Here is a 66,151-nt window from a genome sequence, read left to right as displayed (position 1 = left end):
ATACTTTGTGATCACTTTAAATCATATCTAATTATTATGCTACTGCAAGATTGAACAAGATGAGTACTTTAAAAATGATAGTAAAATTACAACAGAGAAAAGGTGAGTTAGTTTTTTTCTTTATTAGCTCACAAGATGAGGATATGGTAAGTAATCTAATGTTCTTTGTTAAATTAAAGCATCTTATCTTCTACATAACAATTTCTTCTATTTATTCTTGGTTTCTTTTATAGTTGTTAAGCCAAGAGTTTCAGCTCAGAAAACTCACACTTCTCACCGTAATTGATTCCATGTTATTTTTTTTATACTATTATATTTTATATCTTTTCATTTTCCCAAATTAGTTGTGCATGCTATCATAGATTTTGCATATGTTTTTTTTTTTTTTATCTTATTTTGCAGTTGACTCCATGCGGTTAAATCAGTCTCCTACAACAAGTTTATTTACCATTATATCAGGTTCTATTATAAGAAAATATGTAGTCTCAAATTTTGGTAAGATTTGATATATGAATTTATTCTTTTTGTCTCAAATATGCTAATTGATTGTTCTTGTTTGTTCGATTTGGTTAAATGCTATACTTCTTTGGAGTTATAGATCAATCATCAGAGATTTATGATGCTTCTATAAGTATTGCACCTATGCTTGTTGATGTTCATGATCATCCATTATTTGCACAAAGTGAAATGCAATGTTAGTTTCTTGTGAGGTATTGACTAAATAATAATAATAAATTTAAAGAAGAAAAACCGAGTATAATCATATGGGGTAACATAATGGCGTCTTCAATCAAACATACTTGAACAAGCACAATAGTGAAACATAAAACAAAGAAAAAAATATATAGTTGAGACAAAGAGTTAAACTTGCCTACTAGCTATCCACAATCCACCATCAACAACAGTACAACACCTTGCACCTACACCTAGACCAGCATCACTTTTCACCAATGCGCCCAGACTCTAATATTGAATCTAAGTAGCAGAGTAGAGGAAGATTTCAACAGCATAGGCAAAGAAAGAAAGACATTGAGAGTGAGCAAAATAACAAATAATAACCAAGAAAACAGAACACAAAAACTCGCCACAAATGTAGCAGAGCAATGATCTAAAGAAGAAACAGAGCCACCTGGAGACAGTGAGAGGGAAGCACAAGCACAACCTTCGAAAGAATAGAGCTATAAGACGCGACTTCAACCCACAGTAGAGGAGAATCACCAGCAGATCCTGCAGTGGAGCAGATAGAAGAAAGTGTGGCAAAAGTGTCCAATGAGAGAGTGATAAGGCGACCGGCGACGGCGTTTGAAGATGAGTCAATGGTGGTTTAACTTAGCTTAGGATTTTGGGTGAAACTGAATGAGAAATTTGAAAAGATTTCAAATAGCTTCCCTGTTATTTTGGGCCTGACTCATTTGTACCGTTCTAGTAATCAAACTTCTGTAATTAATATTTATGTAAATGTTACTTAATTATAATATTGCAATTTAAACTATTAATTAACCTACATACATTTTATTCAATTTCTATTATTAGGAATTGAGTAGTGAATTTTTTGTATTAATTATTTTATCTTTTTAATAAATTAATTTTAAATGATAAATTTTCTTCTATTTAAAAAATAAATTTAAAACTACTTTTTATTTGATAATAATGCAGTATAATTCTATTGGAATATATACTATTATTTCATTTGAATTTCAAATCAAATTTGAACAGTTATAATTTTTAAATATTTGGAAGGCTATATAAATACTTCTATAGACATTTGCATATTTAAATAATTGAATGAATATTAATATATATATTTTTAAATTAATATTATAAACCCTAAATATGAATTTTTGAAACGAGGTTATGTGTGGTTGATTTTTTTTCATTCCTCTCTGATCCTTGTTCAAGCAAGACGTTATGGGGCATACAAAGTCAACAGATATAAGTTTAGAACTATGGCAAAGGATGAAGGGATGAGAACCTAAAATAGTGGAGTATATATCTCGTCTAATACACGAAATTATGCAAGCATGCGTGACAAAAAAAGTGATTGTTGGAATGTTCCATATTATGGCAAAATAGTTGATATAATTGAATTGAATTACAGCTATCGGTTCTCAGTCGTGTTGTTCAAATGTGTTTGGGCAGATACGACTACTAGTAGAGGCATCAAACAAGATCATTCGGGTCTTACTAGTGTTAACTTCTCTCGTTCGATACACATCGGTGATCGAGAAGACCATGAACTGTACATATTGGCATCAGAGGCTCATCTTGTATACTATGTAGATGATGAGTAGATAAAGAATGGAGTGTAGTGATTCATATGAAGCCATGAGACTTTTATGACATGGGAGAAGAGAATGAAGAAGCTGAAGTTAGTTTTTCTCCACAGCCAGGGTTGAACAAGTCATCAGCAGGTAACATTGGAGACTTACAATTGACAATAGATGATGATATAGAACTCCCCGCAGACAATACTTCTGAAAATATCGACGAGGTTGCATAATAGAAATAGGATTAAAGTCAATGTACTTTAAAAAGGGTCTTTGTGTAGTTAATGTGTTTAATAATTTTAATGGTGTATATAGTTTGATTGTTATATCACGATTGGTATTTTCAGAATTCAATTAAGTCTTTACTGAATGATTGGTTTTAATAAATAAAAGCCGTTTTCCATTTCTATATATGATTTATTTAAAAAAAGTTAGCTTACAATGAAGTATTAATTTTGTTATTATTGTTGTTATTTTTAATGTCGTTGTTATGATAATCATGCTATCTATTAGTTATAATCAATGCTAATATTGTTATGACTAATAAATATTAGTAAACCTAAAATGATAGCGTAACAGGACAAATGAAAAGGGACGACTTTTCATCATGTTGTGCAATTACAACATTCGCTAAAGAAATGGCCATGACATCTCCATTCTTTTTATTGGAATATGCAATTCCTGTTGTTAGAGACATGGTTTCGTAGAGTGAATGTTAGGTGTTGGTTGGAGGCTATACCAGGACGCTCTTGTTTCAACCAATATTTGGAAATGATTAACGAATCTACCATACAGGTTTGTTCATTAGTTATACCCTTTCAAACTTATCTTAAACTATATTTGATTAATACATATTTTAAGTTAACATATGCTAACAAATTTGTTGCAATAATATTTACTACGTCAACATTCATATTTGTAGAAACTTTATGAATCAGGATTAATGTACGAGAAAAAATTTGGATATGTTTTTGTGACATGTGCATCTGGGAACTGAAGACATATACTTGCTGAATTGAAGGTACAAAAACTATATAATATAGAAAGTTCATCATAAAGAAATAGTGTTTTACGAAAATATGATGAACCATATGTTTTATTATATAAATGCGCTTTACAAACAAGTATGCGGTTGAGTTGGATATTGCATCACAGGAGGAAATGAAATTTATAGAATTGCACATTACAAAGTTTCTTTCCAAGAAATCTACCCAAACTATCAACAAGGGAGATGGTAATTGTTGTTTATTTTTGTTTAATTTTGAACCCTGTTTTAGCATATTAACGTACCTTTTTCTTTTTCTAAATTAATATCTAATAACTTTGGGAGTTGTTGGTTTCTTCTGATTATACTAAGATTTTTGTATGCGGGTTGATATTTTCACTGTTATCTGAATATTCATGCAAAATAGTTAATGACAGTCTAGATAGGGCATAGATTGATTCAGAAGATAATTTAGATGATATCTCCTCCGTTGGAATTGACATCTCCATGCAGTTTGATCTGAATAAGGTTCCGGAAGAAGACAATGAAACTTTAGATGACCAACAAAGAGAAGATGACGTAAAAAGGGCTTCAATCTGAACAAAAAGCCATGATTTGGAGATGACATATCAGATCTTTTATCACATGAAGCCAGTAGATTCTTGACAAAATATTTTTTTGCCAGGTCAATACCATGTTGAAGAGAAATTTGACCTTTTATTTTAAGACTTATATTGTTTTCCTTAATTTAATGGTTTGGGTTGCGATATTACATATTTCACTACTTTAAGAATTTATTAATTTAGGTTTAGTAAGTTATAACTTCGAAGAAGCCTAAAATTTATGTATGTTCAATTGAAATTAGCATTAATTTATACATATTTTACATATTTCTTTTATATTTATGCTTGAATGTAAACTTAAAAGATCTTATAGTAAACAAGAAAATCTAATTTGTAAATTTTTTCACATGATTAAAAAAATATTTTTTTAAATTGATTAATTTTTTTACGTAAAACAAATCTAAAATAGTGTTTAGGTAACAGTGACTCAAACATATTTCTCAAAATAAACTTATTAGAATATATCGAAAATTAAAATACGGGCAAACTCAATTTAATTAATAATAAAAAATTCTAATTTTACGACAGACGATATTTTTCTATTACAACATTGAAGAAACTAGTGAGAACTTAAGTAGTTTATTCTTTTTTGTTTTTTAAAAGAGACTACATCCAAATATAAAAGTGAGGAATTTAACAAATTTGGCGGCGGTTGGGATGAATCCGCCGCTAAAAGTAAATTTTGTCTCAGCGACTACTTCCCGCAATTAGGTCAATTTAGCGGTGGTTACACTATAACTGCCGCTAAATGCCAAACGAATAGCAACACCAAACCTAGCCGCCATATCAACCGCCGTTATTTTTCAGACGGCGGCAGTTTTTTACAACTACTGTTACTATCTACCGGATTTATTATCTCTGCAATCATAGTGCGGGTGGGTTTGGTGGTTGTAATGGTTTTTATAATAGATTTATAATTTTGGTGTTTATGGTCATATTCAGGTTTTAGTAATTGGCAAAATAATTGATATTGGAGTAGTGATAGTAAAAACATTTTTGGCAAAAACATTATAAATTAAAAAAAGTAAAGTATATTTTTTGTTGTTAAAATTTGTTTAAAATTTTATAAGTATTCTTAGGTATTATTTTGTTTCAATTTTGTAACAATTTTTTTATTTTCATCAAACGTACCTTTATTAGCTAAGTTTTTAAGAAATTTAGGATCAATCTAGTAACAATGTATGATAACTAAAAATTAATGATAGAAATCTGTATCTGATTTGCTTGTATTGAAGATTATCTTTGTATTACTGAATTAGTCCTAAACTTCTTGAAAATTTAGCTGTGAAGAATACATTTAATACAACTCAAAAATTTATAGACAAATTTAAAATAAAATAAAATTTATGAGTATTTTTAAATTTTGAGTAATTATCCAAAATTTCTGAGGTTTTTAATATTGGATAATTTAGTCCGTAGGTTTCAAAATCCACAAAATAGTCCTTAAAACTGCATTTGTTTGTAAGTACGAGACACTAAGACATGAACATAGGCTACATTTCGTTACAGACATAAGACACTGACAGAGACACAGAAACATAAAATCATGTTTGATAGATGAGACATGGACAAAAATATTGTGTCTAAAGACACTGAATTAATGTACTTTGTGTCCATCCTGATAGGGATGACATAGAGACACTAACAAAAGACACAACTTATTTTTTATTTTTTCTTTCATTATTCTTATTATTATTTCATAATTATATTTTTTTATTATTATATTTTTCTTTTCAAATTATTTGAATAAAAAAATGATAATAAATTGAACTTTCATCATTTGTTCTAGTTTATTACTAAACAAAATACTAGAATATTATTTTTTTTTGTCTTATTTTTAGTGTCTTATCGTATTTTGTCCCGTTCTTAAAACCAAATGTATCTATAGAGACACAAAATCATATTTCAGAGACAAGACATAGACAGAGATTGTGTATAGAGATACTGAATTAGTTTATTATGTGTCTTTCCTAACAAGAAGAACATAACGATACTAACAAAAGATAAAACCTATTTTTTATTTTTTTATTATTTCTATCAAATTTTTATAATTATATTTTTTATCGTTATATTTTTTTCTTAAATCTTTTTGTATGATAAAATATAGTAAATTAGAATTTCATAATTTATTCTAATTTATCACCAAATAAAATATAACACTAATTTTTGTATCTTTATCATTTGTGTCGTGTTTTTAATATCTTGTCTTGTCATATTCTCATAACTAATGCAACCTAATATTTACCTCCGATAGACAATATAACCCTCTCTAGTTTGATTTGTTTAATTAAAATGACTATTTTAAAATTTTTAAATTTTTTTAGAAATTATTTTAAAATTTTTTAAACTATTTTATACTTTATTTTTCGGATTAAATTAGAAGAGACTATATTATCACTTTTGGTAAATTTGAGAGAAAACAAATATAATTTTCCGAAGTGAAAATATTTTTTTCTTAGAAAATATTTTTTTATTAATAGGGTGTGGACTTGTGGGCCGGACTAGTTAGATACCCTACATTCTCCTCCCCGTCCGCGCCTATAAATATACCATGATAGGGCATCGTTTTTTCCATTTTGCTCTCATTGTCATTTATGCAACGCGAGAAAAGAAAACTCTTTCCTCTCGCCTCTGCCAGGGCTTTTGATATTGTCCGATCCTGAAGACCAAAATTGAAAGATAGAACAGAAAAGAAGACAAGAACTATTGATCAAACTTAAAAAGAACATTGACACATAAATTCGAAGCAAAAATCAATTCTATATTATAAAGAATAAACAAATAATAACTGCATTTTCTTTTCCGTCACCGTTCTGGTTGCCATGGATATTAGGTTTCCTTATTCGCCGGCGGAAACTGCAAATGTCCGTACGGTTCAGTTCGGAATTCTCAGCCTCGACGAAATCGTAATGTTTTCCAACTTAAAATATTTCAAAACCCTCGAACTTGAAGAAACCACAATGATTGTGATTGTGATTGTGATTGTGATTGTGTGTGTGTGCGTGTGCAGAGGAGAAACTCTGTGGTGGAAATCGAGCACGGGGAGAGCTCGGAAAAGGGGAAGCCAAAGGTCGGAGGGTTGAGCGACCCTCGCCTTGGAACCGTTGATAGGAAGATCCGGTGTGCCACGTGTACGGCTGATATGGCTGAGTGCCCGGGGCATTTCGGTCACTTGGAGCTCGCTAAGCCAATGTTTCACGTTGGTTTCTTGAAGACGGTGCTCACCGTCATGCGTTGTGTTTGCTTCAACTGCTCCAAGCTTTTGGCGCGTGAGGTCTGATTTCAAATGTTTTGAGAACCATGCATTGAGTTAATAGGAGGAAGGAGCTTAGTTGCTTTTGTTCAATTTGAATTTTATCTGAATTCTTGTTTAGTAGTCTCTTTTTAAGTTGACTATGGTTTTGGAGCAGGATAAGAAGTTTGAACAAGCTTTGAAGATTGGGAACCCCAAAAACAGGCTGAAGAGGATCTTGGATGCTTGCAAAAACATAAGCAAGTGTCAAGGTGGTGAAGATTCTGAGGAGCTGGTTCGAATTGGCTGCGGTGCCTTGCAGCCCAAGATTACTATTGACGGTATGAACATGATTGCTGAGTATAAGGCTCTGAGGAACAAAAACAATGACCATGAACAGCTTCCTGAACCTGAAGAAAGGAAACAGATTCTTTCTGCAGAAAGAGTAATAATTGATATTTGATCCGAGTTCGGAATTTATATTATTATGTTGACTTCTATGTTTGTTGCTAAATAGTAAATAATAAATAGACATGTTGAATCAATTGAAGGTTCTTGGTGTTCTAAAAAGGATAAGCGACGAGGACTGCGAATTGTTGGGCTTGAATCCGCAGTTTGCCCGTCCTGATTGGATGATCTTGCAAGTTCTTCCAATTCCTCCTCCACCAGTGAGACCTTCTGTTATGATGCACTCATCCTGTAGGTGTGAGGAAAGTGTTCTCTTCTCTTGCACTGTCTTTACTTGCTGTACAAGTTTTCTAAGCTCTTTAAATTTAATTAATCCTTTACCAATGATAGTGATGAATGATAACATTTTCATCTTTATCTTACCTAGATTATGTTATTGTTGGTGCATGTAGGATGACTTGACTCATCAGTTAGCCACAATCATCAAGCACAATGAAAATTTGAAGAGACATGAGAAAAATGGATCACCTCAGCATATTGTTTCAGAGTTTTCTAAGTTGTTGCAGTTCCATATAACCACATATTTTGATAACGAGTTGCCGGGACTGCCAAGAGTATGATTGTGTTCATATGCCACCGTTTACTACTGATATAATCTGCATTTCCTTTATAACCATTGAATTTGGAATTTTGATAAAATTTTCATAGGCTACTCAAAGAACAGGAAGGCCTATCAAATCAATTTGTAGCAGGCTTAAAGCCAAAGAAGGTCGGATTAGAGGAAATTTGATGGGGAAAAGAGTTGATTTTTCTGCTCGAACGGTTATTACACCAGACCCGAACATTAACATTGATGAACTCGGAGTGCCATGGAGTATTGCTTTGAACCTTACATACCCTGAGACTGTAACTCCATATAATATTGAAAGGTTGTCCTTTGGATATGGTTTTCTACTTGCTTGGCTTTTAAAACATTTTGTATAATTATTAACCAAACAAAGAATTTTAATTTACAAAAAAATGTGAAAAACAGGTTGAAGGAGCTTGTAGAGTATGGACCCAATCCCCCACCTGGGAAAACTGGTGCCAAGTACATCATTCGCGATGATGGGCAAAGGCTTGATCTCAGATATTTGAAGAAAAATTGCCATCCCCATTTGGAGATAGGATACAAGGCATTGTGTTTTAGATGATAACAATTTCTCTTCTTATTTTAAAAAGGTTTCCTCTTGATGTCTGCTAATAGTTTCAATTGTTGTGATTTTAGGTGGAGCGCCATTTGATGGACGGAGACTTAGTTCTCTTCAATCGTCAGCCTAGTCTTCATAAAATGTCCATTATGGGGCACAGAATCAAAATCATGCCTTATTCTACGTTTCGGCTTAATTTGTCGGTAACTAAGCCTTATAATGCTGATTTTGATGGGGATGAAATGAACATGCATGTTCCTCAGTCATTTGAAACCAGAGCAGAGGTGTTGGAGCTCATGATGGTGCCTAAATGCATTGTGTCTCCTCAATCAAACAGACCAGTAATGGATATTGTTCAAGACACACTATTAGGATGCAGAAAAATCACCAAGAGAGATACCTTCATCACAAAGGTATTATTCGCCGAATTTTTATATATTGCTGCAGTTACTTGATATATGAAAAAGTTCTTGTACAAGCTCTTCAGATTAATGAATTTTTTGTTTTCCTTTTTCTTTTTTAAAGGATGTATTTATGAACATTCTAATGTGGTGGGAAGATTTCGACGGGAATGTTCCTACACCAGCAATATTGAAGCCAGAACCATTGTGGACTGGGAAACAAGTTTTCAATCTTATTATTCCCAAGCAAATAAATTTAACTAGGTATTCTAGCTGGCATGATGATAACGAAGGAGGATCATCAATAACTCCAGGGGATACTATGGTCAGAATTGAAAAAGGGGAACTACTTACCGGAACTCTTTGCAAAAAGACACTTGGAGCATCTACTGGAAGTCTCATTCATGTCATTTGGTATGCAACATCACTATATAAAATGTTAATGTTCCATTCATCTTTACAACTTCTTTGCAAAGGGTTGAATTGATCTTGGTAAACTTGGTGGCTTTGGAAACTGTTAAATTCAGTTACTTTCTTCTTTGCACACCCTCACTAATGTTGGCTTGAATACAGGGAAGACGCTGGCCCCGATGCAGCTCGTAAATTTCTTGGTCACACTCAGTGGCTTGTAAACTACTGGCTTCTGCAGAATTCTTTTAGCATTGGAATTGGTGATTCGATTGCGGACGCTTCCACTATGGAGGTTATTAACCAGACTATTTCAGAGGCAAAGGAGAAAGTGAAAAAACTATTCAGGGATGCTCAAGAAAAGAAGTTGGAGTCTGAACCCGGTCAGACAATGATGGACACATTTGAGAGGAAAGTGAATGAGGTGATTCAATTATATTGCAGGTCACTTTGATCTATTACTGAATTCTGCATTTGTTTGAATATGATATTTCATGTTATTGGCAATCTTAGGTGCTGAACGAAGCTCGTAATGATGCCGGGAAAAAAGCGCAGACAAGTTTATCTGAGAGCAATAATCTGAAAGCAATGGTGACAGCTGGTTCCAAAGGAAGTTTTATCAACATATCTCAGATGACTGCTTGTCTTGGTCAACAGAATGTTGAAGGCAAGCGAATTCCATTTGGGTTCATAGATAGGACACTGCCACACTTTACAAAAGATGATTATGGGCCTGAAAGCCGAGGCTTTGTGGAGAACTCGTATCTTCGAGGGCTGACCCCACAAGAGTTCTTTTTCCATGCCATGGGAGGTAGGGAAGGTATTATTGATACTGCAGTGAAGACCTCTGAAACTGGATACATCCAAAGGCGGCTTGTGAAGGCTATGGAGGATATTATGGTCAAATACGATGGAACTGTTAGGAACTCCGTAGGAGATGTCATACAATTTCTCTATGGAGAAGATGGTATGGATGCTGTTTGGATTGAAACACAGAATCTTGATTCCCTGAAAATGAAAAAGTCAGACTTTGATAGGACCTTTAAGTATGAGTTTGATAAGGAGAACTGGAATCCTAGTTACATGCTTGAAGGGTCTATTAAAGACTTGAAATCCAGCATAGAGCTTCGTAATGTACTTGAGGCTGAAGTTGAAATGCTTGAACATGATAGACATCTGCTTGCAACTGAGATTGCCACTACTGGTGCTAGTTCTCTTCCACTGCCTGTTAACCTTAAGAGGCTTATCAGGAATGCTCAGAAGACATTTAAAATCGACTTTCGAATGCCTTCTGATATGGACCCGATTGAAATTGTAGAAGCTGTTGATAAGCTACAGGAGAGACTTAAAGTTGTTCCTGGTGATGATCTCCTTAGTCAAGAAGCTCAGAAGAATGCTACTCTCCTGTTCAATATCCTTCTTCGCAGCACTCTTTCCAGTAAAAGGGTCTTGCAGGAATATAAGCTTTCCCGCGAAGCGTTTGAATGGTTAGTGGGAGAGATAGAATCAAGATTCCAGCAGTCACTAGTAACTGCAGGGGAAATGATTGGTTGTGTGGCGGCACAATCTATTGGGGAGCCGGCTACTCAAATGACTCTCAACACATTCCACTATGCTGGTGTAAGTGCTAAGAATGTTACACTTGGTGTTCCCAGGTTAACAGAAATTATAAATGTGGCCAAGAGAATCAAAACACCTTCCTTGTCTGTGTATTTGAAACCTGAGGTTAGTAGGACTTCAGAGGAGGCCAAACGTGTGCAGTGTGATTTAGAGCTTACTACACTTAGGAGAGTGACACAAGCTACAGAGGTGTGGTATGATCCAGACCCATTGTATACTGTAATTGAAGAAGATGTTGATTTTGTGAAGTTGTACAATGAAATGCCTGATGAAGAAGTTGCTCTTGAAAGAATGTCACCTTGGTTGCTTCGCATAGAATTGAACCGAGAGATGATGGTGGATAAGAAGTTGAGCATGGCTGACATCGCTGAGGAGATAAAACATGTGTTTGATGATGATTTGAAATGTATTTTCAATGATGACAATGCTGAAAAGCTCATACTTCGAATCCGAATCATGAATGATGAAGCCCACCGGGGAGAGATTCAGGATGATTCTGCTGATGATGTTTTCTTAAAGAGAATAGAAAGCAACATGCTTACTGAGATGACATTACGTGGCATCTCTGGCATCAGCAAAGTTTTTATAAAAAGTATTGACGTTCCAAAATTTGATGACAATGAAGGTTTTCAGACTCATAAGGAATGGATGCTTGAAACTGAAGGTGTCAACCTTTTAGCTGCAATGTGCCATGAGCAAGTTGATGCAACAAGGACCATAAGCAACCACCTTATTGAAATTATTGAAGTCTTTGGAATTGAGGCAGTTCGGCGGGCTCTTCTGAATGAATTGCGTGCTGTCATCTCTTTTGATGGATCTTATGTCAATTACAGGCATCTCGCTATTCTTTGTGATACTATGACTTATCGTGGCCATTTGATGTCAATTACGCGCCATGGTATCAACCGAAATGATACCGGTCCAATGATGAGATGCTCATTTGAACAGACTGTTGATATTCTCCTTGATGCTGCAGCATATGCTGAGGCTGATCACTTAAGGGGTGTCAGCGAAAACATCATGTTAGGCCAGCTTGCGCCCCTTGGCACTGGACAATGCTCTCTGTATCTTAATGATGAGATGATTAAGAATGCATTTGATCTCCAGCTACCTGGTTATATGGATGGTCTTGACTTTGGCATGACACCTGCTCATTTCTCCATGTCAACTCCCTATCTTGATGGCTTGATGTCACCAACTCATTTGTCCAGTCCAAATCTGCGCCCATCACCAATTAATAATGCAGTTTTTTCACCTTATGGAATGGCCTGTGGTTACTGCGCATATCGAAGTAACTACAGTATATCTTCACCTGCTTATGATCCAGTTTCACCTAAGTACACTCCCACTGATCCTGGATATAGCCCTGTGTCACCAAGTTATAGTCCTCTTTCCCCAACTTACAGGTGAGTCATTCTTTGAATTCTTTTAATATTGGTTTCTGGAAATCTATATGATAAATGGAACTTGCAACCAAACTGTATTGATATCCTGAAAACTTTATTTTCATAAAAAACTCTTTGGATTTGACTCGGAAACTATTATCTTTTGCAGCCCGGTGTCTCCGACATATAGTCCTATATCACCTGCATATAGCCCCTTCTCTCCTGGGTGCAGCCTTACATCACCAAGCTGTAGTCCTATATCACCTGCATATAGCCCCTCTTCTCCTGGGTACAGCCCTACATCACCAAGCTATAGTCCTACTTCCCCTTATTACAGTCGGTTATCTGCAGAGTATAGTCCCACATCACCATACTATAGGTGAGTCATTCTTTGGATTCTTTTGATTGTTGAACTTTGCTAATGGATGCAGAAATGGAACTTGCTAACACTTTTAAAATGAGGATGAGCCTTAACCTTGGTTCTCAATATTAGCTTTTTGGGTAGTTGAAAATAGTCTAGTGACTTTGGTTCTCAACTGCACACTTGTTTTGTTATAGTTCTTCACTCCAACTAACTATATGCCATATTATTTTGTAGCCCCTCATCACCATCTTATTCTCCATCCAGCCCAACATTTAGTCCAAGCAGGTAAGTTAAGAACAACAGTACAAATGTTCTCTTTCTTTCTTTCTTTTTTCTTTCTTTCTTTCTTTCTTACTTATGTGTTGCTAAAATTGCAAGAGGTTGCATTTCTTCTTTTGTTTGACTAATTCACTTTTTTGCATTTTACAAGTCTGGATTTCAGCCTAACTTCTCCACAGTTCAGGTATGCATCTATAGATATCATTATTTTAGTTGCCAAATATCTGGGCATGTCTATTAATTTTGCCATTCTATTTCATCATTTGTAGTGCTTCAACGGAATACTCGCCAAGTCGACCTGGTTACTCACAGGCATCAACCAGCCAATACACTCCATAGACAAGTGCCAAGGATGAGGATGATAATACAACTCTTTGAGGTAAACTCACACCTGAAGAAAATTAATCTTTGTCATGATTTCTATCTTTATTGGATGGAGTATTTGACAGTAAACATAATTATGAAAATCTTCACTAGGTATATAAGGTGATTCAATATTCACTTGATTCTGTTTTGCTCCTATGATTCAACAAATGTGCATTTCAAAATCAAAAGATTTTTAAATAGTCTTATTTTTTTTCAAAGAAAAAAATAATACAAGAGGTGTTATTATTTTAAATGTAAAATTACTTTATGCTAAAATAATATTTAAAGATATTTTTTAAACAAATTTTATGAATAAAAAAATTACTATAATATCAAATTTATAGCTACTTAACATAAAACGTTTACTCTCATTAGTGAACCTATTTTTCTAAAATATTTTTCAAACACAATAATGGCCAGATTTTTGGAAAATTGGAGGATATTTATTGTTGCTAGTATAAGAATTCAAGGGAAAAAGAAAGAGGTTTTGATGTTGGTATTCTTGCACTTTAACTTCCCTTGGGATTCATGGTTGTAACAATAATGAGTGATATATGCATTTGCTCAGGTGTGACTACTGAATTCAATTCTGAATCTAATCTATCACTGAAAAGTATCTAAGACTGGTGTGCATAGCTCAGCACAACTTGAGGCTTAAGGACAAGATCGATTTGGATTTGGCTATGATGGAGAAAGTATAAAGTGGTTCTTAAAGGACTTTTTAAAATGATTCTAAATGTGTTGTAATTCAATCGTACAAGTTAGTTTGTAAATTTATGTTTTCACCCAAAATTTATAATAATTATAAAAAGGCCTGAATCATTAATGAAAGAATTTTTATTTGAATGCGATTAGGGAGGGGTTAGGTTTCTGGACTTTTTATAATTTGGATTTTTGATAGACATCCGTATAAAGTACTAACAATTTTAGCTCTATATATAAAATTAATATTGGACACAAGTAACCGAAAAAAAAAAAAAGTTCTATATCCATGTAATTTTTTCATTCAAACTATCTAAGTAACTTCAATCAGACGCGCCTCCTCAACCCCCTTACGCGTTTGTTATACATGCGTCTCATATAACGTAAACCTTGTTCTCTTCTCGCGTTTTCGTTCTTCTTCTTCTTCTTCAACCTAATAAAATTTGTCATTCTCCTCTGTTCGCGTTTTTTTTTCTCTGCTCGCATTCTTCATTATTGATCTGCATTGAATTTAACGTAATAAGCTCCGTCGTTCTTCTTCTTCGATCTACACTTTTGATTGGAAACAATGAATGATTCAACTTGAAATCAGTTGAATGAGGTTATTACGTTGAGACAGCTAGGAAATGATTGCTGCATGCTATCACAATAATCTTAAACACTGAATAAAGTAAAAGGAGGCCGAACAACATTCATATGGTGAATCAAAATCACAAAGGCCACCGAACTGAAGAATGTTCATGTGGTGAATAAATGGTGATCAACTTTCAATAAAAAAGAATAGTATTTCTCCTCTTCTTCCTCCTCCTCTTTCTTCTTTCAAATTCGCGCACGTAGGTTCTTCTTCTTCTTCTTCTCCTTCTCCTTCTCCTTCTTCTTTCGTTATAATCATCACCAACGACACCAACATTTTGCTCGGTAAAGTGGAGTTGCTCATTTTGATTCACTTTATTGTTAATGTATTCAGTTGAGTCCTTGTGCTGCAGAAATGTTTTTCTTACTAATTGAATGTTTATCACGTTTTATCCAGCACATGATTGATGTTCGCTTCAGTGGTATTGGTCATTTCAGTTCACCTTGTTATGTGTTCAGTTGACTTATTTTGCATGGAAAAATGCTATTCTTGATGATTGAATGTTTATGACGTTTTATTCAGCACATGAATGTTGCTCAGTTCAGTGGAGTTGCTCATTTTGATTTACTTGATTGTTAGTGTGTTCAATTGAGTCTTTATGCATGTAAAAATATTTTTCTTTGATGATTAAATGTTTGTGACGTTTTATTTAGCATATGAATGATGTTCGGTTAAGTGGAGTTGGCCATTTCGGTTCATTTCTGCTCTGCACAATTTAAAACTCTTCCTCCTCACCTTCTACTACTTCTTCACCAGGGAAAGAAAGAGGAAAAAACAAAAAAAAAAAAATACAGCAGCAATAACAATAAAAAAATGAAGATAAGGAGAAAACACGTGAAGAAGAAGGAACGCGAATAAGAAGGAGGAAAATGAGGAGGAGGAGGAAGGCGAATCTCTGTTGCTGTTTTCGTTCGTTTCTGGTTGTTCCTTGCCAAATCTTCTCGCAATTCTTCTCCAGTAGTGGTTTTCACAGAGAACGTGACTGAAGTTTGAGTGATTTTGAGAGAGATTCGAAGAGAATGAGCGGTTTTGTGTTGAGGAAGAAGTAACGTTTTTTCATAATGAGCACGAAGTTACGAAGGGTTTTCGAGCGTGTGTTTTCACTCGTCATTAATGTGCGTGAATCTATTTAAATTTGGGCCAACTTAATTACATGAATTACATGGATGTGTAGCGCACCCGAAAAAAAAAATATTAGTTAATAGTTTATGAATTAAAACTCACAAAACATAGTGTAAATAAGAAAAAAAATTCCCAAACAAAGTGTCTATAATAATAATAATAATAATAATAATAATAATAATAAGTATATATATATATATATATATATATATATATATATATATATATATATATATACAAAATACTGAAATTTATTATTTAAAAATAATATAAAATGCTACTAAAATTTTTTGTACGAGAACATTTTGTCCTATATTTTTCATAAACTATGTTGTATAACCTTTAAAAAAATTAATAATTTATATACTTGTTATGTAACAAAGAATCTTTTTTATTTGATAAACCGAATTTTTTTTGTTACAAAAATAAATGAATGTAACCTGTTTAAATTAAATTATTTTTTTGAAATAGTTAAAAAAAGTTTAATAATAATAATAATAATAATAATAATAATGGTAATCCTAGTAATTTTAATTTTAGTGAAATTTTTATAGTTAAATAATTTTATTTTATAAAAATATTATTCATGGTCAGTTTGTTTTTAAAATTTTTTGGTTAAAAAAAAATTTTAAATCAATCCCTACAATTTCTTTATTTAATAGAACCTCCCAGGTCCTTAAAGGAGGACCATATTATGCTCTCCCCATCGTAGAACTAGCCATGATTTTGATGTCCCAACTGGATCATCTTAGTTTTATTTTATTTTTTATTTTTTGGGGGTAAAAAAACATGATCATAATAACAAAATCATTCAATAGTAAAATGAAAAGTTGATCTCAGTTAACATGAAAATTTGGAGCAAAACAAAAGATAAATAAATAAATTGCGCCAGCAAAAAAGAAAGAATAATGACGGAGATTTAATTTGTAGTTTTAATTTAATTTTTGTATTTCATAATGATCGATGTTTATAAATATTCCGAGGACTAAATAAATAAATAAATATTTTACAACTGAAAAAGGAATCTTTTTGTTCCCCTGAAAAGAAAGATTAAGAAAGAAAGGGTTACCTGAAAATCTAGTTTGGATGTAAATCTAGAAGCAGCGTTTTAGAATTCAGAGGCATTGAGAAAAAGCGCGAACGAAGAAGAAGAAGATAAGAGGCATTTCAATTTTCAACAGTTACTGTTACAGTTACAGTTACAGAAGCCAATCAATAATCATAATCGATGAGGAAGGAGAAAGAACCCATGCCTTCGAGCCCCGCCAGCGGCGAAGAAAGCGACGAAAAGCAAAGCTTCTCCTCCAAAAACAAATTCTCTTCCCGCAATGCTTCTTCCAAGTACGATTTCGTTAAGGTCCGTTTCGAAACCTCAATTTCAATATAGATATCGAAACTTTTCTTCATTGCATGAATGCACATAATCAATCATTTTGGAATCTATTTTCTGTTCAGTTTCAATTGGTTTATTTGCTTCAATAGTGCGAATATCGATTCCCTTGTGTTTTTTGCCTATAGGTGAAGGTGTGGTTGGGTGATAATGCGGATCACTACTATGTTCTGTCCAGATTTTTGCTCAGTAGGATGCTAACTGTAACCAAGGTATGAAAATCCACTCTTCAATTGTTCATTCTGCTTATGAGTTACTTTAGATGGATAGGACTGAGATTGGATTGTGTTGAAAAGTGTTGTGCTTGCCCTTATAGACTGGATTTAATGCTGCAATGTGGATTCAATTTGGTTAGTATCATTTGTGATTTGCTTGTTGGTTGCAGATTCCGAATCATGTAGCTATTAAAATTGCTCTTGAATTGAAGAAGCTGCTCATTGACAATAGCCTTCTTGATGTGTATGTTATTCGGCTTCTCTTCCATTTCTAGTTTCCTGCTGAGTTCTAGTATAGCTGGTTAAAATTTTCTTTCCATTCTGCAGCTCTCAGTCCGATTTGGAGGTCAACTTATTCAAGGTATGCCAAATCTATGGTTTCATTTCTCCATCCTGTACATCCCGTATTTCTTGACTTGTAATGTATTTCCTTTTACTGTTTGAACTCATGGCCAAAATTAAAATTTTATGGGAAAGTATTACTCCAGGAGCAAAATCTTATACATATATTCACAGAGTCACAGTCATATGTCATGCATGCCTGTTGGATATTTTTATTTCAAGTTGTATTACGTACCGTAAATTAGTGCATAAAGATAATATGGTTGATTGATTCTTTGGATAGGTCTTTTTGGATTTAAGTACATTATTGTAATGTCAATATTAATTATTATTATTATTACTAGATGGTTTTAAATTAATAATATAATTACATGGGACCTAAGTTTATTTACTACATGTCTCTTAATAGTAGGAAGTCAAATTCCATTATATTTAGGATAAAGTTATCATAGCTGGATGTCCTTGGCTTTTCCAAATGATGGTAGTAATTTAATCAATAGAAATTTTCTAACAGAGATCTGGTTGTGCAGCTAATGGAGAGGCGGGGATATGGAGAAGAGTACATTAATCGTTATAAGATGATGACAAGGTTAGTATGCAATCTTTCTGTTGGAGATAACTTTTGTTTCTACATGTATCTGTGTTAATATCATAGCTTCTTTTGATTGTTTGTTGATTCCTACTATGTGCTGAATGTACATCATATCTGTTTCATCGTATGTGTGTGTGTGTGTGGAAGAAAATTTACTTGATAATGCTTTTAAAAGATATGTAAAAAAAAAAAAAAAAAAGAAGACTCTTGAGGGTGATATTTTATAGTTCTAGTAATAATGAAGCATATTTCTGCTTTTATCTTCCTTTAAGGTTTCATCATCAAAGAGTTCCACTGGTAATCCTTGTTTGTGGAACTGCTTGTGTTGGGAAGTCTACTATTGCCACCCAGCTTGCGCAGAGGTTAAATCTACCAAATGTGTTGCAGGTAGCAATCGTGTCTATAACCCTGAATCTTCCTGTCATATAAAATAAGGACAGTTTTAGGCTTTCAATTGATGGTAGCTGACTGGAATTATATACAACTGATTTTGACATTCCTTTTGTTGTTGACTCTAATAGACAGATATGGTTTACGAATTGTTGCGCACATCAACAGAGTATGTCCTGAATTTCTTTGTTTCATTCTTAAGCTGACTAGTATTTAGCTTTGATTTTAAGTTCCTATTAGTCAAACCTAGTATTTGTTCATAATGGTATCATAAGAGACCTGGCTAAGAGTAATCAAGTTAACATCAAAGAGGACCTAAACCCTATAAATTTGTATATCTTATCTGAATGATTATTTTCTTATGTTTGACAGTGCACCATTGGCGTCAACTCCTGTATGGACGCGAGACTTTAATTCATCGGAGGAGTTAATAACTGAATTTTGCAGAGAATGCAGAGTTGTTCGCAAAGGTTTTCTCAGTTCTTTGTAGCTTGAGATCTCATACATTTTTTAAATTCTCATCTTTCAAACTTATTTTAGGTTTGGCTGGTGATTTGAAAAAGGCAATGAAGGATGGAAAGCCAATTATAATTGAGGTATGTATGGATATGTATTTTGGGGATGTTTCCCTGTATATGCTGTATTAGACAATTGAAGCTTTTATACTGGTCAATGTATATTTTATTGATATACAGCTTTTCAAGTTTACTGTGAAGTAATAAATGTTTCTCCTATGGACTTGTTGTGAGCTCATTTTCTTTGTTTTTATTTTGATGATGAAAGGGAATTCATTTGGACCCTAGCATTTATTTAGTAGACGATGAGAAATCACCTGCTGCTATACAAGCTGAAAATAAAGGGATGAATTCAACATCTGCGGCACCAGACGATAGTGCTACAGTTCAAACGGAAAATACTAATGAAGGTAGTCATGATGAGAATCATGGTGGTTCCAGGACTCTGAGTTCAACTGAAGGAATATCTATGGACCAAGTTGATGCAGTATCAAATAATGTCGCATCCATTAATCTAGCTGGAAGCACATCTGGGCATGAAGGTTGGTCTTTATTATTTGCAATACTTTGAAGCTGTTTAGTTCCTCTTGGAGTCACATGCACTGAGGAAGTTATAATATTTGCATGAGTAGGTATTGTGTTTCACTTGAATACTAAAGTGGCAAATTATATGTCTACCAAGTTTCTCATGCAGGTGCTGCTTCTCTCAAAGAAATAGAGGCAGACAAAAAAATTGTTACTAAAAAGTCAGGTCCTAAGCCAATAATTGTGCCTATTGTTCTGAAGATGGCTGAATTTGATCATAAGGTTTGTCTCATTGTCCATAACTTTTATGAAAGTAACAATTATCCTCATAATTGGTTATTTTCTTAGTTTGTAGTATGTATAACTTTGAGATTTTTTAGTCAAAGAGTTGACCTGCATGTATTTCTATGTTCCAGTCACGCATGGTGGGAAGGTATTTTCATCATATTCCATTGTTTCGTCGTATAAATCGCATGAAATAATGTAGTGAGACTTCTTACCATATTTTCAGGCATTACTTGAGGAGTGGATCTGCTCTCGCACGTTTACCGAGAAATGCCCTGACAAGGTACTCTAACTTTTGAAAGAACTCAGATATATACACTTGGCACTCTTGAGGCGAAGGTGGTTAACCAACCACATTTTTCCTTGGAAAAAAAACCATAAGAGCAACCTACATCTGTTCAATTGCATTTTTATCTATCAGAGCTGGTTTCTGAATTTTGTTGTTCAATTTACAGGATAAAGATAAGCTTATAGCAAATTTGAAAACCATACAAGATTACCTGTGCTCTTTCACCTCACAAGTATGTCTAATACTTTACATTTTTTGCGATGTTATTTATTTTATTGATTTCCATGGCCATTGCAGTTTCTATGATCTATATATAGCAAATTGCTCCAATTCATTAACTAGTGAATATGAAGTTGATAGGAAAGCAGATTCACTGGTTGCAGTATATAAAACTTTTAACCGTCTAAGTTTATTTATTATATGCTATGAATGCTTGTAAGATGTTTTCTGTTTCAGGGGTTGACTGTGGTGAATGTATCAGCAACAACATTTCCTCAAACATTGGATTGGCTCCATAATCACCTTCTTCAGGTATATAATTTGATCGTAAATATTTGCTTGCATATTTTTGTGTTTATCAATTCTGATCAATGCTTGATGAAAGAAGGTTTACAAGTGATGCAGAGAGAGGAATATATGACATCTTTGTTAATCCAAATGTTAAAGAAAGAGCAGAATGAAACAATGAAAACAATCAGACATTTTTTTTTTTCTGGAAAAAATGTATCATAGTTATTTTTTGAAAATGATAGCAAGGAAAGATCGAAAACTGGCCTGAATTTCACTGCTCTTATTCTACTGAAAATATGCTGCATTTTATCTTTGCTTAGTAAATTTTGTCTCTCTTCGACATTGCACAAGTTAGTCGCTGATATTTCAAAAGTTTCTGAAAGCATTTCCTTGACATCATAAATTACTCGTTTTCCTTTTCATCAGTAAGGTCTTATAATTTGATGTCTTCCAGTGCATTGAGCAAGGTACTTCATTAGGATCAAATGAACATGTTGCGCAAGCTGGTGCAGAATAGTTGTAATTATCCAATTCTGACAGGTATGATATTAAATATTAACTTCCTTTAAGCATTATATATATTTTTTTATCTAAAAATTTACAAATGTACTTTGAAAGTCAATGGCCAACAAGTTAATGGTTCATGTTTTTAGTTAGCCATGTGCTTTCAACACACTCTGTTGACTTCTTCATCACAAGGTTATTGAAGGGTATTCTCCTATGATTCCCCCCCCCCCCTCCCCCCCCAAAAAAAAAAGAAAAAAAATTAAACATGTTGGAAAAAGTATATTTCCGTTTATCAATTATTATCTTTGTGCAGCGATGGTTTGCATGTTTAACTTGAGGTTGTAAGTGGATCCCTGAATCTGTCCAAATGCTATCTTCTCAAATGATTGGTGGCTGCGTTTTCGCAACGTATGAAAAGGATATCCCAATCATGATATCATCATGGCTTGGAAAGAGAAGGCAATACAATAGGCCTTCATAGAAGCAGTAATTGTTACATCCATGTTTATTGTTTTCTCAACATTTGATGCTGAGAGCAATTGCACAGTTATTGTATCATGATATATCATGTTGAAGCAATCTCTTATTATTGAAAGAATACAATAAAGTTCAGTATAACCGTTCCACTGATTGAAAAATCTCGTCTTTTTCTTACTGCTCTAGGATTTGTATCTTCATTGCCCCTGAGGAGATCCTTGAACAATAACATACCTCTAAATATTATGTATTAGTTCACCAGAGGCTAACTAGAAATGTTTGGTTCAATCAATTGGAATAAAACTTCCCTTTCAAGAAAGTGTGCATGATCTTAAAAGAGAATTTTCGTTGTAAAAATCTTGTACTCAGTGGTTTTGGATTATTCTTTTCCACCAAGTTGGCGATTGCACATCATAATACATGATCTGGTAGTTAACATTAATCTTTGAGAAATTTTGACTGTAATTATCGGAAGATAACGACGATGTTATGTAGATACAAAAAACAGTTACTTTATTTAGATATGTATTTAGTGTAAATAAAAAAAATGATTATACTATTGTATAGATTTGATTATTTTGATAGTTGATTATTTTATTAAAAAATATGTATATATAAATATACACAGACACGCGAGATTAATTTTTTGTATTTATAGAATATTTTTGGAAAACTAAAAAGAGAAATGTTAATTGTTCTTTGTAGTTGGGTTTCTAAGGTTGTTTTTAGTATTGGTTATTTTTTCGTGGGTTTTGCAGCGTGAATTTGGTTGTAATAGTAATACTTAAGTGATTGCTTGTTAGTTCTAAATTATTCCTTCTGTCTTTTATTGCTTCAGTTTATCTTTAAAAAGAAAATGATTGAAAATGTTTCTGTTTCAAGTTTCAGTTTGAGTATTATTCAATAATCGGACTTGCAGAAACTCTGAAGGATATTGATAGTTGTTGAGGAAGAAAAAGAAATACAACTATTGAACAATAACACAAGTTAAATATACACAGAATAAATGTACTTGTAAAAATAAAACTAATTGTTGTACAAGGGAAAAAAAAAAAAAAAAAAAAAAAACACTTTCAAATTTCATCATCCCAAAGGTCTCCAATTGTTTTGTAGGGACTTGTGGTTTCATTAACAAGAAATTCCCCTCTCATAATCTTGATTTGCTCCAATTTCTGAATCTCCAATATGTCTTCCTCACTCAATTTCAGATCAAATGATGCCATGTTTTCCTTCATTCTTTCTTCATTGAAGCTCTTCACAATCACACTTGACCCCCTTGACAGTCCCCATTGCAATGCAACCTTGATCATAATGAAGACATATACATTCAATTATTTCAGGTAATAATAATAATTGAACATCATGAATATAAAAATATATTTTTTAAAACAAAGTTTGGATTTTTATTATTTTATTTCACCTGTGCAGGAGTTGCCTTGTGTTTGAAGGCAATTGATTGGATGATGGGATTATGAACAACAGCAGTGGACCCCCATGCATTCCCTGGCCCACCCAGTGGTGAATAGGCACTTACATGGATCTTGTGGTCCCCACATGTCTCTCTCAGCTTCTCTTGCCTCCACATCGGATGCATTTCCACCTAAATTCCAACACAACTTTAATTAATTTATAAAAATATTTATTATACTTATTGTATTTAATTTTGATACATTGTCTTGACAATGTAAAGTAGTTTTACACGTGTATTCAACTACGTTATATTAGCAAAAATAACTACTTTTTATATTGACGCAATCATTCAAAAAAATAAATATATTTGCACCATTGTGTAAATGTTTTACACTGTCAGTGCACTAAAATTAAACTCATACTTAATAAAATTATTACCTCATAAAAAATCTATAAATAATTTAAGATATTTGATGCGAATATTTATTTGAAAAATAATTTTTTTTGTATACCTTTTATTTTTAGTATTAAAAATGATTGATAAGAAGTACAAGAAGATAAAAATATTTGTCTTTTATACGGTAAAATAAAAATATACAAAGAAAATGTGTAGAAAAGTAATGCAAATATTGGTTTATTTATTTACATATAGATGTACCTGATTAACAGCTGGAGGTGTGGAAGCAAAATCTAAGAGCCAATGAATCTTCTTGGAAGAGAAATTGCTAACCCCAATGGATCTGCAGAGCCCCATTTGAAGGCATTTCTCCATCCCTGCCCATGTGACTTCAAAGTCCAAGTTTTCAAAGTCATCTTCATTAGGCACTGGATAGTTTACCCATGGCTTCAACTTTATAGGCCAATGCACCAGGTACATGTCCAGATATTCCATTCCCAAGTTCCTATACAATTAATTCCAACACCATTCTTCACAATTACTTAACTAATTAAGATGATTCTGTCACATATTTTCTTTCATATGGGGATTGACATGTACTAATTCCAATATTGTTTTTTGCTTTGGTAATGATAACACCACATGCACTTTAACATTATTTGCTATTATTGATTTTCCATTGCTTTAGAAAAGAAAAGAGAAAAAAAAAGGGGTAAGATATTTTCTTTTAATTTTTTTCACTTTCAATATTTTTTCTTTTTAAGGGATGTTCATGATTATTGTGCTTACTGTAGAGTTCTTTTCAATGCAGAAACAGGATCATGGTGATCACTCCCCCATAGTTTTGATGTCAAGAAAATATCCTCTCTTTCTACAACTCCATCAAACATTGCATCATTCAATGCCTTTCCCACTGCTGGCTCAGAACCATATATCTTTTCTGTATCAAAATGCCTATAACCAATCTGCACAAAACATAAACATTAAGACACTGTATTTGCTCAGCTACATAAATTAAACGACATTCATCCACTATCAAAATAATAAGAATTTAATTTTGATGTATTATTAGTGTAAAGTAATTTTATACGTACATCTAATTACATAATACTATAGAAATAATTTATTGACCACGTAAATAGTCATCTAAAAGAACAGATATGATTGCATGACCGTGTAAAGCGTATAATAATAATAAGCATGAATGTTGGTACCTGAAGAGCATTGTGGATGGCAAGTTCAGTTATGTTCCTATCATTTGGGAAAGAATAAGTGCCAAGTCCAATAAGAGGCATTGTAATGCCACAGTTCAAACGCACATGATTCTTCCTCATTTTGTCTCTCTTTATTTTCTTTTCCTTCCTTTTTTTTTTGTCTCTGTGTTTGTGGGTCTATTGCTAGCTTTTTTCGCACACTGCTAAATGTGTGTCTAATATTGGGTATATATAGATATTCTACAAGTCAAGTCAAAACATATATTAACTTTAAGGTTGTTTAGAGGTTAGACTTAAATTAAATTATTATTAGTTTTTTTTTTCTATATGTCAGCTCATATATATAGATTAATAATGATGATCATGCCTGAATAATTATAATATATAGTAGACGTGGAAGAGTGTTAAAATCAATTATTGAAGGAATGCAAATCAAAGGATCGGATCTTCCCTGTCTCTTGGGATTTTATTTATTTGCCCCAATCCATCATCCAAAAGCAAATAGTTTTCGGCCATCAATTCCTTAGAACAAGTCAATGCCACACTATATTTCTTATTTTCTTTTGTTATAAAATTATCGGTATCTAGATCTTATTACATATGCTAATACGTTTCGAAAAATAAATGAGTACAACCTTTTTTGAAAATTAATTTACTATTAAAGATAAAAATAAAAAAATAAAAAATAAATATTTTAAATTTTAAATTTTAAATTCTAAATTTGAACTATTAATATAAAATATAATAAATAAAAATAAAAATTATTTAATTAACAGAAAATATAACATTATTTTTTTAATAATATAAAATATTTAAGGTTGAGTCAGATCTTATTACTAAGAATTTAACTAATAATAATTTAGTCGATTATAATTATTTAAAATTTGAAACGACAAAAGTGTTTTATTGAATTTTTTTTATCTTCAATACTTTAATTAAGAGATTTAGTTATATTATATATATATATATATATATATATATGGACCAAATCAATACTATTTTTTACGACAACATTTTTGTTTAATTAAAAAAAAAATATATAAAAATATTAAACTAAGAATAAAGTTCTACATCCAAGTCATAATTCTAACTAAGTTAAAAAATTTTTTTCTTCTTCTTCTTTAATGCTGCGTTTTCTTCTTCTTTTTCTTTTTCGTTATCTTTCTCTTTCGTTATCGTCATCACCAACAACACCAACTTTTACTAACATCTTTATTGGTTCTGATTTTCTCTAGTTCTATCATTAAATAATTTTGGTTTATTTCTTAGTTTATTTGAGGTTCATTTAGATCCAAAATGAATTTGATGTGTTTTTGTTAATAATTGAGTCTTTTTGACTGTTTGTTCAAATCTGAACTAATTTCGGTTCATTTATATGTTAATTGAGCTTCACTTGATGCTGCTGATAAGTATTGACCAAATTTTTTATTCCTTAAGTAATTTCGATTTATTTCTTAATTTGATTGAGGTTCATTTGGATCCAAAAATGAATCGATGTGTTTTTATTGATAATTGAGTCTTTTTAACTGCTTGTTTAAGTCTGAACTAATTTCGGTTAATTTGTGAATTAATTGAGGTTCACTTGATACTGCTGATAAGTATTGACCAAATTTTTTATTCCTTAAGTAATTTTGGTTAATTTCTTAGTTTAATTGAAGTTCATTTGGATCCAGAAATGAATTCGATGTGTTTTTGTTGATAATTGAGTTTTTTTTCCTACTTGTTCAAATCTGAACTAATTTCGGTTCATTTATGTGTTAATTGAGGTTCACTTGATGCTGCAGATAAATATTGACCAAATTTTTTATTGTTTAAGTAATTTCGGTTCATTTCTTAGTTTAATTGAGGTTTATTTGGATCCAGAAATGAATTTGATGTATTTTTGTTGATGATTGAGTCTTTTTTACTGCTTGTTCAAATTTGAACTAATTTCGGTTCATTTGTGTGTTAATTGATATTCACTTTATGCTACTGATAAGTATTGACCAAATTTTTTAGCAAAGAAGAATGAAATTATTCATTATCACTTTATTCAATTGTATTAGATTCCATTCATTTTGTTTTGAAAGTCATCCCAACTTTTAGGACAAATTGTTCATCGACAATACACCTGGACTGCAAATGAATCAAAATATTATTATAACAACACTATTGTGTAATAACAAATAAACCGAAATTTGTGCATTCTATAAACTCAGAAACTCTTGTAATTTCGGTGCATTTCTGAGTTAATTGTATCGCAATCACTATGTAATTTTTTGGTACATTTGGTCTCGTTCTGCACAATTCAAAACTCTTCTTCCTCCTCCTCCTCCTCCTCCTCTTCTGCTTCGTCTTCTTTTTCTTTTTAATTTTTTTTCTTCTTTTTTTTTATTTGATATTTTTTATCTTTTTTTTTATTTTATTCCTCTCAAAAAATTAACATAAAAAAAAGGAAGAGAAAAAAAATAAAAACAAAACGCAGTAACATCACCAATAGAAAAAAGAAAAGAAAGCGTACGAAAAATAAACATAAAGTAAAGCAGAATTTTATTTGTGTTAATGAAACACATATATATACACTACGTACAATAAAAATAATTTTTGTTAAATTTAAACTAACTTAATTAAACTTAATCGCAAAAAATACTTGAATATATATCGGCTCTCAATAAACTATACTAACGTGTGCATTTTCAATGTTAAAGTCGGTCAGTGAGCTGGCACTTTCAAACATTTATCATTTCGAATGGCCAAAGTCTTCGATATATATCTTTTGGTGAAATTAAACCATTTATAATTCCATTTTCAAGCTTGTGGCCTGTGGATGCATGAAACTGAACTTTAATTTCTTCAATAGTTTTTTGTGGCCAACTAATCAATAAGTTTAAAGGAATTAAAACTAGTTTTTGACATGCAAATTTGTCAAAACTTGGAATTTTTATATTCACCTAATTAATAAAGTAATAATCAGCATTAATTAATAGAGAATACAAAACATGCAAGAATACGTAATATATATATTTCTCTAGAGTTTTGTAGTTAAATATTTTATTTCATATATTTATATATCCCTTGCAAGTTGACTTTATATAATGATTTATATATGTTTCTCTGTTGCTGAGCACTATTTTCTCAAATTCTTCATTCTCAACACATGCATGCTTAAATGAAAGACATGCAATGCAATGACACTTAGTCAAATTATGAAGTAGTCAAGTAAAGATTATAGATGAATCCAACAATGCAATGCACTTGTCCACAGTTCATGAACTGTACTTGACTCATTACTTTGCTTTCTATGAATTAATAAGATATATTTTTAGTTTTATCCTTTTAAATAATTTTTTTAAACCAATATTCAAAAATTTATAGTTAATAATCATAGATGGAATATAATTTCCTATACTAATTAAAAAAACATATATGGAATTTCTAAGTTTGTTTCATTTTATTTAGATTGCACTGAAATGCATTTTCATTATCATGTTTAGTATTATGAATTTAGACTTTATTCATTTTATTGCTTTAACTCATATCACTTACAAAATTGATTTAGCATTAAAAATATAGTAAAAGAGTATATTTTCATTTCGGGTGGGTCAAATATTATGGACTTGGTTTTTCGATCAACGGCTTGTGAGATTTCAATTAGTATATATTCTTTGAAATAGAGATAATCTTACACCAATAATAATGAAGAAAATACAGTTGAAAGATAGGCAATCAAAATGAAACAATATTGTTAGATTATTGGATATAAACCCTTGACATAGAGGTGGTAAAACGGATCAAATTTGTCAGATTAGTCCAATAAATTTGTAAAAAACACGAATTAAGTTAGAATTTAGAATCGTCAAACTCGTACTGCCAAATATTATCACTTATATAATTTTTAAACATATTTTTTTCATTTTTTATTCTTTTTTATTAATTTTATTTATTTTATTTTACACTTTCATATATATATATATATATATATATATATATATATATATATATATATTCAGGTTATGTAAATTATTTTTTAAAATGAAAAAAATATATATTTATATTAATGAATATTATTTTAAATAATTTTATTGAAGTTAAAAATTAAAAAAATAATAATAAAAATTGTAAAATAATTTGATTAATTTTAATTAATTTTATTAACTTAAAAAACACGTTAACCGAGTTAGTCTACTGGTTTACTAATCCACCATAAAAACAGAACAAACTAACATTTTAAATCTGTTTTACTTGATAGAACGAGCCTTGATGGAATCGAGTGGAAAGGACAATTCACTTTGTCACCCTGGCTTCACATATATCAACAAAAAAAAAATTTAAGCTTTATTTTTATTCTTGATATGATATTATTAGAGGTTGTAAGTGGTGTATTGATGTCCTTAGGGGTAACACTTTACCTGTAAATATCTAATCAGATCCAATTCGGTCGGATAGGATTGCTAACCTAATTTTCTGCAGATAGAATTGAGTGTAGAGCAAATTTGAATGCGGATTGGGTAGGAGGGTATGAATTGTGGCTCAATCCTATGCAACCAATTCGTACCCTATATGTTATAAAAATATGTTATAGATGGTGTTAAATCAAGGACCTCTCACTTAGTGCAAAATGTCTTTGCCACTGAGTTAAGATCATCAATTTATGATGATGATGCTGCATCTAAAGTCATAGACTAGTGATGTTGTTGTTGTAGCAAATAAGTATTGAACTAGGGATCTTTCACTAGTGCAAAAGGTCTTTATTTATTTTTGTGTTATTAATTTAAACAAATACTTTTATGCCGAATTAAACATTTGATAGTTATGTTGTTTATGGGAAGATTGTATTGTTTGTGTTGAATTTTTAATTTGCCTACTCATTAGATTATATAATAATATTGCATATTTGTAAAACTTGCGGATAGAATCATATATTTGCAGGTTGATCGCGGGTAGAGTTAGGGTTGGGATGTTTTCAACTCGCCGGTAAAATTAGAGTTGGGTCCAAATCCTACCCTATTCATTGCCATCTCTAATCACTACTAGAATTTAGACATTTACTAACACTTTTTATCTAACATTTTTTAAAATGTTAGCTATACTAATAAAATTATACTTTTAGTAACATTTGTAAAATAAATGTTAGAAAATATAATTTTTATTTTAAAAAAAATAAAAAATAAGATACAAACGTTACTAAAAAGATGTTCTCTTCATTTTCCCCCAATTTCACGCGTCTGAATATCGTTCTCACTCCCACTCTCGAAGCTGTGTGCCTGTGTTAAACCACCTCTCTCTCCTCCTCTTCGATCTCTCGCTCCGCCTCTTCGATCTCTCGTTCCGCCTCTTCGATTTCACGGTTTGTGAATCGAAACTACAATCCGGTGTTCTCACTTTCACTCCAGCTTGCGTTGTCTCGCCTCTGGTTCATCCTCTCGTGCCGCCGTCTTCTCGCCTGCACCGCCGTCTTCTCGCCGGTTCCATCGTCTGCTCGTCCCACGGCCTGGTAAGTTCCAGTTCTTTTGTTTAGTTAGTTTTTTGCTCCTTCAATCTTCTTTAATCTTTACCTAATAATTAATTTGATGTATAATTATTAGTTGATTTAAGGTTTTAATTGGTTATTTAGTAGTTAGGTTTTGAACGTTTTCATTTACCGATCTCAAAGCATGTTTATTTGCTTATTAAGTTGTTAAAAATCATACATTATTAGATTTTCATATCCTCTATTTTCTAGTTGCTTTTTCTTATTAAGTTTGGATTCTATGATTCTAATTTCTAATTTTTGTTTTGTTTGATATTGCCAGTTGGAAAAACTCATATATTGATTCCAAATGAAATTATTGTATAGAGTAGTAATTAATTTGATAAAAAATAAGAAGATTTAAAAAAGATTTTATGATAACAATTCTAATTCAAATGAAATTAGACATGTTTGATTCTTTTCTCAATAGAACTTTACCTCTTTCTGTTGCAAATTTGACTGAAGTTCATGAACTTGACGTGTCAAGAAATGACATAACAAGAATCTTAGACTCTCTTTTGTTTCCTGATTCAAGTGATGATCCAAAAAGAGGCCTAATTAGTATTAGAAATTGGGAAGCCTGGTAGATCTTTGGGTTGTTATCATCTACTTAGGACAAGCATAAGCATTATTAAGTTGCATAGTAGAATAAAATATATAGTAGTAAGATTGATTTTGACTAAGGATTAATTTATGCAACTATTTCTAAGATTTTATAAATATTAATTGATCTGTTCATAAGAATTCAGCCTAATATCCGAAGAATAAATTGGCAAAAGTTATTTTTTAGTGTTAAAAAAAGTCAAAACAATAATTAGTCACTAGCATAATAGAAAGTTGATATCTTGACATAACACCAACTATTTTAGATTTTATATGTGTGAGCAAAAACACAGTTGATTCATATAAAAAGTTATAGCTTTTAATATTGAATTAAATATGTCTCTGTGATGGATAAAAGAGCAATTAAAATTAACTGAGAAAACATGCCATGGGGGAACTTGACTTTGGAAAAGGACCACAAAAGAAATTGGCAAGAATGAATGGGAAGTATTATTATTTTTTCCTTTTCATGCTACCTATCTTTTTCTAATGCAATTAGCAACAATCTCACCTGTCTTCTTCTTTAGAATATTTCTTTTTGGAAAGATATAAATTTGTGTTGGGATACAACTTTGCTTTTGGCTTCTCCCGAACATTTTTGTCATATAAGTTATTTTCGTACTATAGAATTGTGAATGCTGTGAAAGTAAGTGGAGTATGAAGCTTATTTCGTTTATTAATTCTTCAATTATAATAATAATAAGTTTTACTTAAGATTTGGTCTGTTAAATTTTTTATTTTTTAAAAATTTGTTTTTAAAATATAAATTTTAAATATTTAAAATAAATTTAATTTTATTCTTCTAATTAATACCTTTTTTGTTCATATGTAACTTTTGTTCATGGATACAAGAGAATAGTTCATTACTTAGATATACGACATTTTCACTTTTAGATCATTTATACCTCAGTTAATAAACTCTTTTTGCCTTGTAATTTGCAATTTAATTTAGGTTGATGCCTATCTACAGCTACACTCATAGATGCCAAGTTAAAAATGGAAGCATTGGCAATTCTGTATCCTATGATCATACACATTTTCTTAGATTTGTGTTTTCTGTAGGTATCCATCATATTGTGGATCAAATATATGGCCCAGCAGTGCACTACCAGAACTCGAAGTGGGTATGGCCTGAATCCTGAATAGATTTTGTATTTATAGTCTTTGTTTTCTGATGCCTAGGTTTATAGGTTGATGTGTTCATATAAATTTTTCTTTCCTGTGATTTTATCTGAATGAATGCATAGATAATTTGAAGAATATGAGTTGTGTACATGCAGCAAGCAACTTATGTATTCTCATTTATTTTTATTTATCTTTTGCAGGTTTTTTTAATGGGTGTGTGGCTCCCTTTAAATATACAGCAGAGGTATCTTCTTTGGATAATTTCTTAATTTCTAAATAGTATTAAGTGGTGCTCATTTTATTTTATTTATCAAATTAAGTGGTTGTTATAATTCATTTGGTTCAAAACAAGGGTATTATGATTTTTCTAACTTGAGAATCTGCTAATTGTGTAAATTCAAAATAATTAAAAAAAATGAGGAGGAACTAAAACTGAAAGCTCTTATTTACTACAGTATTGGTTAATTAGTTCTGGATTCTGTTTAGATTTTTTTTGAATGCTTTCTCTCAATTTCTAGTCTCTAGGTATTCTACATAATTAATAATCTTTATCAATTCTATGATTCTGGTTTATAATAATTTAGGAACCAAGCAAGGCTACAAAGAAATCTAATGTACCTAACAGCAATAGCTGATTCTCAATTCCATAAATTTCAGGTTATTAATTATTATCTATCACAGCGATATCGATTTTCTATATTCTGGTTGGTTTGCATGTGAAATTTTTCCTTTTTATTGGCTCTGTGTACTGAGTATAAATCTCTTGAAACAAAATAATCTTTTGAAAAGGAAGTACTGTGCCAAGTTATCAAACTTTTATTGGATGGTGATTCCAAAATAAATATTTATGGATATGAGGAATTTCTTTTATTTATGATGTTGACAGGAATCAACAATTGGGACAGCATTCTGTTATCATTTTCATGCTCTGAGGTGGAGAGTTGCAGGTGCCTCCTATTTACATAAACATGGGAATTCCGTTAGTTTCTTCTACACTATTTCACTCCTTTTCTAACAGTGAGTTAATTTCCCTTCTTAGTTTTTATTTTTCTTACTCAACTTCCTTGAATACCATCTATTTATCTAACCAATACAATGCCTACCCAAGAATAATTTCCATTTTCCCAATATTTTTTCCTGTGAAAACCACTCTTTCTTGTCCTCAGACTTTGAAGCAATTGCAGAAGTTTTGATTTTGGAAAATGGGTGGATTTTCTTTCCCCAATATGATGTAAATTTCTTGCTGCCCACCATGTATTCGATAAAATGTGCACATGATTGAAAAGTTACAATATTTTCCTATGCACTCCTGACTCCTCTTTAAAGTCAGAGATTAGTCAAATAATATGGAATTCTTAAACTCTAAGCTAACAATATTAAGTATCAGGATGAATAGTCTTCTCTGTGTTCATTACTTTCTAATCATTTAGTGCATGACCATGTTGCTTGTTCTGATGTGGTTTGTTACTTGCATGTGTTTTCACTAGCATGGAGTTTATCAGGACTAGAGCTATCAGCTTTAAATTTGTATTCTCTTGGTCTCAAGGTGTTACATGCTTATAGTTTTTAACTCAGATATTTATGACTTAATTTTGGCATGACTTAATTTTCTGATATGTGTTGACCTACAAATATGTGTAACACCCTACCACACAAAGCTTTACGCTTAAGTCGTAAAACAAAGGTGATGTGGTATTACGACCTCTAAAATAAAATAAGTACATATAATAGCAGAAGAGTTATAATATGCTAGGAGCCTTGAAGGATAGGGAAAATAAAAATCGCGAGATAAAAGCGCAACGCTCAAGGAACGAGTTAACTTGCATGCTAAGAAAACTGTAACTGTCAAACATAAGATAACAGAAGTAGGAATAGAGTGCCAAAGATACAAAATATCAAGCTCCTAACTCAGCCTGCGAAGTCAAGACTGGCCGGAGAATATTTACACATATATATACATACATATCCAAAACCCAAAAGTACATATACACAATCCTGCCTCTCCATAAACCTCTAAGAGGATCAAAAAGAATAAGTCATGCGGAGAGAAAACTAAGTACATATATATACATCATAGCATAACAAAATATCCCAGTAACCACTCCGCTTCAAGAGTCCAGACGCCTAACGAGATGCCTCTCGACCTGCATCTGAAAATTAACAACATAGTATGGAATGAGAACCGGAGGTTCTCAGTATGGTAAAGGTGCCACACACATAATATATAAGGTCCTGGGAATGCCAGAGGCAATCCTAAAACGCCGACACTCAGATTATAGAGCTTAAAGTATTAAACAGAAGCCATAAAAGGTGGTTTCCTAAAAATATTTAATCCTAACTTAACTTAACCTTAAATCTAAGTCCTATACTGCCATTCCTCCATACCTCCAACTCCATCATGCATTTTCACGGACAAATAGACAGATAAAGGCAAACACAAGAAGGTTACAACTACTGCAGGTAACAAATACACATTTAGCATGGAAAATACAGATAGGCACACCCAATTAGAGCACAAGCAAGTAATTCAAGTAATATGCATATGATGCATGCCTGTCCTATGGCTGATGAGGCTCATCTGTCGGTTATCCAGCCAACCCGACAAGTCTGAATTGTCCTTAGACGGTCCCCCGACGTGCATCCCCAAGAGTCTATGCATAGATTTTTCTCAAATAATCAATATTGCTCAATGGGGGTAACATTCCCGGGAATTTATGTAGTGCCCGGTCACACTTATATATTATGTGTGTGGCACCTTTACCATACTGAGAACCTCCGGTTCTCATTCCATACTATGTTGTTAATTTTCAGATGCAGGTCGAGAGGCATCTCGTTAGGCGTCTGGACTCTTGAAGCGGAGTGGTTACTGGGATATTTTCTCTCCGCATGACTTATTCTTTTTGATCCTCTTAGAGGTTTATGGAGAGGCAGGATTGTGTATATGTACTTTTGGGTTTTGGATATGTATGTATATATATGTGTAAATATTCTCCGGCCAGTCTTGACTTCGCAGGCTGAGTTAGGAGCTTGATATTTTGTATCTTTGGCACTCTATTCCTACTTCTGTTATCTTATGTTTGACAGTTACAGTTTTCTTAGCATGCAAGTTAACTCGTTCCTTGAGCGTTGCGCTTTTATCTCGCGATTTTTATTTTCCCTATCCTTCAAGGCTCCTAGCATATTATAACTCTTCTGCTATTATATGTACTTATTTTATTTTAGAGGTCGTAATACCACATCACCTTTGTTTTACGACTTAAGCGTAAAGCTTTGTGTGGTAGGGTGTTACATTAAACATACACCTACATTCCAACTTATCCAATGGTCATCTAGCCTAAGTTTTCACAAAACATTATATATTAAATGCAAGAAACCTAAACCATACCTTAGCCGATTTCCACGTAACGACCAAAGCTATTTATTCAAAACCAAAACAGCCCCTCAAAACTCAACTAATCCGCTTCCTCCAAGTTCCAGTATTCACAATTTCAAGCTCCAATTATTTATTTTCAACCTAATACACATTCATAATACATATATACCCAATTTAATACTCAAAGCTCAAATTTAATGAAAATAAAATAGAATTATCGTATCCTCACCTTACCCAAGCTTCACATAAGCAAGAGTGGACGTTTTTCTCAAGCTAATTGGATCCTAAAACATCAGAAATCAAAGAAATTCAACATTCCCACTTAAAATTCGAAAATTGGGGGAAATGAGAGGCTGAGAGTGAAATAGCAAGTTACCTATGAAATTGTTCCGGTAGAAATGTAGAGCTCGACGCGGTGAACGCGTGGCCGCAAACGGTGCGGCGATCGGAGCTCGAACGGAGGAATTACGGGATTTGGAACTTTGCCGTAAAGGTTCGGCGTTCCTTTCCTCTCCCTGGAGCTCAGCTGCGTCCTTGAGGAAATGAGGGAAAAAGAGCCCGTGGCTCTTTTTAATGGGCTGGTCCGGTTGGACCGATAGCCCGGTTCGGATTCGGTTCAACCGGTTTGGTCCTTTCGGTCCAATTTTGGACCGTTTTCTTCGAAATTAGTGTCAAAATTCTCGTTTCGATGAGCTCTACCCTAATTTAATATAGCATTCACATTTCTACCCTAATTTTGGATGGTGAATGTTGTTATGTTAATTTGGAGAGAATTATGGTTGAATGTTATTGTTGATTAACTAATGATTTGGTGAATTATTGATTTGAGGTATTTTGTGTTAAAAGCCTAGGATTTGTGAACTATGATCCTTAGTTGAATTTTGGTTGTTGGATTTGAATGTTGTATGAGTTTAATTGTTGATTTGAGGTAGATTTATTGTGGTGGTTGTTATGATGATGAGAAAGGGTATGTTGAATTGAAAAGAATACAGGTTTGGACCCGAACAGGGTGGCAAAGTCCGAGTTTTAGAGGAGATGCTGCCGAAATTTTATAAAAATTAGAGATTTTGTTTATATGATTATCTAAAAAGATTTAGATTTAAAGGTTATATGGTTTGATTTTGAGTTATTAAGAAAATGAGCATGTTTTAAGTTTAGTTCAGTTGGAAAAGAATGAATTATGTTTTGAATTGGAACTATTGATGGACGGAATGAGAGGTGTGATAATGAAGGATAATGATTGAATATGATTGACATATAATGATGAATGCGATGTGATTGAGAATGATGTGGATGTTGATGAATTATAATTGAATTATTTATATGGCTTATGAATTTGAATAATCTGAGATACGAGAATGTCCACAAGTTCCTTTTCGAGTGCAACAGCGTGAATTTGTGCATGATTTGATTTGTTTGCCTATGACTGGTCTTGATCTCATTTTGGGATTGGATTGGTTATCCAAGAATCATGTTTTGCTTGATTGTTCTGAGAAGTCGGTACAGTTTATGCCAGAAGGGTCAGAAGCACCGGTTGTGGTGAATAGTTACTATTTGAACTCTATGATAGTAAACTGTTCTGGAACCGAATGTCAGGGTACTATGTTATTAACTGCGGGAGTATCAGGTGATGATCAGAGTTTAGAGCAAATTCCGGTTGTATGTGAATTTCCAGATGTGTTTCCGGATGATATTAATGAATTCCCACCTAACCGAGAGGTTGAATTTGCAATTGAGTTGGTACCTGGATCCGGTCCAATTTCAATTACTCCTTATAGGATGTCGCCTTTAGAAATGGCTGAACTGAAAGCTCAGCTGGAAGATCTGTTGGGTAAGCATTTTATCCGACCAAGTGTTTCTCCGTGGGGAGCGCCAGTGTTACTGGTAAAGAAGAAGGATGGGAGTATGCGGCTGTGTGTCGATTATCGGCAATTGAATAAGATCACTGTGAAGAATAAATATCCGTTGCCTAGAATCGATGATCTAATGGATCAGTTACAGGGTGCCGGTGTGTTTTCTAAGATTGACCTGCGATCAGGGTATCATCAGGTAAGGGTTAGAGACGAGGATATTCCGAAAACTGCTTTCAGAACCCGTTATGGTCATTATGAGTATACAGTGATGTCTTTCGGGTTAACTAATGCCCCGGCAGTATTTATGGATTATATGAACAGGATTTTTCGACCGTATCTGGACAAGTTTGTTATTGTCTTCATTGATGACATTCTTGTTTATTCTAAGACTGAAGAGGAACATGCTGATCATTTGCGAACTGTGCTGCAAATTCTGAGAGACAGGAAGTTATATGCTAAGCTATCTAAATGTGAGTTCTGGAAGAGTGAAGTGAAGTTTCTCGGCCACGTGGTGAGTAAGCAGGGGATAGCTGTGGATCCTGCTAAGGTGGAAGCAGTGATGAATTGGGAGCAACCAACTTCAGTGACAGAGATCAGGAGTTTCTTAGGTTTGGCGGGGTATTATCGCAGATTCATTAAAGGATTTTCACAGCTTGCCTTACCTTTAACTAAGTTGACTAGGAAGGATAAACCTTTTATCTGGACTCCGGAATGTGAAAAGAGTTTCCAGGCATTGAAGCACAGGTTGACTACTGCACCTGTATTGGTATTACCTGAACCAAGTGAATCGTTTGAAGTGTATTGTGATGCATCTCTGAAAGGGTTGGGGTGTGTTTTGATGCAGCACCAGAATGTTGTAGCATACGCCTCACGGCAGTTAAGGCCGCATGAGATGAACTACCCGACACATGATTTAGAACTTGCTGCTGTTGTGTTTGCTTTAAAGATTTGGAGGCACTACCTCTATGGCGTTAAGTTTCATGTTTTCTCAGACCATAAGAGTTTGAAGTATCTTTTTGAGCAGAAAGAGTTGAATATGCGTCAGAGGAGGTGGATGGAGCTTCTGAAAGATTATGATTTTGAATTGAATTATCATCCAGGAAAAGCGAACGTTGTGGCGGACGCTTTGAGTCGGAAGTCTTTATATGCAGCTTGGATGATGCTACGGGAGGAAGAGTTACTAAAGGCATTTCAAGGTTTGAATTTGGGAGTTAGAGAAGAATTTGGAATTTTGTGTTTGAGTCAGTTACAGATTTCAAGTGATTTTAAATCAGAACTTCTGAAGGCTCATCAAGATAGTGAAGCGTTACGTAAGGTATTACCAGCAGTTGAACAGGGAAAACAGTGGAGAATGTCAAAAGGTCAGGATGGTTTATGGAGGTTCAAGAACCGGATTATTGTGCCTGATGTTGGAGACCTACGACAAAGTATCTTGAAGGAAGCTCACAAGAGCGGGTTTTCAATTCACCCAGGGAGCACTAAAATGTATCAGGATCTGAAAGCGATGTTCTGGTGGCCAGGTATGAAGAATGATGTGGCATTGCATGTATCTAAATGTTTAACGTGTCAGAAGGTTAAGATTGAGCATCAGAGACCATCAGGGACCCTTCAGCCTTTGGAGATTCCACAATGGAAATGGGAGAGTATCGCAATGGATTTTGTGATAGGTTTGCCTAGAACCCGATCTGGTTGTGACGCTATTTGGGTGGTTGTGGATCGACTGACAAAATCAGCTCACTTTCTTCCTATCCGAATAAGTTGTACAATGGAGGAATTGGCTCGAATGTATATCAAAGAGATTGTCAGGTTGCATGGTGTGCCTTCTACTATCATATCTGACAGAGATCCTCGTTTCACATCAAGGTTCTGGGGAGCTTTTCAGCGTGCATTTGGGACTCAGTTAAGCTTGAGTACTGCGTATCACCCTCAGACAGATGGTCAGTCAGAAAGAACTATTCAGACCTTGGAAGATATGCTAAGAGCTTGTGTTTTGGACCAACCGGCGAGCTGGGACCGGTATATGCCATTAGTAGAGTTTGCTTATAATAATAGCTATCATGCGAGCATCGGAATGGCTCCATATGAGGCTCTGTATGGCAGGAAATGTCAATCTCCATTGTGTTGGTATGAAACTGGAGAAAGGAGTTTATTAGGGCCTGAGATGATAGCCGAAACGACTGAGCAGATAAAGAAGATTCGTAGTCGAATGCTTATAGCCCAAAGCCGCCAAAAGAGCTATGCTGACCAGAGGCAAAAGCCTTTGGAGTTCGAAGAAGGAGAACATGTCTTTTTGAAAGTTACACCAACCACTGGAGTGGGAAGAGCTATTAAGACCAAGAAACTGAATCCCCGTTATATTGGACCGTTTGAGATTCTGAAAAGAATTGGACCAGTGGCTTATAGAATTGCCTTACCGCCATACCTTTCGAATTTGCACGATGTATTTCATGTATCACAGCTTCGGAAGTATACTCCTGATGCAAGTCATGTTCTAGAACCAGAACCAATCCAAGTGAGAGAAGATCTAACACTCCCAGTAATTCCGGTGAGGATTGATGACACCAGTGTTAAACGATTACGAGGAAGGGAAGTATCATTGGTAAAAGTAGCTTGGAGACGAGCTGGTATCGAGGAACATACCTGGGAACTCGAATCAGATATGCGAAAGGACTATCCACATCTCTTTTCAGGTAACTATATTTGAATTTTGAGGGCAAAATTCTTTATTAGGTGGGTAGGATGTAAACCCCGGTTAAATTAGTAGATAATTAGTCAATAAATTAGTTTTTAATAAGGAGGATTAGAAATGTGAATGCTATATTAAATTAGGGTAGAGCTCATCGAAACGAGAATTTTGACACTAATTTCGAAGAAAACGGTCCAAAATTGGACCGAAAGGACCGAACCGGTTGAACCGAATCCGAACCGGGCTATCGGTCCAACTGGACCAGCCCATTAAAAAGAGCCACGGGCTCTTTTTCCCTCATTTCCTCAAGGACGCAGCTGAGCTCCAGGGAGAGGAAAGGAACGCCGAACCTTTACGGCAAAGTTCCAAATCCCGTAATTCCTCCGTTCGAGCTCCGATCGCCGCACCGTTTGCGGCCACGCGTTCACCGCGTCGAGCTCTACATTTCTACCGGAACAATTTCATAGGTAACTTGCTATTTCACTCTCAGCCTCTCATTTCCCCCAATTTTCGAATTTTAAGTGGGAATGTTGAATTTCTTTGATTTCTGATGTTTTAGGATCCAATTAGCTTGAGAAAAACGTTCACTCTTGCTTATGTGAAGCTTGGGTAAGGTGAGGATACGATAATTCTATTTTATTTTCATTAAATTTGAGCTTTGAGTATTAAATTGGGTATATATGTATTATGAATGTGTATTAGGTTGAAAATAAATAATTGGAGCTTGAAATTGTGAATACTGGAACTTGGAGGAAGCGGATTAGTTGAGTTTTGAGGGGCTGTTTTGGTTTTGAATAAATAGCTTTGGTCGTTACGTGGAAATCGGCTAAGGTATGGTTTAGGTTTCTTGCATTTAATATATAATGTTTTGTGAAAACTTAGGCTAGATGACCATTGGATAAGTTGGAATGCAGGTGTATGTTTAATGTTTAGTAATTTATCGATGAATATATTTGGTTGAAGTTTATTGGATAATTAGTTTTTAATTTTGGATGGTGAATGTTGTTATGTTAATTTGGAGAGAATTATGGTTGAATGTTATTGTTGATTAACTAATGATTTGGTGAATTATTGATTTGAGGTATTTTGTGTTAAAAGCCTAGGATTTGTGAACTATGATCCTTAGTTGAATTTTGGTTGTTGGATTTGAATGTTGTATGAGTTTAATTGTTGATTTGAGGTAGATTTATTGTGGTGGTTGTTATGATGATGAGAAAGGGTATGTTGAATTGAAAAGAATACAGGTTTGGACCCGAACAGGGTGGCAAAGTCCGAGTTTTAGAGGAGATGCTGCCGAAATTTTATAAAAATTAGAGATTTTGTTTATATGATTATCTAAAAAGATTTAGATTTAAAGGTTATATGGTTTGATTTTGAGTTATTAAGAAAATGAGCATGTTTTAAGTTTAGTTCAGTTGGAAAAGAATAAATTATGTTTTGAATTGGAACTATTGATGGACGGAATGAGAGGTGTGATAATGAAGGATAATGATTGAATATGATTGACATATAATGATGAATGCGATGTGATTGAGAATGATGTGGATGTTGATGAATTATAATTGAATTATTTATATGGCTTATGAATTTGAATAATCTGAGATACGAGATTCCCTGGATTAAGTGCCGTGGCTTGCCACCACGTGTACCAGGTTGAAAACTCGATACTCTGTTGACCCTACGACGTAAGTGTGACCGGGCACTACATAAATTCCCGGGAATGTTACCCCCATTGAGCAATATTGATTATTTGAGAAAAATCTATGCATAGACTCTTGGGGATGCACGTCGGGGGACCGTCTAAGGACAATTCAGGCTTGTCGGGTTGGCTGGATAACCGACAGATGAGCCTCATCAGCCATAGGACAGGCATGCATCATATGCATATTACTTGAATTACTTGCTTGTGCTCTAATTGGGTGTGCCTATCTGTATTTTCCATGCTAAATGTGTATTTGTTACCTGCAGTAGTTGTAACCTTCTTGTGTTTGCCTTTATCTGTCTATTTGTCCGTGAAAATGCATGATGGAGTTGGAGGTATGGAGGAATGGCAGTATAGGACTTAGATTTAAGGTTAAGTTAAGTTAGGATTAAATATTTTTAGGAAACCACCTTTTATTGCTTCTGTTTAATACTTTAAGCTCTATAATCTGAGTGTCGGCGTTTTAGGATTGCCTCTGGCATTCCCAGGACCTTATATATTATGTGTGTGGCACCTTTACCATACTGAGAACCTCCGGTTCTTATTCCATACTATGTTGTTAATTTTCAGATGCAGGTCGAGAGGCATCTCGTTAGGCGTCTGGACTCTTGAAGCGGAGTGGTTACTGGGATATTTTGTTATGCTATGATGTATATATTTGTACTTAGTTTTCTCTCCGCATGACTTATTCTTTTTGATCCTCTTAGAGGTTTATGGAGAGGCAGGATTGTGTATATGTACTTTTGGGTTTTGGATATGTATGTATATATATGTGTAAATATTCTCCGGCCAGTCTTGACTTCGCAGGCTGAGTTAGGAGCTTGATATTTTGTATCTTTGGCACTCTATTCCTACTTCTGTTATCTTATGTTTGACAGTTACAGTTTTCTTAGCATGCAAGTTAACTCGTTCCTTGAGCGTTGCGCTTTTATCTCGCGATTTTTATTTTCCCTATCCTTCAAGGCTCCTAGCATATTATAACTCTTCTGCTATTATATGTACTTATTTTATTTTAGAGGTCGTAATACCACATCACCTTTGTTTTACGACTTAAGCGTAAAGCTTTGTGTGGTAGGGTGTTACAATATGTCTGGGAGATTAACAACTCCTCAAAATTGGACTTAGAATGCTATGACTCTAAAACATTCAATGCTGGAAACTGAGTGTTACAACAATCACCCTGCTTTGTTTTTAATATATGCTTCCAAAGTGTATCTGAAATTTTGCTTTGAATTTACTTACTTTAGTCATAATGCTGTTTCAAAAATATATGTACAGATAACATTACGCATACTTGACCAAAAATAAGTCAAGTATCACTTTGGAAAAGGTAGAGTTTAGTTCACCTTTAAAACATGAAATTTTCCTGATGCCAGGAACACAAATTGATAGTTCAATTAATATTTGACGCTACTAAAACATTTAATTCAATCCAATAACCTAAGTTCTCCTTTTTTCTACTTGCAACTAATTACTGGTTTAGTTCCTCAAACCATGAACGTGGTGGATCAAGATTGATTCCACTCAGTTACTTCACCAGTCAATACCAGGGTTTTCTGGTGAAGGATAGTTGCTTGGTGAAGCTGAGATCCAAATTCTTGGGGTGGTTGAAGTATTGTCCTAAGTTTGTCTATAAAGCAGTCACAATGAAGCACAGACACTATTTCTATGTAATGGCTTACTTTTCTGATGAGTTATATTAATTGAGTGCTTAGACAGCTAGGTTTTAGCATGTGTTATGTGTAGTATATTGTGTATTTAATCATGTAAGCATATTGAAGAAATAGAAAAATTGACTTATTGGACCAATTTTAATGTTTAAATATCTTGAATTTAATTTGTAAAGTGGGTGTAGAATATGTAATTGAAGAAAAAGATTTTAATTCAATATTTTGTGCATTTAAAATGTTACTAAAGATCTATTGTAATTTTTTTTGTTGTTAGTAAAGAAAATCTTTTGTAACATTTATTAGAGTATTGCTATAGAATATTTATTGTAATATTTTTTAAAGTGTTATTAAAAAGACTTATTGTGATATTTTTTAAGTGTTACATAAAATATTTATTGTAATATTTTTTAAGTGTTACAAAAAATATCTATTGTAACATTTTTCTAAGTGTTACAGAAAATATTTATGGTAACATTTTTTTAAGTGTTACAAAAAATATTGTAACATTTTTTTGTAACATTTTTTATAATATTACTATCGAATATCTTTTGTAACATTTTTATTAAATGTTATTAGATCCTTAAAAAAATGTTAGTAAAACTCTTTAGTAACATAGGGTATATTTAACATTTGTTAAAATGTTACTAATATACATAGATAACATTTTAATATGATTTAGTAACATTTTTTAAATGTTAGTAAAAGTTAATTATGTAGTAGTGAATGATGATGATGTTGTATGTGAAGTCATAGACTAGTGATGGTGTTGTTACAACAAATGAAATGCTCATAGACTTATGATAATTTTATTTGTGTGTGTTATAAGCAAAGACTTTTATATAGAATTGAATATTTGATGGTTATGTTGTTTGTGGGATGATTGTGTTGTTTATATTGAATTTTTTAATTTTTCTACTCAAGAGATTATATAATAATATTACATATTTGTTAAAATTCGCGAGTAAGATCAGATACCCACGAATTGATGGCGGGTAGGATTAGAGTTGGATTGTTCTCAACTCGCGTGTTGGACAGAATTGAGTTTTAATAAAAAAATTCATCTCGTAGGTAGAGTTAGGAATAGATCCAAATTCTATCATACTCTATCCATTGTCACCCCTAGATGTCTTTGTGTACAGGGACGGATGTACATGTATTAGTATGGGAACAAGTACCCCCACTACAATTTGAAATTTTTTTGAGTAGTATATGATAATAATATTTATTTGTCTCTATTAAATTATTGAATTTGATCCCACAATAATTTTTTACTCAATTTTCGATACTTAATAGTCAATTTAAGAATTTCATATTAGATGTCTATTAGAATGATCAATTCTCATTTTAAATAAAATTTTTGTTTTTTTTTTAAATCGATTCGAAAGAGTATTATTTATCTTTTTTTATATTAGCTTTAATTTTTCTGTAACACTGCATTAATTGAAAAAAAATTTTAACTATGAATATCATAAGAGTTGACTTCTAATTGTATACGAAATAAATTTTTAAATAATTGTTTACTGATATATATAAAGAGATATTTAGATTGTATTGTTAAGAAAACATTACTCAATTTTTAAAAAAATATAAAACCTAAATGATAAAAATCTAAATTATATATTATTATTTAAATTATTATTTTAATATTTTAATTTATAAATTAAATATTTTAAAATTAATCATATTTTATAATAACAAATATAATTATAACAATAATTATACTATATGTACATAAAAAATAATTATTTGTATAAAATAAATATTAAAATATAAAATATATATTAAAAATAAATTAAATAATATATATATTTAAATATATAATAATTAATAACTAATTCGATAACTAATTTTATATACACATAATATTTTTATTATAAAAATTATTATTATATTATATATATTGTATCGGCACTATTAAAATTTTTTGAATTGCCCCTTATGTATATGTGTTATTCAGCTGTATACGTGTTATTGTTAGCCGAAGAAATTGAATAACAATTACGTTAAACCGCCACAATAGGTTTTAGGATTATAATAAAATCATACGTCATGTGAGACCAAAGATTTTGTTGTTTGATGAATCTCAGGTTTACTTTCAAACCTCTATGCTTATCCTTAGTCAACCTTTTAAATAATGACTTATCTGAGTCAATCCCATGGACTTTTCACTCAGTATTAATTATAAATTCAAATTAAATGAACTATATACTTGCGTGAATATTTTTTATTTCTCATTTTAATTGAATACGTCATTCTTAACAAAATTAAAATAATTTTAAGATAACATTAATTACTAAACAATCTTTAATTAGTGAAGAGAGAAAATATAAACTAAAATTTAACGTTATTTTTATAAATTAAAAGTATAATTAACAAATCAATAATAAATTTTACGTCAAAATAAAAGCAACATAAAAAAGCAGAAAAAGTATTTAATAAATTTTAAATATTATAAATAAATGCAAATAATTATAAATATTCCTGAAATGCAAATTAAATATGCTTTAAAATTATGTAACAGACTCTTCTTCCACATTGGTCGACTGGTGTGGCAAAAACAATTTTTATGGACGGCCATGATGAGCTGTGGTGTATGAGCTGTTACGATGACTCAAAACTCTACGCCAAGTGTCACCTTCCTAGCTAAGAGAATAAGCACATTATTTAATTCGTTTATAGCTAGCTTAATTAGTTTAATTTAATTTAGTTTTTATAGAGTTTAATTCATTTTAATTTTTAATATAGAAGGTTCTATGTTATTATTTGGGTTCTGATGATCATACAATCCAATCCAGCAATATATGTGGATTGGAAATCTAAAAATCTAAGTAGCTTTAGTTTTACAAAAACTAAGGGGAAAGCTAAATTTTAATATGGGTTTGGCTTAAAATTTTGAAATATACAAATTGCAATAATAAACTCTATAGTAAGTAACTTAAAGGAAATTGATATTTAAATAGTTGTACGTTATAAATGTACTTGTGACGGTGTGCACCGTCGCAATTAATATAGCATGGCACTTCCAAGATTTCATGCCATGTGAAGTAGATATTTTCCCTTCTTAATTAGGGTATGCCTTATCTTGCTTGACATATCCATTGGTAAAATCTTCAGAGCATTGTTATTGGTATTTGCTTTGATAATATAAATCACCAATTGATATTGAGTATCATCTTCGACTTGAACACATCTTGTTTATTTATTCGGTTCTTTATTTTGTTGTTCTCTTTTGATTGATCTAATATTTATCTCTTAATCTATTTCGTTTGTGTATGATTCGATTCGTTAGTCTCCTATTTTATTTATTTATTTGATTCTAGGAAATTTAAAATTTGAAGAAATTAACCTTACTGGCAGTTCAAAATGAGATAGGCATCACTTTTTGTCAAAATAAAAATACAATATAAACAATTAGCTTTTACAACTATATATGACAATTAATACTATAAGAAAAACGTTGAATATCGTCGAATTTATCGTCTAATTTAGTGTCAGACATAAACATTAACAGCAAATTTATTGGTGAATTTACTGGTAGAATTAGCAATAAATTTATCGGATACAAAGTTACCGTTGAATTCAGTTTTTTGACGATAAATTCGCCGGTAATAATTGGAGAGAAAAAAACAATGGCGCGGTCATTACCGTCGAATTTATTGGCGGATAAATCCGTAAGTAATTCGAATTAGTGCAATGCTGTGTTTTGGCCATTCGCAAAGCATTACCGTTGGATTTATCCGGCGGTAAGTACGACAGTAATCTTACCCTAACTTCAGACCGCGAACCTTCTCCCCCTCATTTTTGAACTACTCTCCCTCTCTCTCTTCCCTCCCCCCCACAAACCACCTCCGGCAGTCCCTCCACTAGCGTCGGCCCCCACCTCCCGCCACTGTTGTCGCCGCCATTGTTGTCGCGCACCACCGCTTTACCGTTGTCGCTGTTACTCCTTGTATCGTCGGAGCTGCCTCCTACCTCTCTCCAGGTATCTCCTCCTTCTTCCTATTATTTTTTTAATTTATTTAAAAATCCTAATAATATAATCCTGCCGATTAGTCATCGCCGCCACCACTTTGCTGTCTGTGCTGCCACCACTTTGTCGGAATTGTCTCCTTCTTTTTTTTAGGTATATTGTCCTTCTCCTTCTTCGTATTATTTTTTTCAGATTTAGTTTATGTATTAATTTAGATGTATGATTTTTTTAATTTTGTTTTGATTTAGAAATTTTTTAATTCTATTTTGATAATTATGTGTTTGAAATTTGTTTATAATTCTGATTTTAAATTTTGTTTTGATGATTTTGTGTTTATTATTATGATTTTTATTGTGAAAAATTTAGAAAAAAAATAAAATATAAACTATCTTTCTGAGATAAACTCCCAACTTTAAGTATTGTTATATGAAATCTTATCTTAATTAGCACTTAGTGGAGTTCCTTATTTTTTTCTTACTTCTAAGTTCTAAAAAAATGATATATTTGTTGATGCAGTTGTTATTTATGTATATTTAAGATTATATGTGATAAACTTGGTGAAATTGAAAAAAGTATCCAAAAATTATGTCTTTTCAAAAAATTCAACTTGAAAGTTCTGCCAACTGTGCAAGCTAAGGTCATTGAGCTAGCGAAACTTTTGGTAATTGATTTTTTTGACCAAATCACGCCACAAAATTTATGTTAATGAATTCAAATGATCAATAATTAAGTTCTAATAATTTCTGTATGGAATTTGATAAGATGGACAAAAATAAAAACCATCAGTACAAAGATATAAACGAAAATAACTTCTTAAGCGACATTACCTTGAGTCAACCATCATATCATTTTACATCCGCATACGACAGCGCAATCAGTGTAACATTAGTGCTCAAATTAATAACAACTTTTAATTTATCTATCTAATTTATAGTCCTTATTTATTTCTTAAAATATTCAACTTAGTTATTAGTATTGTCTTTGTAGTTTGAGATTTTAGTATTAACTTTAGATATGATTTATGATAAGATATTATGATGGCATTTGATCTATATAATTGATCTCTTTTAATGGAATAAGGCTTAGTAGTTATATTATTCTTATTACTTGATGGTTAAATGTTAATATATACCCTCTAAATTTTTTTGAATTAATTACTTGATTGTTGTTAATTGTCTGATTTATTATTGAGGCTATTAAATATTTTATTGACTTATTGTTTATTGTTGTCAATTTTCTAAGTTTGTTATTATCTGAGTTAATTAGTATTGTATTTTTTTATTGAATTTAAATATTTAAAATTATATATTAATTTTTAAACATTTTTTTAAATTTAAAATTTAAATTTACCGTCGGAGTTATCGTCGGATAAATTCGTCAGTAACTATTAATTTAATTATTAATTAATAATATATTACCATCGGATTTATTCGACAATAAAAATTACTAGCGAACATTTTTTGACGATAATTAGTGGCGGACGAAAAAATTTGCCAATAAACAATTACCGATGAGGTTTATATTGTCGGATTTATTCTGACAGTAAACATATTACCGACAAATTTTTTTAATAAATCCTCCAATAAATCGAACGGTATTTAGTATTTTTTTTTGTAGTATAACAAAAATAAAATTTATGTCTATTATGAATCTCATATAGTGTGGTGTAGTTATAGCATATAATTATCAAAACCAATTGTTTATGTAGCATTTCTATATGGATCCCGCTAGGGAGACAATGGACTATTTGTACAATGTGTATAATGGGCTATTGAGTTACAAAATGAACATCTCTCATACTATCTAGAATAACCATCCGAGTACTAGCAATAATAAACATCTTCCCAAAAGCTTAAACTGATGAAAAAAGATAACACTAATAATTATATCTCTAATACTCTCTAAACTTCCATTGTACACATTATATAAATATTCCATTGACTCCTCATACTTTCCTTTTCTATATACGTGCAATATTAAACCGATTAATTTTAATTTGTTGGTCGTTATGAGTTAGAAAATTTGTAATTATTTTGTTTGTGAGACATTGTATAGCTGTTAACTTAGAAGTAGTTCAAATTGGATGCTTGAGTTGCTAACCATTTATTTATTACTGTAATATCTTAAATTAGAAGAACTGTATTAAATTAGATGTTTTTCAAAACATCTTAATTAACCACATGAATCATTATCTATGTGATCCTTTTTTCTAGCAACATGATTATGGGATTTGAGTTATTTAAGATTAGAACTTTGGTGCATGTCTTTTTTATAATTGGCAACTCTACTAGTAGAACAGAAATATTAGACTAACAATCATCTAGCTTCAAATGTGATTAATTATTAATGTGAATGTATTATTTGTGGTACTTGTAGTACTTGTTTCTCTTTTTTTTTTTAAGGTGAGTTAGACGGTTTACAATATGTATATATTACGGTATCTCCCAATTCGTGAGGTTAAGAACTAATCTATTGCAGATCGAAATTCTATTTAAGAGTTTGTTGGTAGCCAATAGATTGCTGCATGCACAAAACGAAATTCGAACTTTCGAGATTTGCTTAAACGGACTAGTAAACTAATTACTAGACCAATTCAACTTGGTTATAATATCATAATATTTATTCACACTACACACTCACATAACCAATATTAAAGATTCCCATCTACTCATAGTGTAATTTTTTTTTCGGTAAATGCTCTGAGTGTACTTATTGAAAAGCAAAGATTATAATCATTAGACTAAGGTCTTGTACTGTTTTGGTTTTGGGCGTTTTTGGTCATATATTTTGTCTAGGTTAAGTTGCCAAAGAACATATCATTTCTTTTTTGTTGTGGTCAGAAAAAAATGTGTTATGCTGTAGTTGCATTGGTTATGGGCCAATAGAAGAAGTCTGCATCACAAATAACAGGGAATGGCCCAACAGGCCAAGAATTTGTGTAATCCTTCAGGGCAAAATCCGCAGAGCTTTACAATGTTCCGGTGGCGAATTTCATTCATGGCTGCTACCTCATTCTTGAATGTCTTCATGCTTTCAGTGTCTAAGTTTTCTTCTTCATCACATTTCAATTTTTTCACAGCAAATACTTGACCTCCTTTCATAGTTGCTTTGTAAGATTATGTATTTGTAATTGTAATTAGGAAAAGATTATGTATTTTGTGTTTAATAAAATTAACTATTTGATTCCTATTTCCTTCTATGCAAATTTACACATGAATAAAATTAACTTTGGTATTCCATTCATAGATAATAAAACCCTAAATCATCAACTAGTATTTAATTTATCACTTAATCAATACAAATTACATAAACCAAACCAGTAATAAATTAACAACGCGATGGATCTTAACAATCCTTTATTATTGCGTTGATCTAAACTTGATTACTATGATTCATAGATAATTGTGGCACATAATACAATTCCGCTACGTTATCAACATCATTTTTGTCAACTTTTATCAACTCTTATTTATAACTGTATTTAATAGAAATGTCTTTATGGATGTGTCTATCTTTTTTATGACTGTGTTTAATAAAAATATTTTTATAGATATATTTTCTAGATGTGTCTCTTTATATATGTGTCTAAAATATAATAATTAATTATTATTAATAATAAGTTGGTAAATAATATGTTGGTATCTTATACTTTTTCATCATAATAAGGTTGACTCTTGCGAGCTTGATTCATATCATAAGCATATCTCCCTCTATTGCATGGTGGTCGTTTCTGTAGGAGTCTCCTACTCATACCTTTCCAATTCTCATATGATGCTGCAAAAAAAAAAGATTAGAATAATCACTTATATAGTTTGATCTCATTATACAACTATTTAAAAAAAGAAAAAAGAAAAAGAAAAATAGAAATTGTATGTACATCCTTCAATGCATGCAGAAAAATTAAACAAATTAAATGGATAATGTATCACTTACTTGCATAATTAAATATTTAAGTTCATCATAAACACCACCATCAAGGTGGTTGTTACTATTCGATTCTTCTATTGATGCCTTGACGGAGAAACATAGTATACCAAGAAAGATTAATGCCCAAATAAGCGAGCAACTCTTAGAATGAAGTAGCCATTATTATTAGTGCAATAATGTACTAACCCCATTCTTTATTTATAATTCCAAATTGGTATTGGTGTTTCCTTTCTTGCCTTTCAAGCATTTTTAATTTATTTACTCCAAGTTTGGCTGTGTAATTGACTTCACTACCTTAGCTTGTTATTCTTTAATATCGATAATGTTAGGAAAAAAAAAACTAGAATTTATTTTATTTAATATTTATTAATTATTACAATAATTAATAAATATTAAATAAAATAAATTCTAACTATTTTTGTTTAATTTATTTTAGCTACCAAACATTTTCATTTCAATATATTTTGGTGTAATTTATTACATGCTTCCGCGTAAACTAACAAGACAATGAATCTGAGAAAATTGGTTAATTATAATTAGATGCTCTTCTACATTAATTAATGTTAGTAGCTAGCTGGCAAGGAAATAAAGGTTTGCTCTACCTTCATCTATATTAAATGTACATTAAAATTAATAAAAAATTAATCATCAATATAAATTATATATTAAAATATAAAATATATATTAAAAATTAGTTAAATTATATATATTTAAACATAAATAAATAGTAGTTAATTTTAATTAATCTCCACGTAATATTTTTTTATATTTATATATGAAAGGTAAAGTTTAATTTAATTTAAATTCATCTTCAACATTTAAAATAAATTTTAATTTTATTTTCATTATCCAAATCCACTTTTTTATATTCCACTGTAGCTCTTATCTTTTTCACATTCTTTCTCTTTCCTCCCATTCTTTCTCTAATAATACATTTTAATAGTTTAATAGTAAATTTTTTTAAAGTATTTCTAAAATTTAATTTAATTTAAATTTGTTTTCAATATTTAAAATAAATTTAAATTTTACTTCTAAGTTTAAAATATATTCTACTTTTAATTTTAAAATAAATCTTCTCTTTCATCCAGTTCTTCTATTATAGCCTCCAATAAAATCAAACCACCATAATTCATTATTAAGTACATAGGAATTGGGATGTTGATAGATATGAAACTTAGTACCAAAATTCGTAGAAGTTGAAATGGTCAAGTTCCTTGCTTCACGATCAAACTGTAAAATAAGTTTTTATTTTTTTCAAACAATTATTTGTAAGAAATTTACAAGAAAAATAGCATACGCTGAAGTCAAGCACCCTGTATATTCTTATTACAAGCTAAGAAAAATAGCATCCACTATAACCCTTTTATTTTTTCCTATTAAAAAATTGCAATTATAGATAAAATTTTATGCCGTACTAATTAATTCAGCTTTTAATTTTCATAGAAGACTTTGACATCTTCAACTGGGACAACTTTTTCTTTTTAGTGCCCAGCCTGATTTTTACAACATTTTATTATCAAAAATGAAAATGTTAGTCAGGATATAATTAGCTGCATATGATTTCATTGAACTCTTATAATAAGAAAATTTTCATGAACGATAGTATATTTTTTTTATGGCCAAATGATGCAAATATTACAACAGTACAATATACGCATATATGATTATACATGCTTATTATAAGGTAAAAAACGATTGGATTTGATAGCTGTCTTTAATTAGTGTCTTGAAATCATAATAATTCTTTTTCCAAGCTCAAACAATCATATGGAAAATGTATGGTAAAATTTTTTAAAAAAGTGGCGGTGCTTTTCAAAAAGTACCAGTTCTTTATTTTGTGTTTGATAAATTAAAAAAATTATATGCTTGTATTTGCAATTTTTAAAATATAGGAATACTTTTAAAAATATTTAAAGTGAAATTTTTTAAAATTAAATTATATTTATCAAAATTAAAAAAAATCTAATATAAATTTATACATTAACTAATTTTTAAATTTAACTCTTATATTTATATTTATTATAATATTTTTAAATTTTAAAAATTATTTTATTAAATATAATTGTTATTGTTTATACTTATTAAAAATTATTTTTAATTTAATTTATGAAATATAAAAACTATAATATTAAAAAAACTATTTTTAAAAATTAACTTTTATAAATGACTTCTAAAATATAAAAACTCTACCAAACCTAACTAGTATCAGGTATGATTCCACAACTATCTTTTTTCTTGCTTTTCATCATCTTTCTGTCTTCTTCTAATAATATTGGCATTCTTTATACTTAGATAAAGATTGGACTTGGTAATCAGTTTTGTACTTTTGGATCTAGACATTTGTTGCTATACTAAACTATAAATAAAAACAATGTTAATATTTATCTCAAATATTTGAGACAAAAATAATAATTTATCCATTATTATATTTTATCAGGTTCTTTGAAAGGGTCAAAGATATTAACAAAGCAATGTTAATGTAAAAAACTAAAAATACTTTATTATAATATTTTTTTTCTCCCAAACAACTGATGAAACAAGGCCATATAAGTTTTTTATTTTATTTTATTTGAAAGTTTAGTTACTACTTATTACTAGCATGTTTTACAGTTTGGTTTTGCATACATATATAAAGTAAAAGCAGTGCTATAAATTTTTGTTTATACTATATATATTTAATCTCAATGTTATATTTTATACTATGTATAAACTTAGGTGACATCTACTTTAATTGGTGCTTAATAAATCAAGAATGATGATATATGAACTCTTTTATTTTGTTTTTTTCAAATAGACAATACTTTTTGCTTTAAATAAAATGAGAAAAAACCAAGAAAAAAGGGGGGGGGGGGGGGGAAATGAAAAGTGGAAAAGAAGAGTAGTATTATTGCAAATTAATAGTAATTAACCAAGAACAACAATTACTAACATAAACTTTGCAAGCATATACAATAATGAGAACATACATGACCAAAAGAAAAATATAATGCTGATAAATCATGAATTATGAGCAGTGTCCACTTCAAGCAACTGAGCCACAGTTCTCATTGTTGGTCTGGATTGAGGATTTGTTTGTAAACAAGAAAGACTAAGATCAGCAATTAATGCTAATTCCTTAAGAACATGTTTATCATGATTAGGAGGTAAGAGTCTTGGGTCCAAAATATCTTTGAAGTTTATACTTTGGTTAGTTGTAGTCTGTATATAAGAAACAAGATCACCAGGGTGCCTTCCACTTAGAATCTCCAAAGTCAAAACCCCAAAACTAAACACATCACATTTCTCTGTCACTGCCATTGTGTAAGCAAGTTCTGTAATAATAGTTTACACCAAAAGAATGAATATATATTAGCCAATTGCAAATAACTGAAAGAAGACACATAGTTGTACTATGATCTAACATAGAATATTTCTAAAATCTTTGCTGTTATCAATATATTTCAAATGAGATTCAACTGCTTCTAATTAACGATTTAAATTTTTTAGATAAATAGTTGAGTAATACTCACATCAGTTTCAAATAATTTTTTAGTCGTATATTTAATTAGGATTTATCTAACATGCGGGCTAAAGTTATCAATTAAAAAAGTTTTTATAGAAAATGATGTAAAATTTAAATTTTCAATACATTTGTTGTGTATTTATTAAAGTAAATTATTTAAAACTTTCTATTACTAGCAACCTTAACTTGTGCGGTTAAAACAAAAATTAGCTAAATCCATTTAATTATTACTAAAGTTGAGACTAAAAAAAATGTATAAACCAATGCTTTTATAGATTTTGTCGTGGAGTTAATAGTCAATTTCATCTTTGAAAGTGTCCTCGATCTATATTTTTGTCTCCAAGAAAGTCAAAATTAATAAAAAACGTCCTCGAAAGATACCTTAATTGATCACGTTCGTCCTTCCGTCATCTTGGTAAGCGGCCGTTTGCCATATCACCTACCAAGATGACGGAAGGACAAACGTGATCAACTAAAGTATCTTTCGAGGACGTTTTTAATTAATTTTGATTTTCGGGAACGAAAATGGAAATCGACGAAATTGACTATTAACTCTTTTGTCGTGGTTTATAACTATAGCTTTCATACCAATTTATTAGATTAGAATAAAAAAATATAATTATTTAAATTAAAATTAATCAATTTTTTTTATGATTTAATTTAAATCACCCAAACAAAACAAAAAGTATGTAAAGTAATCCTCCACAAAGTTTAATCAACAAATCAGTTCCTAACTTTTTTTTTGATAAACAAATCAATCATCACGTCAAATTTTGACAAAAAGTTAAACAAATTAATTAAACTATATTGTTATTTAACGAAGACATAATTTTTGAAAAGTTTTAAAATTTTCAGGTCGTTAACTTCGTATAGAAAAACAACTAAGAATAGATTAGATCATTTTAAATTTTTTTTTAATTGTTTGATAAAGTATGATTTTTTATTATTTAATATTTTTTTATATATTTTTTTGTCTCATTTAAATAATATAAGGTGAAAAATCACACTTTATCAAATAATTGAAGAAGAAAATTAAGAGGATCCACCCCTCAAATAATCTAACGTCAGAATTATTTATCTAATCAAATAAAAGTTTTAGAACCAATTTGGTGATTAAAATTTATTGAAACTAAAATGTTGGTATAAAAATTCTTTGAAGATTCCATATTGAAACATTACTCTAATGACTTTATTAGGTAGACAATGATTTTTGTGAATAAGGTAAATAATGGGTTCTAAAATTGGTCCAATAAAGTAAAAATATACTATACCCCTAAATTATCCACCTAAATCTTAATATTAGAATAATCATCCGCACACCTAGTGAATTGAACATCCGATATATTTATTGTTCACATTGTTTAGTATTTTTATTGTCTCCCTATATTTTTCCTTACTGTAGATAGTTTTATAACATAATATCAAAAGTTTTAAGAAGAATTAAAATGAATGCATGTGAACCTAACCTGGAGCAGCATATCCATATGAGCCTGCAAACGGGGTCCAAATTAGCGAATCAGGCTTCAAAAATCTGGCTGTGCCGAAATCCGAGACATGAGCTCTAAGATCAGATGACAATAAAACATTCTTGCTTGAAATGTCTCTGTGAATCAATGGAGGATTACAATCATGATGCATGTAAGACAAAGCTCTGGCCACGCCTTTAACAATGTCAACTCTCTTAGCCCACTCTAGCTCTAATGCTCTCTCATCATTCTCAAGCATGTCTGCCAAGCTTCCTCTATCCATGTACTCATAGATCAAGAATCTGTGTAATCCTTTAGAGCAAAATCCATAGAGCTTTACAATGTTCCGGTGGCGAATTTCATTCATGGCTGCTACCTCACTCTTGAATGTCTTTATGCTTTCAATGTCTAAGTTTTCTTCATCACATTTCAATTTTTTCACAGCAAATACTTGACCTCCTTTCAGAGTTGCTTTGTAAACTTTTCCTAATGCTCCTTCTCCTATGCAGTATTCGCTGTCGAAATTCTTGGTAGCTTCCATTATGTCTTCATACACAATTCTGCCATTGAAGCACCAAATTGAGAACGGATTAGGCCTCTTGTTCCACGAATTTCGTCTTGTTGATCCTAAATTTTGCTTGTTGATGACGAAGAAAATCGCGAAACAGACCAACCAAAGAAACAAAGCGCCTCCTAAAGAAGCAAGAAGTGGGACAAGAACCTTAAGCTTGTGTTTGTTACTTGCGCTTGAAGGCACATCGATCGAGACCTCACAAGGTCGCAAACCTTTGATATACCCACATAAGTCTTCATTGTTGCTCAAATCTGAAGTGCTAGAAGAGTTGAATATGCGCGCATTCGGCACAGGACCTTTCAAATGATTGTAGGAAAAGTTGATGAATGACAAACTCAACATTTTGCTAATGGATTCAGGAATAGAACCTGAAAGATTGTTATGAGAGAGATTCAAGATTATTAAATTCGCAAGCTTGCCAAGATCATCAGGTATTTCCCCTAAAAGTGAATTGAAACTCAAGTCCAAGAAATCTTGCAAGCTTGCAAGATTTCCGATTTGGTATGGGATTGTGCCATTCAAGTTATTGTTGCTCAAATTCAGTTTCATCAAGTTGTTCAAGTTACCAATTGTATTTGGGATTGGTCCCAGGAACATGTTTATTGACAGGTCCAAAGACTGCAAACTCGAAAGGTTTCCAATTTTGGCCGGTATCACACCAGAAAGTCTATTGCCACTGAAATTCAGTTCATACAAGGTTGTTGGACCACCAATCTCTAGAGGAATCTCTCCAGAAAGTTGGTTGGAAGATACATCAAGCTCTGCTAGTTGGCTCAGCCGAAAAATCTCGGCCGGAATGTTACCACTTATGGAATTCCCAGCCATTCTAAGTACCTGCAAGTTTTCGCAGCCGGCCCAATTCGAAGAGATCTCACCCTGAATCCTGTTGTAGCTGAAATCAATGTATGTTAGATTAGGATACACTCCAAAATCCTCATCAGCATACCCTGTAAGCATGTTGTATTCAATTCTAACTCTGTATAAGCTTGGACAGTTTCTAAGGCTAACCGGAATTGGACCGGTGAAACGGTTAGAAGAAGCACTGAAATTCACAAGCTTTCCAGCTTTGCACACTTGAGGTGGCAACTCACCAATGAAATTGTTCTCAGCAAGATGCAGGACAACCAAAGAAGACAAGTTCCCGAGTTCTCTAGGAACCGTGCCATTCAAGTAATTTGCGAAAAACCTCACATCGGTTAAGTTAGTTAACTTGCCAATACTAGGAGGTATTGTACCTGAGAATTGATTCTCATTAAGTCTAAGAACACTTAAATGTGTGCAATTTCCTAAAGAAGGTGGAATAGGTCCATAGAAATTGTTAGCATCAAGAGCTAGAACAGTCAAGTTTTTAATGTTACCAATTTCATTAGGAAGTGTTCCACTTAAGTGGGTATCTTGGAATAGAAGTTTCCTAATACTAATTAAGCCTCTTTTTGGATCATCACTTGAATCAGGAAACAAAAGAGGGTCTAAGATTCCTGTTATGTCATTTCTTGACAAGTCAAGTTCATGAACTTGAGTCAAATTTGCAATAGAAAGAGGTAAAGTTCCATTGAGGTAGTTGGTAGAAAGATCAAGGAATTGAAGTTTTGAAAGGACACCAATGTTTTGTGGTATAGTTCCTGTCAGGTTATTTGTTTTGAGATCAAGAATCAAAAGGTTTGGGAAAGAAGAGAAGTTTAGGTTGTGAAGAGTACCTGAAAGTTCAGTGTAGGCTAAGTTTATGGTAGTCACACTCCCTTGAAGATCACAGGTGATCCCTCTCCATGAACATGGACTAGTTTGATTCATAACCCATGAATCAAGAATTGGTTGTGGAGGTAGGCTTTGTTTCCATTTGAGTAAGGCCTCAGATTCTGATGCTACCCCTGAAGTGACATCACATAGAGCAAGATCAAGAACAAGAAGAACAATAATCATGACCATCAATGCAGATTGAATTTTATGGCACAATAAATGGTAGCATTTGTTGTTAGACATTGTTCATCAGAAACTAATGTGATTAATAAAAATAGAGTTCTATGTATGTGCTTACTAGTTAAGTAGTTATTAATATTATTAGCATTTGCTGCTAAGTTTAATTGAAACTTTGCTCAGTTAAATCCATCAACTCTAGCCATTTGAGCAAATTGTTTTAGACTTTGGATATTTGACTTGAATATGGATGGGAACTGAATTAAATTAATTTATCTCCCTAAGCATACATAGTAATTATATGTGGTGGGAACGAACTAACTAATAACTATAACTTGTTACACTGATTGAAGTCGAATTATTATACATATTATATATGAGTTCAAAACGTTGACAAATATATTAATAAATAAATAAAATCAACTTCATATCTATGATAAATAAGTAAACTAATTTCTATTTTAATTTTTTATAGATAAAAATAATAGTTTATTCTGTAAGTAATATTTGTACATGTTGTAATTGACTATGGACTGTGTTAATTGACTATGCATAATAGTTGGAATTATACATACATGCAAATTACGATTATGCCGCACTGAAAGAATCCTAATTTATTTTAACATAAAATTCCATGTCCATTTTCAGAACACACAATATAGAAATACAAATTTTGTTTATCTAATCATTTTATTCTGTTTAACTATCTTTGTATATAGGATGTATTTACCTAACCGGTGGATCTAGGCGCTGAGCTTATGGTTTTGGAAAAAGTATTTCTTGACTTTTATGAAAGAGATGTAATCTAAATACTAATGCATGTAACATTGTATTATTAAAAATGAGTTAAAAAGTATATTATTAATTTATTAAATTAAAAAATTAGACTAATAATTAAAAATATTAACCAAAATCAATAAGAATAATGTTATGTAGTTAAAAATCACAAATAATAAATAAAAATGTATATTTAATAATATTTTTATTTATAAGAGAGTGTGAATCATTCTTTAATTTTTAATTAATTAATATAATTAATTTTTTTATAGATATCTTTTTTTATTTAATACACAAAAAATTAATTTATTTTTTATGGGAATCAAATCTCAAAAATCTTTCTCTCATTATTAGCTTATTATATCTGTAATTATATAATTTTTATTTTAAATAAAAGTCTTAAATCTTTACATCATTAATCCTAAAAAGTATTTTTAAATCACCACAATATATTTTATAAAAAAATTAAAAAAATCTAAAATATCAAATTCGATTGGTCTCAATTTATTGAAAATAAAAAACATAAAGAAATGTTAGTTTATGACTTGAAAAAAAATAAATAATAAATTATAATAAATCAATTTTAATTCTTGAATTATAGATATTATATCTTTAAAATTATAAATATTATACATATAAAATTATGCATGTTAAATTAAAAATATTTTAAATTTTTAATAACTTCTACTGTATATACAACTCATACTTTTACGATTAAATATTATAAAACAAAAAATAAATATAAATATAAAAAAATTATAAAATAAATTATTAAATATAATTATTAATAAACTAGATTAAAATTAATAAATAAACATATATATATATATATATATATATATATATATATATATATATCAACTAAAAAATATTAAAATAATTTAAAATTGTGATCTATTGACGTACATATAAGATAATTCAAAAGATATATATATTTTTAAATTAGATAATATTAATAGTAAAAATTTGTTAATTATAGATATTTTATATATATATATATAAAAGTATGAATATTATTTGTATGAAATTTTGAATATTATGTACGTAAAATTATAGATATTAAATTAAAAATACTTTTACAAATTTTATTACACAACTCACTGGTTATTATAAAATAAAAATAAAAAATAAAATATATAAAAAATTACTAAAAAAGTTTTTAAATAAATTTTTAATTTTAACGCATCATATTAAAATCAATAAGGATTGAACAATGACAAAAATGGAAATAAATTGAGGGCAATGCTTATAGGAAAAAAATTATTACATCCTTAAAAAATAGCGATAAATGAGCAATTTTTTTTATAAAAATAGCGTATGGCCTTAAGAAATTTTAATGTTGCAAGACCAATTTTCTATCAGAAAGTTGCATATGATGTTCGGAAAACAAATTTTATATTTGATAACTTGATGTTATTTATTAAATATACATTGATTGCTAATAGAATGACATATTATAAGTATTTATTATTGTGTCTAAAAGTTATTATTTAATTATAAAAAAATTAAATAATTAATTTTAAATTTAAAAATATAAAATTTATTACAAAAAATTAAATAAAAATTAAACACAAAAAAAAACTATAAAATATTAAAATTGGTTTATATTATATAATATTAATATTTATTTTTAATACAATCAAATATTTTAATATTAAAGGTAAGAACAAGTTACAAAAATAAATTGTTTGCCTTTTAATATTATCAGAATACAACATCTATCCATTAAAGATGCAAATACATTCTTTTATTTCTATAGAAATCGCCGTAGAATATGATGGATTATAATTTAGATGTAAACCGTGGTAGAAGTGTAGTCGTGGATTGTGAGAAGAAACCGCTACAGTCTTCTAGCAATTTCTGATAGAATGCTTTAAAGGCATAACTGCAGTATTTCTATAGGAGTTTATACTTATCTATATATCCCTTAAAATATGATATGTAGTTGTCAATATAAAAACTCGTAGCAATTCATCGAACCTAATTTCTTCCATTTATATTGACGTTGAATTTAATTTGAATTTTTTTCTATTATCTGAGTCACATGCCTGACGATCTTCTAAATTAAAGTTAAGTTCTTATGATACGGAATTCATACAGAAAATTGAGAAGTAGAGTTTTATTTGAGTACTACAAGTTAAATTGGTCTTTTGAAATTCACAATATAAAATTTATATTGGAATATTATAAACAAAATTGACAAGAATTATTGTCATCTTCTAAAGGTACAATGGAATAAGAAAAGAAAATGAGAAGTTAAAGTTCTTTTAGTACTATGTGACTTATTGTGATGCATTAAGTACACATATACAAGTAGTTGAAATTGTTATATATTTTGGTGTTATTTTTTTTTGGTGACCGAAATAAATTAAACAAAGAAAAACAAAAGAAACAAAACAAGGAACTGCTTAAATAGAGGGACAGTCCCGTTTAAGACTACTCTTAAACTCCTCCCAAGGTGAAAGAAGCTCCATATGCGAAAGTTGTAACTTCATCGCCATCTTTGCCATAGTATCTGCCACCGTGTTTGCATCTCTCATAATCAAACGAAAGTCAACACGCCAATTTCAATGCATGATATCTCTTATTTTGAGCACCAGTGGATCAATAAACCCAAAACCATCTTGAGTAACAAGATTAAATGCTTCCACACAATCCGTCTCACAAATAACATCTCGTTGACCCACATCCCAAGCTAAGAGATATCCTCTCCAAATAGCAAACAATTCTCCTTGAAGAATACTATTACTCTCAATCATTCCCAAACACCCCCTTTGCCAGCTCCCATTACAATCTCTAATAACACAAGCAAAACCAACACTATCACCCGAACCAAAATAACTAGCATCACAATTAATCTTAAAAGTACCAATGGATGGGGGATTCCAAAAACCATTTAGAGTAGAGGGAAGGGACATACGTTGTAATTCAAAAATATTTCTAAGCTCCTTTTCTGAAGTTAATGCCAGACAAATGACTTTTTCCGGAGGCCAAGTTTCATGGGGATTAAAGATGTCGTTATTTCTTGCTCGCCATATCCACCAAAGTCCCGAAAAGAACTTGAACGGGTGCTCTCTGCTATGATACAAGAACCAGTTCTTCAAATCCAAAGGATGACAAGGAATATCCAACCTTTGCCAGACAAGCTGAGCTTTTGGACAATCCCGAATACAATGTATAACCGATTCCTGGCTAGAAAGACATCTTGGACACCTATCCGATGACGACATCCCTCTTCTAAAGCGAAAACTTGCAGTAGGAAGAGCCTCCTTAAGACACAACCAAGCCAAAAACTTATGCTTTTCCGGAACAAGCTGACGCCAAAGTCAAAGCCAATTCTCCCTCTCCTCCCAACCAAACAGCTGCTTACACAACCACAAGTAACCATTGTGTGAGTCATAGACTTTGGCAGCAAACCCACTCCAATACCAACCCACTTCCGGACCTGCTTATTCATCTGGATTGTAAGAGATAATATTTTGGTGTTATTTGTATTAACTGTATCATATTTTTTTGTTGAGTTTAATACAATACTACTTATGAAAATTTATATTATTTTTATACCACTTTCATTACATCATGTTGTAATGAATCTAGAATGGTACACCAAAAGAAATGAATATTAAGTTAATTAACTCATGATAATGGGAATGATTTACATACAACAACACATAATTCTTCATTTTATACCTCTTTAAGTTCTATTTTAGATAAATAAAAAAGATTTTTATTTTATATGAATATAAGTTTAACATATCTTCGTTTAAGCTAAATAGTATAGTGTCAAATCTCAAAAACATGTGCAAAATATAGATTCAAGCTAAATTGTACTTAAGCACCTGCTAAACTAACAAATTCAAATTCCAAACAAGGTACAATAATCAGATACTAAAATTGACATTATTACTGATATAACCTGAAATTAATATACACAATGTCCTAATCATTCATCCAATTTTTTAATTGATATAGGCAAGCATAAATCACGATGGAGTACTGCAATGTATGCCTTTTAAGCATTCTATCAAAAACTACTAGAGGGGTATAGCGATTTCTTCTCACATGTAATCCAACATAAATTGCTACACTCCAATCGCGATTTATATTACGTTTATAATCCACTATACTCCGATCACAATTTTTATAAAAATAGAAAATATGTATTTTCGTCTTCAATGTATAAATGTTATATTTTGATAATATTAAAAAATAAACAATTTATTTTATTAACTTACCCTGTAATTTATTTTGGTTTGCTTTGTTTTTTAAACTTTTTTGAGAAATAAATTTTGGTAGTATTTATAATGCATAAACACTTATATAGAAATGGAACACAACACGATAGGGATACATTGACACATAAATTTTAAAATTTTATAAGATACGGGGACACGTATATATATAAAATATAAAGTATTTTTTAAAAAAAAATTGTATTGATATTTTGATATTAAAATATAATTTTTTTATTTTTAATATTTTATTTTAATTATATAAAATATTTAAGATATTTTTTGTTTTAATAAAAATAATATATATTATTTTTAAGTTTATTTTAAAAATATATGTTAAGAATAAGGTTGGATATGCTAACACGTGATGTTATTTAAGTGTATCTAAATGTATCCAAAATTTTTTTTATTTTTTATTAAGACATGGTTGGACACAGCAGACACGCATATTGAATGAATGTCTATAAGTATCGTGTCCAAAATGTGTCTGACACGTGACACAACAACTCAACAAGATATCCGTACTTCATATAGTATTATATATGGGCGGTTAACCACATACACATCATTACGTTACACGAGTTAACAGCTATATATTTGTATAGAATAATGCTACATATACATCAAATCAGCCACCAGTATAAAATACATATTAGAATATAAATACACATTAAAAATAAATTAAACCACACATATATTTATACACAAATATATTAATGACTAATTTTAGTAATTAATTTTAATGTACAAATAATATTTTTGATTTATATATAATTATTAAGTACTATAATTAACTTCAACTAACTAAGTGGCTTAATCAGTTTAATTAATCATTTAATCTAGCTAACTCAAGTTTCAACTATTCGTGCCTCTAACTATCTAGCATACAATAATTTATTACCGAGCATCCATCTAAACCATCACAATTATGATAAAATAGGTCGTAATATTATTTTTCTAAAAATTTAAGTTAATAAAAAAATATTTTTAATATGCACTATCAAATAAGAATATATTTTTTAAGTTTGTTCACTTAATTTTTTGTGTAAAATTTTTTTTATTTGTCTTATGTTCTCTTTTTGAAATTTATCAAAAATCAATTCTAAACCTTTTGAAAATAAAATTTTGATATATAAATAAAAATTTATATGCAGTTAATTTTGTATTAAATTAATAATTAAAAACTGTTGGATAATTTAATATATTTAATAAAATAATTATTTAATAATTTTTAACTATTAACTTCGTATAAAAATAAGTATACGTGAATTTTCATCTATAATAGAACAATATATATGATTGTATTTTTACTCGTTCCATAAAAATAGTGTGAACCAAAATAGTAATAATAAAAGAACAATATGTGTGTATACACAACAAGTAGCATTATCTTTTTTCCACAATGCAAGTTGACTTGGTAAGATACAAGGACTGAAAATTTTGACTGAATGAAAAGTTGAGAATTATCAACACTATAAATACATGCATATACATAGAGACTTAGCGTCAAGAAGATACAAATAAAATCACTTATACAAAAACATCATATTAATTACAAACTAATAACTTTTTTTTTTGTCTTACAAAATGGTTTCGTGTTTTATTTCACTCAACTTTGGAAACATGGCAAAGCGTCTTGGTTGGAGTCGAAAGACGACTCAACCTGAATCTCAATCATCCAAAACATCATGTAAGTAGAAACCCTAATATTTTTTTTTTGTTTTTTTTTTTTTAATTGTTACGGTTATTACATGTTTTAATTTGTACTCTATGTTTTGTTACTTGAAAAAGAAAAGGAAAAAAAAAAGTAGGAACCTTTTTAATTTTGGCTTAATTTCTGGAATTAATATTTTATTTCTATTCATTTTCTTGTTATAAGAATAGCATGCTCACTTAGCTTGAATCCTTAATTACTTTTTATTTATGTGAGCATATTTGCAGAGTATATAAAAATAATATTTTATGTACAAATTAAAATATGTCTAAAATTATCGTGCACGAAACTTTATTTTAACTCAGTATATCTGTATATATATGTACTTCTGTATGCATATTTATATATAAATATATCAAATAATACTGCCAGTTTAAAGTTCTTAATTAATTATTTCATAATTTTAATTTTTATTAAATTGAAATACTTTGCAGCTCCGAGAATTCTACCAAGAGACTATCCACGGGGACACAACTTTTAAACACTGATATATGGAAAATATTAGAAAGTCAATATTTTTAGTGAAGAAAA

General features: G+C 31.1%; 4 protein-coding genes and 2 long non-coding RNA genes across 10 annotated transcripts; 3 read left to right on the top strand and 3 right to left on the bottom strand.

Moving 5' to 3' along the window:
* Positions 1-6,697: 6,697 nt before the first annotated feature.
* Positions 6,698-14,357, top strand: LOC112737371 (DNA-directed RNA polymerase II subunit RPB1-like). The gene is made up of 16 exons (XM_072210559.1): positions 6,698-6,781; positions 6,886-7,149; positions 7,286-7,552; positions 7,659-7,823; positions 7,968-8,129; positions 8,224-8,444; positions 8,549-8,690; positions 8,783-9,118; positions 9,231-9,520; positions 9,680-9,938; positions 10,028-12,540; positions 12,689-12,898; positions 13,118-13,168; positions 13,314-13,346; positions 13,432-13,541; positions 14,097-14,357. Exons 1-15 carry the CDS (start codon positions 6,698-6,700, stop codon positions 13,499-13,501), a joined length of 5,067 nt encoding a protein of 1,688 aa, XP_072066660.1. The 3' UTR covers positions 13,502-13,541; positions 14,097-14,357.
* Positions 14,358-16,670: 2,313 nt separating this feature from the next.
* LOC112737370 (uncharacterized) lies at positions 16,671-22,184 on the top strand. 5 transcript variants are annotated; one of them, XR_011869384.1, is made up of 17 exons: positions 16,982-17,343; positions 17,505-17,588; positions 17,762-17,835; positions 17,919-17,952; positions 18,464-18,522; positions 18,798-18,912; positions 19,047-19,084; positions 19,288-19,385; positions 19,456-19,511; positions 19,699-19,972; positions 20,125-20,237; positions 20,372-20,388; positions 20,467-20,523; positions 20,696-20,761; positions 20,986-21,060; positions 21,494-21,579; positions 21,860-22,184. XR_011869384.1 is itself a non-coding variant. In XM_025787243.3 (16 exons), the coding sequence occupies exons 1-15, from the start codon at positions 17,215-17,217 to the stop codon at positions 21,554-21,556; spliced, it is 1,347 nt and encodes a 448-aa protein (XP_025643028.1). In that variant the 5' UTR covers positions 16,671-17,214; the 3' UTR covers positions 21,557-21,579; positions 21,860-22,184. The 5 variants fall into 5 exon arrangements, 3 of the variants coding, with proteins under 3 accessions (XP_025643028.1, XP_025643029.1, XP_025643030.1); XR_011869383.1 differs by having other exon boundaries at positions 20,113-20,237; XM_025787243.3 differs by lacking the exon at positions 20,372-20,388 and having other exon boundaries at positions 16,671-17,343; positions 20,113-20,237.
* Positions 22,185-22,892: 708 nt separating this feature from the next.
* Positions 22,893-25,355, bottom strand: LOC112735764 (non-functional NADPH-dependent codeinone reductase 2-like). Its single transcript, XM_025785271.3, has 5 exons — positions 25,045-25,355; positions 24,620-24,795; positions 24,092-24,335; positions 23,444-23,623; positions 22,893-23,324 (listed from the first exon to the last, which is right to left on the bottom strand). Exons 1-5 carry the CDS (start codon positions 25,162-25,164, stop codon positions 23,097-23,099), a joined length of 948 nt encoding a protein of 315 aa, XP_025641056.1. The 5' UTR covers positions 25,165-25,355; the 3' UTR covers positions 22,893-23,096.
* Positions 25,356-34,049: 8,694 nt separating this feature from the next.
* LOC140177862 (uncharacterized) lies at positions 34,050-36,177 on the bottom strand. The gene is made up of 4 exons (XR_011869382.1): positions 36,010-36,177; positions 35,863-35,917; positions 35,646-35,774; positions 34,050-34,410 (listed from the first exon to the last, which is right to left on the bottom strand). It is a non-coding gene; the product is annotated as an uncharacterized lncRNA (long non-coding RNA).
* A 4,273-nt stretch (positions 36,178-40,450) lies between these two features.
* Positions 40,451-42,805, top strand: LOC140177861 (uncharacterized). Its single transcript, XR_011869381.1, has 4 exons — positions 40,451-40,639; positions 40,732-40,786; positions 40,875-41,003; positions 42,445-42,805. It is a non-coding gene; the product is annotated as an uncharacterized lncRNA (long non-coding RNA).
* An 11,568-nt stretch (positions 42,806-54,373) lies between these two features.
* LOC112735763 (uncharacterized) lies at positions 54,374-58,971 on the bottom strand. Its single transcript, XM_025785270.3, has 2 exons — positions 56,410-58,971; positions 54,374-54,752 (listed from the first exon to the last, which is right to left on the bottom strand). The coding sequence occupies exons 1-2, from the start codon at positions 58,961-58,963 to the stop codon at positions 54,439-54,441; spliced, it is 2,868 nt and encodes a 955-aa protein (XP_025641055.2). The 5' UTR covers positions 58,964-58,971; the 3' UTR covers positions 54,374-54,438.
* Between the last annotated feature and the right edge of the window lie 7,180 nt (positions 58,972-66,151).

Source organism: Arachis hypogaea, chromosome 13 (genome assembly GCF_003086295.3).
Source record: "Arachis hypogaea cultivar Tifrunner chromosome 13, arahy.Tifrunner.gnm2.J5K5, whole genome shotgun sequence".
NCBI lineage: Eukaryota > Viridiplantae > Streptophyta > Magnoliopsida > Fabales > Fabaceae > Arachis > Arachis hypogaea.
The sequence above is the reverse complement of the archived record's forward strand: the minus strand, read 5'-3'. Positions and strand labels throughout refer to the sequence as shown.

Coding starts and splice junctions, on each gene's coding strand:
- LOC112737370 (XM_025787243.3), top strand. CDS start 17,215: ATGAGGAAGGAGAAAGAACCCATGCCTTCGAGCCCCGCCAGCGGCGAA. Junction 17,344..17,504: donor CCAAGTACGATTTCGTTAAG/GTCCGTTTCGAA, acceptor TTTTGCCTATAG/GTGAAGGTGTGGTTGGGTGA. Junction 18,523..18,797: donor CGTTATAAGATGATGACAAG/GTTAGTATGCAA, acceptor TCTTCCTTTAAG/GTTTCATCATCAAAGAGTTC.
- LOC112735764 (XM_025785271.3), bottom strand. CDS start 25,164: ATGAGGAAGAATCATGTGCGTTTGAACTGTGGCATTACAATGCCTCTT. Junction 23,624..24,091: donor CACCTCCAGCTGTTAATCAG/GTACATCTATAT, acceptor GTTGGAATTTAG/GTGGAAATGCATCCGATGTG. Junction 23,325..23,443: donor ACAAGGCAACTCCTGCACAG/GTGAAATAAAAT, acceptor ATTATGATCAAG/GTTGCATTGCAATGGGGACT.
- LOC112737371 (XM_072210559.1), top strand. CDS start 6,698: ATGGATATTAGGTTTCCTTATTCGCCGGCGGAAACTGCAAATGTCCGT. Junction 8,445..8,548: donor ACTCCATATAATATTGAAAG/GTTGTCCTTTGG, acceptor TGTGAAAAACAG/GTTGAAGGAGCTTGTAGAGT. Junction 12,899..13,117: donor CCCACATCACCATACTATAG/GTGAGTCATTCT, acceptor ATTATTTTGTAG/CCCCTCATCACCATCTTATT.
- LOC112735763 (XM_025785270.3), bottom strand. CDS start 58,963: ATGTCTAACAACAAATGCTACCATTTATTGTGCCATAAAATTCAATCT. Junction 54,753..56,409: donor ATATGGATATGCTGCTCCAG/GTTAGGTTCACA, acceptor CTATTATTACAG/AACTTGCTTACACAATGGCA.